The 72,089-nt window shown below is 35.5% G+C and overlaps 1 protein-coding gene and 1 pseudogene across 3 annotated transcripts; one reads left to right on the forward strand and one right to left on the reverse strand.

Annotated features, from left to right (window-relative positions):
- The first annotated feature begins 3,330 nt into the window (after positions 1-3,330).
- Positions 3,331-36,645, forward strand: LOC149792497 (prestin-like). Of its 3 annotated transcripts, XM_089971085.1 has the most exons (3): positions 24,387-24,546; positions 26,525-26,725; positions 29,616-36,645. In XM_089971085.1, the coding sequence occupies exon 3, from the start codon at positions 29,634-29,636 to the stop codon at positions 32,202-32,204; it is 2,571 nt and encodes an 856-aa protein (XP_089827211.1). In that variant the 5' UTR covers positions 24,387-24,546; positions 26,525-26,725; positions 29,616-29,633; the 3' UTR covers positions 32,205-36,645. The 3 variants fall into 3 exon arrangements, with proteins under 3 accessions (XP_089827209.1, XP_089827211.1, XP_089827210.1); XM_089971083.1 differs by lacking the exons at positions 24,387-24,546; positions 26,525-26,725 and adding an exon at positions 3,331-3,424; XM_089971084.1 differs by lacking the exon at positions 26,525-26,725.
- A 27,930-nt stretch (positions 36,646-64,575) lies between these two features.
- LOC149792498 (uncharacterized) lies at positions 64,576-66,180 on the reverse strand (annotated as a pseudogene).
- Between the last annotated feature and the right edge of the window lie 5,909 nt (positions 66,181-72,089).

The following is a 72,089-nucleotide window of genomic DNA, read 5'->3' on the forward strand; positions in this document are numbered from 1 at the left end:
ATTTCTTTAAATTCAAACACCGAAATATTATTGTTTGTGAATCAACATAGAACTGTATAAACAGCAGCACAATACTGACTACAGTATAAGTCATCGCCTTCCATTCTGGATTTTTCGTCTGGAGTCGAACTCAAATTTTATTAGAACATTTATTACTAGGACTTCTAAAATTTAATTTGTTGATTATTCTTGGATTAATTTTGGATTTGGTTCTTAAAACCGTAAGTTCTTATTTTATTTGTTTACAGTGTTTTTCCAGGGAAATAAATTATTTGTTAATTTTTCAAGGTTTGTTATTTTCACTCTTTCTTTTGTTCCTGTTTATTAGAGCCTAAACACGTAACATCAGAATTGGGGCATCGGCCTTGGAAATTTTAATTTCGGCTAAAATATTTAAATTTGAATTCCCCTAGTTTTTGAAATCTTTCAAGTCCTACCCAGGAACAATTAAATCTTTTCAAAAAAGATGAATTAATTAAACTTGCCGGAAAATATGATCTTTCTGAGGTAAAGGCTTCTTTATCGAAGCAAGATTTAAAAAATATTGTGGTCCAGTACTTGGTAGAAAAGAATGTCTTGGATAAAAGTGCATTGGTTTCGATCAGTATTTATGTATCAGACTCTGACACAAAAGTAAAGGAATTCGAATTAAATACAAAATGGAGTTGGAGTTAAGGAAGCTGGAACTTCAGAAAGAAGAAAAAGAGAAAGAAAGACAAATGCAGTTATAAGAAAAACAAATGCAATTACAATTTGAGAAAGAGGAGAGAGAGAGAGAGAGAGACAGGACAGAGAAAAAGAAAACCAAATGCATTTACAAGCGGAAGAAAGAGAGAAAGAAAGACAAATGCAGTTACAGAAAGTAAAACTACAGTTACAGAAAGAACAGATGCATTTACAACCGGAGAAGGAGAAAGAACAAATGCAAACAAGGACACAAGAGAGAAAGAGAAGGAATATCAGTTTAGAATAAAAGAAATGGAGCAGGAATGTGAAAAGCACATTCCCACTTCAAATACAAATTTAAGTTTTGACGTTGCAAAGAATATTAGGCTGGTGCCTCCTTACAGAGAAAGAAAAGTAGACAAATATTTTACTAGTTTTGAAAAAGTTGCTCAAAATTTGAAATGGTCAAGGTAGCATTGGACTTAATTATTACAATGTGTAATCACTGGTAAGGCTAGTGATAATTACAATTCACTGTCAGTTCACCAAATTGGTGACTATGATACGGGTAAAGAATGCATCTTAAACGGTTATGAGTTAGTCCCTGATGCTTATCGGCAAAAATTCAGAAACTATAGAAAAGAAGCTGGACAAACTCATGTCGAATTTGCTAGAGAAAAAGAGCAGTTATTTAATAGATGGTGCTTAGCCAAGAAAGTTGAACATGATTATGAAAGTATTACTTGAAGAGTTCAAGTACTGTATCCATAGTGACCTTAAGACTTATCTTGACGATCGAAACCTTGGAAAATGTTGCTCGTGCTGCTGATGAGTATTCTTTTAACTCATAACGTTCTTTTTGTAAATAAGACTTTCACTCAACAATCTTTTGGCAGAAAAGTATTTCAACCTAGTACAAAATCTTCTAAACATGAAACTGGCAAAACTTTTAAAAATCAAGCCTCAGATAAGTTTGATCAAAGATCCTTGTCTCTTTTTACGCATATCTATTGTACACTGAACCTGAACTGTCAGGCATTCACGTACTGTAGTATGGAAATTAGCGTGGAATAGAAACTAAGCGAAATGACGAAGCAACAAGAGGTAATTAAAATATTTTAATATATTGACAGTTCATCTAAGTCATTATTCTGCTTTTAATTAATATTTTAAAGACTATAAAGTTCTCTCTCTCTCTCTCTCTCTCTCTCTCTCTCCTTTGAAAGATTTAACTAAAATTTACCATCATTCATAGGTCCAAAGACTTCGTCATATTGCACAAGCGAAAATCCTCAACTATCATATTTTCATGGATTTTTGCCCGTATCGAGCTACGATAGACCAGAGAGAGAGAGAGAGAGAGAGAGAGAAAGAGAGAGAGGCGACCATTTGGACATTTTTATCTTAAATAGTTAATAATCGATTTCTAGAACATTATAATATATTTAAGAAACAACAACGACAAAACATTAAATACGCTACAGTATATGTGCCTCGTTACCGACAAATTTAACATATAGGCCTAGAGTCGACTGGCTATTGCGTCTATGTATCATTGATATTATGAATACTGCATATAGATCCCAAGGAAAGCGTAAACGCACCATCACAACGAACCAGCTTAATATGGGTTACTTGGTACAAGTTCAGTTTTTATGTTTTCGTCTAGAGCAATATGCTTTCCTCTCTCACTCCAGATTTTTGCTTATTTTGTCCCTTACGCACGAGAGTGGAGAGGGAATAGAAACAAGAAAGGATTCCGAGGAAATTGTGTACCATTTTAATTTCGTTTAGAAAACAGGGACTATTGATACTTTTTATCGTTATTTTCATATGTCATTTATGATTAATGAATGAGTAGAAATTCGTCATTGATCTACTGTACTGCAGTTGAAAGAATGTTTATATAATCTTATTATTGCATCATGGGCGGATCACAATTTGATATACCGATAGTATTCGTATATCAATTTGCTTTATACCAACACTTTATATACCATATTTTTATTTTTAATGTATGTCATATATATATATATATATATATATATATATATATATATATATATATATATATATATATATATATATGAGCTGACTCTGTAAGCGTTAGATTGCTGTCCGAATGTTTTACAGTAATGAATTATTAAAGCAATCAATTAAATAATTAATTACTTGAAATATAAAACTGCAATTGTAATCAATTCATGCAAGAAAGAGTAATTAATTATTGTAATTAATTACAAATTCTCGAAAAGTAATGCAAAGTTATAACTACTTTTAAATTACAATTACACACACACACACACACACACACGCACGCACAATATATAGCAATAATTTAAAGCACTCTTTCAACTATACGCATTATGGTGTCCTTTTTGTTGACTGCGTCCGGGAAAACAACTTGTGACTACTGGAACACATTTGTTTTGTTGACATCTCCGAGTTACCTTGTATAGACTAACATAAAAATACAATAATACACCACATTCTGTGTGAACATCGCGTCAGTGTGATTGATAATGCTTGCCAGGCCGTTTTACAATGATCGTACGAATGTGTTACCGGACAAATTAACGTCTATCTTTCGGAGTCAACAATACGTCAGTCGCAAGGGCCAATGCAAAGATTACTTATAAACATTAACTATCATCGTCCTCTTCAGTATCATCATCGTCATCGTCATAGTAGCAACGACACCCACGACACCGACAACCAGAACAACAACAGCAGAATCAGCAAAAGCAACCACAAACTAGTATGTATATATGTATGTATGTATGTATGTATGTATGTATGTATGTATGTATGTATGTATGTATTTGATTTAACAACACCTAAGCTCGTTGTTGGATTTATTGTAATGAGCGAGTTTGAGGAAGTAAAAATGGCTCAGTACAAAAACTATTTAAAACGTTTACGATGATAAACTTGTAAAAAGATAAGCATATATTAATATAAGGTAAAATATAAAAGCTAAAGATATGAAAATGATTTAGAAAATGTTTAAAATAACGATAAAGGTATATATCAACATTCTGTTAGACAGTCCAAGATCTTCTGGTGGAATATCAAAAAGCTACCTCATTGAACTAACATATCTTTCGCAGGATGGAAGCCGATACACTTGAAAATAATGAATTCTACTGTCAGTGGGCACGGACAGGGAACTCGCTCTAGTTTCTTATTAGCTACTTCAAAATTAGCTGAAAATTTTAATCCCCTCTGTCCGTCTATGGCTGTGATTTGCCGTCTAAACGTCTTTAGGGCAGCCGTAGTTGTTTGGGCGCTTTTCAATAGGCATTTAGCTTAATACCGGACTTTTGGGCAGAAATTTCTTCGCATGCCATATGCAGGAAACGAATCAAGAAATATCTCATCAGTGACGGAGAGACAAGACATGCTTTATACGTACATATTTCACAGATTAATAAATTGATATACGGATGTTCTCACACAAACAAAACTGACCACAAGCATAAAAGAAATGTTGCACCACAGCACAAATGACAATAATTGGCTTCTCGCTAGAGATGCCCAAGAATGATAAAATATGACTCAATGTAGGGACTGCACCAGAAATCCTCCAGTTCTTTTCCACTCTATAGTACCTCAAGTATGCCTCACATGTGTTACCTTTATCTTAATTTATATAAATTTTACGGATTGTTAATATCTATATTGTTATTTTTTATCCTTTTGCATTTCGTGTTAATATATTTTGGGGAGAGTTTATCTTCCTAAGGTTTTGAGCAGTTTCTTTTACATTGTGGAATTTTACGTTTAGCTGGTACATACATACATACATACATACATACATACATACATACATACATACATGCATACATACTTACATGCATGTATGCATGCATACATACATACATATCTAACGTGATGATTACCTCTTAAAATGTTGACCGTGCTAAAGTTATATGATGTACAATAAAGCAAATAAAAATACACCAGATGAACAAAAAATAACAACGTAAGGAACAATTTATCAGGAAATAGGAATCGACTCACAATTATTTTCCATATATAGTACATAAATTTGAACTTTCCAGTGTGTCCAAATATTAATAAATTCTATGATAATCTAAACGATCTTCAATGATGAACTCACATTGAAGTTCTTGTCATAGATTATCTGGCAGTTTTGAGAGACTAAATTGTAAACAACAAAACAACATGCCCTGGGTCACAGGTTTAAAGGCTATAAATGGAAAATATGTGGACTGAATTTGGTAAGACCAGATATCTCCACATCCTGCCATCAGAAGTATCTTTTTCACACTAGAAAACCAGTTTTATCATTTTTACTTCTACAATCATTAAGCATGAATTGATATATTTTTCGAAGAATACAATTTTTGTTTTCGCTTAGCAACTTCAACCAGTATTTAATGGTAGATATCGGCACGGTTCTCCATATACCAACATATAGTTGGTAGAAAGTTTAACATATCGTAAGCACTTGAAATATTGTCTGTGTATCCATGTTTTATTGTCTATGGACCCTTGCTATATGCTCTGCTTTCAAAATTCCCCAACGTTCGGAGCAATACAACAAAACTGGAGATACAAAAATAATCAAATAAATCACAGGTCATATTAACTGGACTTTATACGTATTATTCAAAAGTACATTCATTGCTTTGAAATATTTGCCAGCAGTAGTATATGTAGCACAGGGAAAAAAAATGTTATATGGTAAAACATTAAGTCCCAAATAATTTACGTTGTCCACAATGTCCAGAAAGGCTTCTTTGTACCTAAATATAACATCTAGTCCTCGAACTCTTTTGTTAAAATCATAACCATTTGTATAAATATTTGCAAACTGTATTTCTATCTTATACAGAGTGCATTCAAAGTATCTCATGGTGTTTGTAGACTATCTGCTGTCTCTGAAAATATCTCATGGTGTTTGTAGACTATCTGCTGTCTCTGAAAATATCTCATGATGTTTGTATACCATCTGATGTCGTTACAAATATCTCCACGTTGTCAACAATCAATACTTCTTCTAAAAGGATACATGTCTTTTGGTTGCAATGATCATTTCTTGATCTTAAGCAAACAATGCAATCAAAATGACTTTATGCAACTTGTATACTTACACCAGCTTTTCCTTTGCAAATAATAAATCCCCAAACTTTACAATGTAAATTTGTGTGATTGAAAACTAGTAACTGTAAATCGATTGAAATGTGTTGGTAGTTGACTCTTCTATGGAAAATATGCATGTATCTTTATGCATTTGCAAGGATGTGTTTATAGCTTTAAAACAATCGCCTAATTTCGAAATAATGCATAGGCATTTAAATTCTTCACAAAGGGAAAAGGTATTACATCTCCTTCCCCACTTCGTACAAATTTAAAATGAATGCAATTACACAATCCAAACATTAAAACTGTTTTGGTTAAATAGATATTAAGTTAATGCACCAAAGAAAACATTAAAGTTTTATCGGAAAGAGATTGCATCATTTCCTAACATTTAAGTCTCATTTGCATATAGTAAAATCATCCGTAAGAGGGAACAAAAATTGTGCCGTCAAACTTCACGCATGCGTAACATTAAGCTCAAGAACAAAATAAGTTTCAAAAATCTCTAGGAGATGAATTATTTTAATTACAACATTCGGAACGAAACTGAAGTGCTAGTAGATTTCATCAAACAATTATCTAAATTAATTATGTAGCATCTCTGAAGATTAATTTGGATAGGATTGTTATGTTTGGTATCATGTTAACAACACGGACTATAAAAAATGTAAAGGACGTTAAGGTGGACATCAACAGAATATAGCCTGGGAAACAAAAATTTAGACATTTTGCTAAACATAAAATGTTGCAATTATTGTAGAAAATAATGCAGGACCAATACGACACAGTGGAATACATGACGGTAGATCCACTGTTATGCAATGAAAAATAATCAGTTATTCGGTAACTGTTGATAGGTTGCCTTTGTTGTTGTAGATTATAAAGCATGTTTCATACACAAACACGTTTCTTTCGACGATCTGGCCATTGCTATAGCTTGTAATCCATACTATTGACGTTCTGGCCATTGCTATAGCTTGTAACGAACACCATCGACGTTCTGGCCATTGCTATAGCTTGTAACCAATACCATCGACGTTCTGGCCATTGTTATAGTTTGTAATCAATACTATTGACGTTCTGGCCATTGCTATAGCTTGCAACCGATACCATCGACGTTCTGGCCATTGTTATAGCTTGTAACCAATACCATCGACGTTCTGGCCATTGCTATAGCTTGTAATCAATACCATCGACGTTCTGTCCATTGCTATAGCTTGTAATCAATACTATTGACGTTCTGTCCATTGCTATAGCTTGTAACCAATACCATCGACGTTCTGCCATTGCTATAGCTTGTAATCAATACCATTGACGTTCTGTCCATTGCTATAGCTTGTAATCAATACTACTGACGTTCTGGCTATTGTTATAGCTTGTAATCAATACCATCAACGTTCTGGCTATTGCTATAGTTTGTAATCAATACCATCGAACAGTAACAACTTAAGTATTTACAGTCGCCCTATGACAATGTTGAATTTTGCGCTTACTTATACTGTGTTTTATCACATCCTCTGAGAATTTTCTCTCTCTCATCTTCCTGCAGTTTCGTTCAGCACATTTAACCTATTGGCTTTGTTGTCTGTTATTTAGCTTTAAATGCATATATGTCTATTTTTTTCATTTAAGACCTTGAACTCGCTTGAAAGAAAATTGTATAGTCATTTAGTTCAAATTCTAATTAATGTTGATAAATATAAACGTAACAAATAGTCACTAATTGTGATCCGAGGTTTGACTTAAAATTGTGTGGTATCTCAAGGAAAATTTGAGAATGATTTTTCGAACATAGAATAATATCTGTCATGGTAAAAATGAATTTCCATGTGGTCTTTTCAAGCTTGCAGCGTCGTTCCATTATCAAACACCGTATCCAGTTTTGATTGTCACATAATTTCTGTTTACAACAGTAATCAAGACCCGATTTGTCCATCGTTTTCAAACACGATTGGAGTGCGAGTTACAATTGTTGCTTCTAAAAGTAGATTACCATACTTAAGCTAATTCTACGTAAACGTTTGTGCAAGTCGAAAAAGAAGCAGAAGTACGTCGTACACTATACGAATCTTGAATTATTAAATTTAACATGCTACATATACAAATCTAGTCGCCCAACTTAACTTGATCCTACTGATTGCCATCCAAGGCGTAGAAAGGTGCATGTCTGATGTGAAGTCACAAATGTCATGTAACATGTAACAAGCTGCAGATGAATGACGATAAAACCGTTAGTCACGCACACACGTTCTCATTCCTATTCTTTACCGTAAACAATAAGACTCAGCAACACCAACATTACACTCACACAATCAGTACGAAATCTTGGTGTGGCTGAAACGCACCATTTCCATTCGCAACCTTTCTTTCTGTTATTAATGTCACTAAAAGGAATGTGTGTTATTTAGTACTTCCGAGACTTGACTATTATAATTCACTTCTGTATGATTCTTCTCAATACTTACTATATACGCTTTAAAAGATCACACAATATATACAATCAAACAAGTCACTGCCAAATTCATAAACAACTGACACTTAACTATTATCTTGTATTTTGCAAGGCAAATCAATAAAAAAAAAGGGCTGAACAACTTTGCGGTTGCATCTCTGTACCGCCGGTGCAAGCATTTTTGTAGACAAACTACATCAACTTAGACAAATTTTAACCGATTTATCTTTCATGCTACATCTTGTTCCTCGTTTTCCCTTCGAAGGGCCTACATGAGATGAGATACACTTATCGTCCAGCATGGCAATAAGGAAGAAATAACAGCTTGTCAAAACAGGGAAAACCATGCATTCTTCTGAAGATAAAATCAGTGGATTATCCAGGGTCTTTTTCAAAACTGCATTGCTCTTCTATTGCTCTTGTGTATAATTTATTTTTACATTGCACAACTGTTGTGAAATCAATACAATCATATTCATTTAATTATTTTTCTTTACAAATCTTGCAATCTATCTGAGATGCAGTTTACTCTGTTACTATTGAACCTGATTATATATATATATATATATATATATATATATATATATATATATATATATATATATATATATATATATATATATATATATATATATGTGTGTGTGTGTGTGTGTGTGTGTGTGTGTGTGTGTACATACATATTAATACAATCATCCTATCATACAGGTTAGAGAACCTCTAATCTGTATGATAGTATTATTTGTATTATATTAATTCTGCCTACCATTATCAAGCATTCTTCTAAATAACTGAGGATCGCACTTTCTGTTCTGTCTGGTCTATCTTTGTAATTATGCTCTTACAGTATGCTCTTGTATAACAGTTTAGGAGTTAAGACAGGTCCGCACTACAATTTATGATTTGATGAGTTATTGAGATGAATTTTTCTTGTTGAATTGTTTGAAGATACTGATGGATATCTAACTAGTTCACGATCTTTGCAGGATAAAATTGTTCCTTAAGTTGTTTGTGCAACCTACCATCAAATTACTGTATCTGTATTTCTTGATCTGGACACTCCACAATAGACTTTGTAGCACAGTCTGAGCTTTAAGCGATAATCATTGCTGAAGACGAGGCACGCTTTAGGTATATAAGATTAATAGATAACTTGCTCGTTTCTAGCAAACTCCCTATTTGGAGTCCCGTTTTTATTTGAGTATTAGAACACAATGACCATTTGGTGTGGGCCGTGTTGCTGCTGAACATTTATAAAGCTGTGTGTGTGTGTGTGTGTGTGTGTGTGTGTGTGTGTGTGTTGGAGTTCTAACGTATCTTTAATCAATTTCACTCATATCGCCACAACGTCTGCAGTACGGCAGTTTACACTGATGTTTATAGCATTGGGCCATGATGCCGCCATGTGGCATCATGTCACACCCAGTCACATTGTCCTGACACAAATCCATCTAGTCCTAACACTAACCTCGTAATGGTGAGCGCCAAGCGTGGCAGGTTGCAAGTTACATTGTTTAAATCTTTGGTATGACTCGGCCGGGGTTCAACCTCCCGCTTCCGATGCTCTATTCACCAGGCCACCGGAAGGAACGTAAAGCTATATTTAATATTTCAAAACACGTAATTAGCTTACTAAAATGCATTTTCTTGTATAAAATGTTAATTTTTAAACTGGTAAATGACGAGTAGCCATCTATTCTGATTTGTGTGGCAGCTGGACAAATTTAAACATTAGTATATGTCGTTTTGTGTAAAAAGAAAAGTGAACAATCGTTAAATTAAAGAGGATAGCGGCTGACCCAGAACTGTATAATTCTTTACTGCTCTTGGTATTACCTATTTCAAACGCCCCGCTTTACTCACTGTTCTAGGAGTTGTGTGCTATAGCTCCAGGCAAATTCTTAGAGTAGTAAGCCAAGTTTGCATGCGCCTATAAACAATTCCTTCACTTTGATTGGTGCAAAAGCTTCCAAGTACATTTTCTTATGTATATATTGTCCAACATGTGCATAGACCCCACTGAATCAGTTTGCATTCATGTAGAAGATCACCTTTTACACATAGTTCAAGATTCGGGTTGATGTGTAATATACAAAGTAACTTGATTTATATAAATGTTTCTAAGTGAAGATTTATTATTAATTTAGTAAACGACAGTTGCATTGCTAACGTTTACAGTCTTACCGAGTGGGTACTTTATGTCAACTTGCTGCCTAGTGTCTCTTGTTGTAATTTAACTGCCTAGTGTCTTTTGTTGTAATTTAACTGCCTAGTGTCTTTTGTTGTAATTTAACTGCCTAGTGTCTCTTGTTGTAATTTAACTGCCTAGTGTCTCTTGTTGTAATTTAACTGCCTAGTGTCTTTTGTTGTAATTTAACTGCCTAGTGTCTCTTGTTGTAATTTAACTGCCTAGTGTCTCTTGTAGTTGTAATATAACAATGTGAAAGAGCTTTAGCGAATGCATCTGCGGTATACATATCTTCAGCACATGATGAATTTTTTTATCGCATATTATACCTTGTTCTTGCACTCATGGTAAAAGTGCATCAAAGGTCTAGATTTCAAGGTCATATAACAGTAACAAATGGTAAGTAATGTTTCCTTGACACCCTTTTATTGCCAATGAACGATTAGATTTACGAAATGTGTACCTTTTTTTACTTCGAATACTAGGGATAAAACTGATAAAACAGGTTATACGAATGATGGAAAATGTATTAACCTCCACGCATTTTCCAATGACAAAAATCAAACGATTCAGTTTAACACGCCTTTTCAGAATTAACGGCAACATGTTGTATGCTTAAGAGTGTGTGTCGTCTGCTATTTGACTTAAATTTATCGTCTGCCTTGTGACTTAAATTAAGCCTTGCATGGCGAGTCATGTACAAGACTCGTCCAATTTAAATTTAAGCAGTAATTACACATGACACTTTGTCAAATAAGATAAACACTGCAATATATGCAACTTTTTATTAACTGAATTAGTGTCATGGAGTCAGTTTGTTTTATGTTTTATTATATATTGCAATTAGTAATGTCTGCCCTTCTGTGTCAGTGCATTAGTTTGTGGATTCTACTTGTAAACAGTCCGCATACGCCGATTTAGAAATGGGGGATTGTATTCAATACTTTTATTTACGAGGATTGGTGGCTGATGACTAAAGTTTCAAATCCAATATGCAGCACCATTGATGGGCCTTGAGTATCTAATGTCACTTTTTAATAGACAATACAGATTCTTGTTCGAAACCTAAACTGAGTCTTCACCTATCGAGGGAGGCTGATTATAGCTGCCATGAAGCTTAATAAAGAAAACAGGAGGTAGTGACAGAACGTATCACAAGTCACAGTGTCACGTATACAAACGGATAGATGTATGCGACGACTTCCATTCAAGTTATTCAGACGCTTTCCGAAAAAGTTCTAAATGGTGTGTGATCTAGTCCGTCCGAGCATGTGTGCGTGCGCGGCTGAGAATGCACAATACCCCTGCATCATTTTGGGGGTACGGTTGGTGGTCGCCTGCGGAAGGAGACAACAGTTTCGTAATTTGTATTCACCACCTGATGAGTGAAATCTGGAAAGAACACGTTCACTTCTGAAACCGTCTTTTGTCTACGGGTTACGGGCTAGTGATTCGTTGCAGTCACTGTCTTACACTGACAGGAGCTCACGCGTGAACAACACCAAAAAAGCTGGTATCTGGATTCAAAAGCTTAGTTGATAAATATAGATTTAAGACCACACATGCCATTTATTCTCAAATGATCGGCTTACATAATTGATCCTGTAGATTTTGCCAATCATTTGAAATATACATGGAAAGCATAATACTTGATAATGGCGCCACTCAAAGCTTTCTCCCACCCATTCCCGACACTCGTGACTCGTGTTTGCTGTTGCGATTGCTTGCTTGTTTGTTTTTTGTTGTTGTTGTTGTACTCTTAATTATCGTCTTCGTCGTCATTGATGTTGTCAGTGTCAAGATATCTAGAAATAGATTTCTTCTCATAATACATGGCATTACTTATTTACCTCAGTTTTTCTGCAATCTTATCTGTCATGAAAAACTAAAAAAATGGTGCCCTCATAATTTAACTCACAGGAAGTAACTCATTTGGAAGTCTACAACAATAACCGCTATAAAGTCTGAGAATATGATAAAGACCTGATAGTAGATGATAAGAAAATTCGCAAGCTTACAACATGTACTGTATAGCTAGACCAAATGCATTTTTTCTTAAATCTGCACTATATTGTAAAACTTTCTACTATATAATATAATCATCTGCCAATAGAAAATTAGCGGAAGACGACATTATTGATGTTGTGTCATATGCGCGACTTCGAACCGGTAAGTTAAATCAATAAAAGTTACTGACCGTCATGGTAAAGTTATACATACCACCTGCAAGATAACACATGACACAGTGTCTGCCGAATTTCACAGCATACAATTTTAAACAAACATTTGTAACTAGATGTTTGAAGATTTTCCCTGCATGTTTTCGCGTCCTCCAAGGATCTAATAGTCGGATAAAGGCATTAGTAATATTTACGTTTTCCACCTTCCATAAGATTTGATGCGAATAAATGAACATAAAAGTTAGAAGTGAACATTTCTACGCGCACCTCCCCTTGGATAAATATAGACTTGTCATTGGTGCATACTATGAACTATGAAATTTTGGTCCGCATGAATAATTCTCGCTCCGTGGTGTTAAGATATTTAGCACACTGGGGGGTCACAATTAATACGGGCAAATAGGTATCACGGCATAATCAATAGTTCATTTGAGTGGAGCATATATGGCTTAGGTTACTTGTAGGCCATTGTATTCCTCATCAATGACACCACTAACTCAATTCCAACATGACGTACATGTGTTGACAAAGTGTTTATACAGCGATATGCTATAAATATCATGATAAAATTTCACAATTTACGTCATAGGTACGTACATATTTCACTAAATGCTGAAAATATTCTTTAAATTTGCAGTTTAAATTTTCTGGAAATCTTCTGCTAAATATTATGATTTTTTTTCTCTGATTAGGATATAGTATAAAGAGAGATGTACAACACATTGTTATAAATATTTAATTTTCTTTATTTGTCAGGTTCTTTTACTCTTTGTTATAGTATATGCTGTGGGTTATGTAAACTTGTAATTTTGTAGCTGACCTTGTCCAAAGTCAAGTTCATTATGTACTGACTAAAATCTTTGTTTTAATTCTGTAAACAACTAATACATGGTTAATAGTTTATCACCGAGTATATGTTTAATATTAGGATTATTATTAATAGAAGCAAACATATTTATCTTGGTCTGAGTCAAGAATATTGTGTTTACTATGTTCTTTATTACAAGTTTAATAACAGACCGCTAATTATAACTAACAGTCTATCTTGTAAACATATGGAAACTTCTAGAATGATAGTTTCCATTAGTTAATAGTCTTTTATATAAAATGATAGTTGTGACCTAGGTCAGGTAGAGAAGTATAACATCTTTTTTACGGGGAAAAAAATATTTATTCGTACTGTAAGATCTGAGCAGAATTGGTAGTATTCTTGTTGTGTCCAGTATTTCATTTGGGCTGGAATTTATTTATTCAATTTTTTTTAACTTAAAGTTATTCTTCTATGGAAATACAAAAAGCTCAAAAATAGATTTCTTGGAAATAGAGATTTGAATTTATATTGAACATTCAAATAATGATATATTCTTGGATTATATTATTGTGATGCAACACAAGATCTTCGACACATCACCATGAAAGCGGGCCACCACAGGCACATCAACAATCCAGTGTTGGATTTATTCTGGAATTCCACCAAAGTTTATGCAGAAATTTAGCCATTAGCTCTTGTGTTAGAAATTCTAGAATTATTTGTGATTTAATTCGCAATACCTTAATTTCTTTTTACATCTTTTGCTTTGTATTCTAGAGAAATAGATTATTTTGTTTAATTTTACAAAACGTGTTGGTTTTGATATTTTCTATGACTTAGTTTGAGACTGTAAAGTCATGATACAAAGGTGATTTTAAACCGCACACCTGGGAATAGTTTTAATTGAAACGAAAACTAATAAACCCAAAGCAACGCAATGTGGCGATGAATAAGTAAAATTTTAGGAAATTCAAAGCTTTTCACCAAGGATGAAATAACGCTCTTTTCATGTTCATTTTCAAGACAAAATGATTGCATTTTACTCCTTTACAACTGGTGACTATTTAACTGGCGCAAATAAAGCTACATTCTAAAATATCCCATGCAAAGTTAGTGTGTTACACTATTGATATTCATCATGGCAAGTCCTATGCAAAGTTAGTGTGTTACACTATTGACAGTCATCATGACAAGTCCCATGCAAAGTTAGTGTGTTACACTATTGAAATTCATCTTGAACTTCATCATGGCACGTCCCAAGCAAAGTTAGTGTGTTACACTATTGAGATTCATCATGGCAAGTCCCATGCAAAGTTAGTGTGTTACACTACTGAGATTCATCATGGCAAGTCCCATGCAAAGTTAGTGTGTTACACTATTGAAATTCATCATGAACTTCATCATGGCACGTCCCATGCAAAGTTAGTGTATTACACTATTGAGATTCATCATGGCAAGTCCCATGCAAAGTTAGTGTGTTACACTATTGAGATTCATCATGGCAAGTCCCATGCAAAGTTAGTGTGTTACACTATTGAAATTCATCATGAATTTCATCATGACAAGTCCCATGCAAAGTTAGTGTGTTACACTATTGGCATTCATCATGACAAGTCCCATGCAAAGTTAGTGTGTTACACTATTGGCATTCATCATGACAAGTCCCATGCAAAGTTAGTGTGTTACACTATTGGCATTCATCATGACAAGTCCCATGCAAAGTTAGTGTGTTACACTTTTGGCAGCCATCACATATTATCCCCATCCATATATCTACTAATCAGTCAATCTATTCATTTATCTATTTAGCTACTAATCAATATATTCATCTATTTAGCTACTAACCAATCTATTCACCTATTTATATATCTACTAATCAGTTCATCTATTTATCTATTTATATTTCTACTAATCAGTCAGTCTATTCATCTATCTATTTAGCTACAAATCAATCTATTCATCTGTCTATGTATATGCTAATCAGTCAGTCTATTCAACATTCTATGTATAAACTAACCTGTCAGTCTTGTCATCTATCTATATATCTACTATTCAGACACTCTATTCATCTATCTATGTATTTACTAATCAGCCAATCTTTTCATCTGTCTATTTAGCTACTAATCAGTCAGTCTATATATCTATCTATATACATGTACTAATCAGTCAGGCTATTCATCTATCTATTTAGCTGCTAGTCAGTTAATCTATTCATCTATCTATATACACTAATTAGTCAATCTGTTCATATACACACACACACACACACATACATACATATATATATATATATATATATATATATATATATATATATATATATATATATATATATATATACTAATCAGTCAATCTATTCATCTATCCATATATCTACTAAGCAGTCAATCTATGCATTAATTGATATATCTACTAATCAGTCAATATATTCATCTATATATATTACTACTAATCAGTTTGTCTATATGTCTACTAATCAGTCAATCTATTCATCCATCTATATATCTACTAACCTGTCAATCTTTCCATCCATATATATATCTACTAACCAGTCAATCTATTCCTCTATCTATATTACTACTAAGCAGTCAATCTATTCATCTATATGTATTACTACTAATCAGTCAGTCTATATATATATATATATATATATATATATATATATATATATATATATATATGCTAATCAGTCAATCTTTTCATCCATCTATATATATCTACTAATCAGTCAGTCTATTCATTTATCATTATATCTAGCCAGCAATATACCTGGCTAGCTAGCAGAAGTCATAGACAGAAATTTGGCGAATCGTTTTAGTACCAAACTGTGTGTTGAAAATAAGGTGCCATAACCTTTGACCTATTTCAATTATTGTGTATATCTTTTGGTGTTTTACTCTGTGGTAAAATGCAAGCATTTTAGTTTAGCTCATTCTTACATATTTGTTCATATAGCACTCACATCGATGTTCATATATATTGATAAAGCACTCACATCGAGGTTCCAGTTCTCTCCATTTAAATGCCTTCAATATTGCTACAACACAAATGTCCAACGTAGATAACAAAATAACGTTAATTCAATAGGTTTTGTAGTCTGCAAGATACGTGTCATCTACGTTGCACTGTTATTCAATGTTATTGTTGGGCTGTTGCATCACTGATATATTGATAACTGTCTATATATGACTGCTTGTCAGAGATTATTGAACCGCTAACCAATTAGATTGCATAATCAATGTCATTCGTTAGAATTCATTGCTCCTTCTAACAGAGTACTCTTTGCTTTACAAACAAAGTCAAATCAAAGTCAAAAAGCTTTATTTGAAGTTGGCAGTTGTTTGAAGTAAAAATAAGCATTTATCTCTGAGATCTATTTACCAACCATAAAACAGTAAGACTTCATTACATAAGACACTTATAAATGGTTTTAGGAAGCTACGATATAATGAGAAGACACACACACACACACACATACCACTCACATACACAGATTACGATACATATATATCAAATTTTGCAGACACAATTTAAGCTAGTTTACCAAGAGGCTTAGTAAAACTAATTCATATAAAATGTAAGATCATGGGATATAAAACACATAGTCTATAACATACCAGTTAGAAATATAACTGGTATGCAACGCACATACGACCAACCCACTACAACACATATTTTATACAGTAATACATATATAAACAACACACAACGCACATACGACCAACCCACTACAACACATATTTTGTACAGTAATACATATATAAACAACACCATACTAAATATTGCATACACGTCATACAATGAAAAGCATACACAGTATTAGGAAGCAACGAAAACCACGCATGATAGATAAAATGGATGCCATACAAATCTAAAGGTACTAGGCTTGACCAGCAGATTGAATCAAAGGGGGTGGGGTAATCCTAATACAAACATAAAAGCTTTGGCGAAACAAAAGGATGATTTTCCACGCTTATTTTAGTGACCCTTGGAATATCAGGAATATAAAAGAATAAGGAGGTTACTTTTCCGACATTCTGTCATGAAGATACAATGGTTTGTTTAGATTTCTAAAATGTCAAGAGCTATAGTGGTTATTTACAGATGTCGACTGGAAGGCAGTCAGGGGAAGGATTCATCAAAACTGCAGCACATCATTTGTTTCCACCCAAGGCCATCTTCCATTCTTCAGTAAATTTAAGAAGGACAGTTTGGCAATTATTACCGTTGCGGAAGGTTACAAGGCAGTAATATGTCTTTGAAGTAATCGGTTAGTCGGTTCGTCATTGCCGTTTAAAAAAAGTTGATTGATCTACAAAAATGTTTTGTAGATTTTAAACTTCAAAAGTTATCTGAATTAATAATTCTCTATTTTATTTGGGTATTTGGATTTTAAACTTGAGTGTGCTGTTATTCACATTTTGCTCAAAATCCTAAGTTCCTTTTTTAAAAAAGTAATAATACAGTTCGCTAACGTTTCGTTCGTCAGTGATGCGACTATTTTTATAAGCTAATTTGAAAGAGGATCAATCGAATTAGTATCTCTGTTGCTTAGAATGTTTTTATGATGGTCAAAATTTGTTTGATTTCGAGCCATCAACACATATTTTAAAAAAATATGACGAAATTGGTTGCTTCTAGCATTAATAGCTGAGTCACAGAGTCTTCCAAAGTGTTCATAATTGCTCTTGGATCTGGGTGATTTAAATCTGTTAAAAGACAGCTTCATGTATTTCCCTTACATCAAAGACCTTCAATAGTATTGGAATGTATTCCCTCGGAGAGTAATTATTTATGTCACATATCATCTAAAATGCGGAGAATGTGAAAGGACACACGCTGAAGCCATCAATGAAAGCACAAAAGTAAAACGTTTAATGGACCGGCAAGGTTTCTTTGTTGTTAGTTGGTCTTTGGTGATAGCATGAATGTCCCTGAAATAACAGTAAAAATAAACATTCAGTTCAATACGTTTTCTGGGATTGTTTGTAAGGATTATCAACAGAGGTTGGCAGAGACATTTCGTAAAACATATGCCGACCTGAACAACGTTGGTCAAGTCAGAGATAGTAGTTTTCCGTATGATGAGGAACCATATTTTGTACATACGCAATCTTAATCAGCAAGTAAAAGAAGCGTGTCATAGCTTGCAGTGATTTTGTCTACAAATAGTGCTAAGTCATCAATACAACCTGAATCTAAATGTTATTGGAGGTCAATACTATACTAGAAACGAATCTTAAGGTTACTGGAGGTCAGTGATATACAAGAAGTGAATCTGAAGGTTATTGGAGGTCAATAAAATACTAGAGGTGAATCTGAAGGTTATTGGAGGTCAATAAAATACTAGAGGTGAATCTGAAGGTTATTGGAGGTCAGTAAAATACTAGAGGTGAATCTGAAGGTTATTGGGGGTAATTAGTATACTAGAAGTGAATCTGGAAGTGCTAGAGGTCAGTAATAAGTTAAAAGTGAATCTGGAAGTTGTGGAGGTCAGTAATGTATTAGAAGTGAACCCTAGAAGTGTTGGAGGTCAATAATATACTAGAAGTGAACCTAGAAGTGCTAGAGGTCAAAAATTTGCTAAAAGTGAATCTAGAAGTTGTTGAGGTCAGTAATTTATTAGAAATGAATGCAGAAGTGTTTTATGTCAGTAATATGCTAGACGTGAAGCTAGAGTTGATGGATGTTAGCAATATACTTGAAGTGACTCTAGAAATGTTGGATGTTAGCAATATACTTGAAGTGACTCTAGAAATGTTGGAGGTTAGCAATATACTTGAAGTGACTCTAGAAATGTTGGAGGTTAGCAATATACTTGAAGTGACTCTAGAAATGTTGGAGGTTGGAAATACATTAAAAGCTCCTCTAGAAGTGATTAGAATTGCTGGAGGTCAGCAGTATGCCAGACATGACTCTAGAAGGGCTGGAGGTCAGCAATATGCCAGACATGACTCTAGAATTGCTGGAGGTCAGCAATATGCCAGACATGACTCTAGAATTGCTGGAGGTCAGCAATATGCCAGACATGACTCTAGAATTGCTGGAGGTCAGCAATATGCCAGACATGACTCTAGAATTGCTGGAGGTCAGAAATATGCCAGACATGACTCTAGAATTGCTGGAGGTCAGCAATATACCAGACATGACTCTAGAATTGCTGGAGGTCAGCAATATGCCAGACATGACTCTAGAATTGCTGGAGGTCAGCAATAAGCCAGACATGACTCTAGAAGGGCTGGAGGTCAGAAATATAATAACTATATACAAGAAGTAATATAGAAGTACCGAAGGGTATGATATACATCGTGTAAATATTTCGAGGCAATTCTACATTTTTAATCTGAAGCTATTTTATTTAACATCATTTGCAAGACCAAGTCAAGTTATAAATTTTCCTGTGTCATTATCCGTTCTTACAGATTCATGGCGTCTACATAACTGTTCACAAAAACAAACCCTGCTTAAACATCGTCCCTACATCATTGTTACATTTACATCTAGCCAACTAGACGACCATCCATTATCCAGTCGGAAAGATGGCATCAATGGATATGCTCATAAAAGAGTAACGTACCTTTTGTCGAGACCAACTTAAATGTCTGGTTACAGTTTTCACTTCAATGCCACAACTGTAGTTATTTCCCATAAGGTCCGATTTATTTTATTTTATGTTCCCCTCATGGTTTATGTTCGTTCTTTAATATTACATTACTGACGCAAGTGAATCTAGCTAGCATTACATTTAGACTCCACTTTGACCTCCAGTGAAGGTCACATCTTATATTTTCATTATTCTTTTAAAAGCTAAAGATTGTTTTCTCTCCTCGTCCCCCATTTTTTCTTATTGGAATATTATATGCTTGTGGTTCGTCTTATTAGAATAGTTCATGCTTGTCATTGGTCTTATTGGAGTATAATATACTTGCAATTGGTCTTGTTGGAGTGTAATACACTTGTCATTGGTCTTATTGCAGTATAATATACTTGTCACTGGTCTTCTTGGAGTATAATATACTTGTCATTGATCTTATAGGAGTGTAATATACTTGTCATTGGTCTTATTGGAATATAACATACTTGTGATTGGTCTTATAGGAATATAATATACTTGTCATTGGTCTTATTGGAGTATAATATACTTGTCATTGGTCTTATTGGAATATAATATACTTGTGATTGGTCTTATAGGAATATAATATACTTGTCACTGGTCTTCTTGGAGTATAATATACTTGTCATTGGTCTTATTGGAGTATAATATACTTGTGACTGGTCTTATAGGAATATAATATACTTGTCATTGGTCTTATAGGAGTATAATATACTTGTGATTGGTCTTATAGGAATATAATATACTTGTCATTGGTCTTCTTGGAGTATAATATATTTGTCATTGGTCTTATTGGAGTGCAATATACTTGTGATTGGTCTTATAGGAATATAATATACTTGTCATTGGTCTTCTTGGAGTATAATATACTTGTCATTGATCTTATTGGAGTATAATATACTTGTCATTGGTCTTCTTGGAGTATAATATACTTGTCATTGATCTTATCGGAGTATAGTATACTTGTCATTGGTCTTATTGCAGTATAATATATTTGTCATTGATCTTATTGGAGTATAATATACTTGTCATTGGTCTTATAGGAGTATAATATACTTGTGATTGGTCTTACAGGAATATAATATACTTGTCATTGGTCTTCTTGGAGTATAATATATTTGTCATTGGTCTTATTGGAGTGCAATATACTTGTGATTGGTCTTATAGGAATATAATATACTTGTCATTGGTCTTCTTGGAGTATAATATACTTGTCATTGATCTTATCGGAGTATAGTATACTTGTCATTGGTCTTATTTCAGTATAATATATTTGTCATTGATCTTATTGGAGTATACTATACTTGTCATTGGTCTTATTGGAGTATAATATACTTGTCATTGGTCTTATAGGAGTATAATATACTTGTGATTGGTCTTACAGGAAAATAATATACTTGTCATTGGTCTTCTTGGAGTATAATATATTTGTCATTGGTCTTATTGGAGTGCAATATACTTGTGATTGGTCTTATAGGAATATAATATACTTGTCATTGGTCTTCTTGGAGTATAATATACTTGTCATTGGTCTTATAGAAGTATAATATACTTGCCATTGGTCTTCTTGGAGTATAATATACTTGTCATTGGTCTTATTGGAGTATAATGTACTTGTCATTGGTCTTATAGGAATATAATATACTTGTCATTGGTCTTCTTGGAGTATAATATACTTGTCATTGGTCTTATTGCAGTATAATATATTTGTCATTGATCTTATCGGAGTATAATATACTTGTCATTGGTCTTATAGGAATATAATATACTTGTCATTGGTCTTCTTGGAGTATAATATACTTGTCATTGGTCTTATTGGAGTATAATATACTTGTCATTGGTCTTATAGGAATATAATATACTTGTCATTGGTCTTATAGGAGTATAATATACTTGTGATTGGTCTTATTGGAGTATAATATACTCGTCATTGGTCTTCTTGGAGTATAACATACTTGTCATTGGTCTTCTTGGAATATAATATACTTGTGATTAGTCTTACTGGATGCTTGTCATTAGTCAATTTGGAATAAGAGATGAATGTCATTGGTCTTATTGGAATATTAGATGCTTGTGATTGGTCTTGTTTGATTGAGAGATGATTGTCATTGGTCTTATTGGAATATTAGATGCTTGTGATTGGTCTTGTTTGATTGAGAGATGATTGTCATTGGTCTTATTGGAATATTAGATGCTTGTGATTGGTCTTGTTTGATTGAGAGATGATTGTGATTTGTCTTATTGGAATATTAGATGCTTGTGATTGGTCTTGTTTGATTGAGAGATGATTGTGATTGGTTCGATTTGGGGATATTTAGGGCATATACTCACATGAAGGTTTTATCAAGCTGAAGCAAATCGAGTATAGGGCCATGTACAAGGACACATAAGGGCATCTGGTATTGTTGCAGGGTTCTAACCTGCACCCTTCTTTTCTCTAGGTCTACACTCTAATCGTTAAACCACAGACAAAATATTATATTTGTTCAAGTAAGATATCCGTTCTGGCACTGGCATATGAGGTTGTCGGGAAGTGTAAGTGAAAATGTTCAGGAGTGTTAAGGGTGCAGTCTCTCCGTCTCCTTCCGCGTTTAAGCTGGATCCTTGCAACACCGTACAACTAGCTGTTCCTTATAGTTAAGGTATATTTTGATCATATTTCTACCACTTGATCGTCACAACCATGGCTGTCACAACCAACTGAAAAAGCTTAATTCGAAAACTATATACTATTTTATTGATCGCTGACTCCGCTAAAATCTCAGTCAAACTTATACACATCGCAAGTCATGTCTGCTGTCCAGTATAAGTGCTGATAATATGTGAGATATTACGTGAGTGAGGCTACACGTCGAGCTTGTAGGCACTTTCGGGCCTGATAATCAATTTATAACTTATAATATTCTAAAACTCATAACTTAAATATCCTTTTCAATTTTCACGAAATTTATGGATTTTAGAATGAGTCGATTTCTTTAGACATGCTATAGAAATTAGTGGGTGGACCATTCATCTTCATTCATTGGTCAATTACCGCCTCTCCACACCTCCACCAGTCAGACTCATATACAGTATCCAAGAAAACAAACGAGGGCTATGGGTGACAAACAGATGAGCCTTGATTCGTTTGACACACACACGTGCCAAGTCCACTTAAGTCTAAACGGAACAGGAGCCTAGACGGATAACTGAAATATATTACCTCCTTGACAGATATAGCCTTCTCGTCAGTTTAAATTAATTGGACTGACCACAGACATCCGGGTACTATCATGTCCAATTGAAATACCATCCACACAACAACACAAAAATATAGCCTAACCAATACTAGCCCCAAGAGACTGGTCATGAGAAGCTATCGAGCTGATCATACCCAGCGAACTAAACCACTAAAATGTATATTTTTAAAAACTATGGCATGCAGCATTTAAGGTATAAATTATAACTAACTTGCGTCCTGTATTCGTGATTTTTAAAATGAAATGGCAATTCCAGAGGCTAAAATTAAATCACGCAACAATAGAAATAGTTTATTAGTTTCAACATAATCTTTAATATTTTCATACGTTTGTAATTATACATTATAAGAGGCAGAATATAGAAATAGTTTATTCACGGTGTCCGAAAGAAAGCAAAAGATAGAAAAATAGTTTTAAACAGTAAGTAGGCGGCGCCCTTCATAGAAGCAGTTTTTGTGGTCAGATACACAGATAAATTGTCTAAGTAAAGTCTTTTAAAAGAGAATATTTACAGATGATTTTGAAAGCAACCGTCTTTCTCGTGATTAATAATATATTCCCTTTTTATTCATAAAGCATCTTATAACTTATTAAGTATAGCTTATTTAAAAGCTATTTACATGAATGTTTGATTTCACATGTTGCCATGAACGCCGTACAGAAGTACATATTAGCGTCTTGACACGGAGTTTGAAGTGGTGTTGTAATCCGCCCTGCCTTAACATGTCAATCCTCTGCCCCGCATCGAGCTTCAAGCGCTTTCTTATTCTTAACAGCTTTCACCAAGAGTTCTAAATATATTCCCATGAAAACGCCTATCCGCACTGCAAGAAAGGCCTTTGAAATAACGAAAACATGGTCACGCCTTGCAAATGTACCGTGTTCAACATAAGCATTTCATGTAAAACATCACTTTCCGGAACCATGTCTCTTGTAGACTGTTTGAAAGTATTTTGTCAGCTCCGACGACATGTCTGACAGGTATGTGATTGGTTTATGTCAGCCAGAGGGCGGGACTACGTCAAAACTTTCGTATGGTGGTGGAAAAATATGCATCATATAATAAATTTACTGACGAGGTAAGGAAAAGTACAGGTATGAGGTAATTAATGAAGACACTTTGATATGCATCACTTGTCATATATAAAAGGCAAGGGCAATGTCGTACAGGTCAGTACTTGACGTTCTTGCTTGTTCGCCGTGGATGTTATATGATGGTCCGAACTGAATGTTGAACTTATTATAGGTTAACTTTTAGACTTGCCAAGGCTCTTGTTTTGCTCATAGACAGGTATGTATACATTTAAGTATAACTTTACAGATCATTTAAATGTTGAAATGTACAAAACAATGTTAATGATCGTAGCTAAAAATGAGTGACTGTAATTTTTTCTAGTCATCGTGAGATATGTAGTAGTGATGCATCCATTAGTATTTTTAAACGTTTGTTTTTACTTTGCTTCATTTTTATTAGTGCATCAACAGTTTTCTTTAAAGGAAATAATGAAAACCAAATTTTGTTTGGACTTTATACAATATCTAACTTCAGCTTTATGTCGCTACAAACTCCGTCCTAAAATTTTCAGAAAAGTACACGATTACACTTCAGTGCCACTTTTGAAATGTTTTGTACATATGTGGATTTTTATATTCTTTATACATGCTCAAGACTTACGTAAAACAATGAGTGCTAAATGAAACGAATTGATACCGAATCTGACACATATGCTCGACGGTTAACTGATTACAATAGCAGTAGAATAGATGTATATTCTACTCTTGGTCGAGGAATGTCACTAAAAGACGAAACGGCATAGGCAATCAGGCTTGCAGAATTATTGGACATTTGGCACATAAGGCCACATTCATGAGAAAAGTTATTGCAGACTTTGTTAGCGTCGCAAAATAGATCATCTGTGATTGATCTAATCGTTTCTTGTTTGATCGATCGATTGATTAATTTATGTTTATTTTAATGACGTGCACCATAATACATGAAATGTTTCGACTCTCTTCGTGCTAAGATTGTTCGAATTTCTTCGTTCTAAGATTTTCCGACAATCTTCGTACTCAGTTTTTCCGAGTTTCTTCGTGCTAAGATTTTCCTTTAGAAAGCAAAAGCACCGCTGTAAATTCATTCTCTACTGGCAGGGGGCTGTGTACTTTGTAAGACTTAAAAAGTCCTGACAAGAATAATAGATATATTGCTCTGTTACGTATATATGTTTAGAAGGAGTGTGATACTTTTATGTATTTGTGGACATCTAACGTAAACGTTTAGTATACACATTTTATTACTTGCATTTTTATTTAACTTTATCAACTTCATCATCAAAGTTGTATAAACTTTAGAAACGTTATTTATGAAGTTCTCTCTCTCTCTCTCTCTTAAAACGTGTCTTCTTTCCCTGGGACGTTGCACTGTTTTAAGTGACATTCCGTCCAATTATATTCATTCGCCTCGCCAAGATTTAGTAAGGAATGCGAGAGGTCCTGGGTTCGATCCCCCGTGGAGTCATACCAAAGACTTACAAAAATGGTACTAACAGCTGCCTCGCTTGGCGCTCAGCATTAAAAGGTTAGTGTTAGGATTGGTCGGCCTGGTGTCAGGATAATGTGACTGGGTGGGACATCATGCTACATGTCGGCGGCATGATGCCCCAGTGCTAGACATCACTTTAATCTGCCACATGCAGACATCGTAGCGATATGACTGAAAAATCCAAATCACACACACACACACACACACACACACGATTTAGTAAGTGCAATATTATTCAGCTTGTCTATATAAAGTCTCACTGGACAGTTTGTGATGAATTTTCATCTGACTAGGACAGATGGCAGAAAAATGATAATATTTTTTACATTAATGATACAAATAACCAACCAATGATTTTTCGTGGAAATCATGCGTATTATATTTTAATTCAAAGTATTCGTGTTTTGCCGTTGTACAATTGATAGCTTTTACACTGAACCAACACTTCCCCATACCTTTTCTCAGTTCATGTTTGACAGTACAGAGCTATTTTGAATATTTTCCTGTGGAAACGTGGACCAAACATCAGCATGGGCCTTATGCATGTTTAATGTTCACCTGTATTATGACAAAATGGAATGCTTCTAACGTCCTAAGTTACACATTTGATCTCCAATGCTATTCTGTGACAGGCGATCGCCTAGCAAGTCATTCCATTTTCAAGCCAAACTCAAACTAATTGTAAACCAAATTGTAAATTTAATTATGTGTGTATTTTTCTAATCAGTTGCCTCGTGCTTCATTATTTCTACCTTAAAAAATGGAGGACGGGGTCAAAATATGAAACTATCAGGAGGACCGAAGTTAGAAATATATAGATACCTCAGATTGGATGCCAGAGGTCGCGGGTTCAAACCCAAGCCAAGTCGAACAAAGACTTACAAAAATGATACTAACAGCTGCCTCGCTAGACGCTCAGCATTAAGAGGTAAGTGTTATGACTGGTCAGTCTTGTGTCAGGATAATGTGACTGGGTGTTACATCATGCTACATGTGTGCGGCATGGTGCCCCAGTGCTAGACATTACTACAAACTGCTACACTGCGGACATTGAAGCGATGTGACTGAAAAATTGTTAAAGCTACGTTAAAAAACCAAATCACACAAACGCACTCCGCCATGTCATATTACGTCCAGTCGTTCATGTAGTTCATAGGGCTACGACAACATCTAGGTAAAACATGGGATGTTATATCGATAATGTCATAATATGATCATCACTTTATCTTGATCTGTGCTATAAACATTGCCGATAAAAAGGCATACATCTTTAATGAGAAGTTACGGTGAGACAAATGCAGGGAACGTGTGTAATTTTTAAATGATACAAGAAATAATCTTCTTGATACACGCATTATACTGAATGGATTTTGTTCTACGTGAACAATTAAAACGACACGTTGTGGTATGATGATGTATTGGCATTTGTTGAATGACTCAGAATAATGTGGGAAACAATGCGGATTTAAATTAAAATATCAAACTATTCTGATTTCATGTGATTTATCGCGGGCGCAGCTCCACTGCTAATTTCGGTTGTTGTTTTTTTATCACCAATGATATACCGAGAGAATATTGTTGACAAAGTTACAGTGGATCAGTCTGAAATATCCAAATATCGTTATTTACAAAATATGAGGTCTTTTGCATGTAGGTCTTTCGCTTTGTAACGTGATTTCGATTTTCTTGCCAAGATCATTAGGTCGTGGATGGGGTTAGGTGTGGCATCATGCCTACATGGCAGTCGGAACATCCTTGTCTCTGAGGTTTCCAAAATCAATTGCCTTTCAGATGCCTTTAGTGAATCACGATTGTATGGTATCATGAGTTGAATGCGGTTTAAAGTCAAAGACAGAAAGAAACAGGAAATTATGAGATAATGTATGGTAATTTCCGATTATATTATTTAATATTATTGTCACTTGCCTCTTAGTGATTTTTAAGTATTCAAAGTAGAATTTGATGATCAATACGAAATACTATTTTCCTTTTTCTTTTTAGTTGATGTTCATTCCTTTTATTTCTTTGTATTACAATCCCTTCATTTTTGTTTAGTCCGTTAATTCTCATTAATGCATGCTCAGTTTGGTTCATTTTGGAATTTTGACACCGCGTCAAAGTATTGTAACTATGGTTACAAGATAGTAATTATATGATTGATAATTATACTAAATGCAAAGAATGCAATCTATGTGTTTTACTTGCAAGAAGATAGATGTAAATTGTATTGAGAAACTAACTACAAAAACGAGAATGAATATAATTTTAGTGTTGACAAGATTATGAATGAAAAGCTACCTTAATGTTAACAGACTATGACTCAAAAGCTACCTTAATGTTAAAAGATTATGATTCAAAAGCTACCTTAATGTTAAAAGCTTATAACTCAAAAGCTACCTTAACGTTAAAACTTATGACTCAAAAGCTACCTTAATGTTAAAAGCTTATGACTCAAAAGCTACCTTAATGTTAAAAGCTTATGACTCAAAAGCTACCTTAATGTTAAAAGATTATGAATGAAAAGCTAGTTAAAAGATTATGACTCAAAAGCTACTTTAATGTTAAAACTTGTGACTCAAAAGCTACCTTAATGTTAAAAGATTATGACTCAAAAGCTACCTTAATGTTAAAAGCTTATGACTCAAAAGCTACCTTAATGTTAAAACGTATGACTCAAAAGCTACCTTAATGTTAAAACTTATGACTCAAAAGCTACCTTAATGTTAAAAGATTATGACTCAAACGCTACCTTAATATTAAAAGCTTATGACTCAAAAGCTACCTTAATGTTAAAACTTATGACTCAAAAGCTACCTTAATGTTAAAAGCTTATGACTCAAAAGCTACCTTAATGTTAAAAGCTTATGACTCAAAAGATACCTTAATGTTAAAACTTATGACTCAGAAGCTACCTTAATGTTAAAAGCTTATGATCAAAAGCTACCTTAATGTTAAAAGATTATCAATCAAAGCCCTTGTTAAAGATTCACACTCTATCGTAATGTTAAAAGCTTATGATTCAAAAGCTACCTTAATGTTAAAAGATTATAAATCAAATCCTATCGTAATGTTAATAAGATAATAAATCAAACCGTATTTGAATGTTAAAATATTTTGAATCAAACGCTACCTTAATGTTAAAAGATTAAAAATCAAAAGATATCTTAATGTAAAGCGATTATGAGCCAAAACCCTACCATAATGTTAAAAGATTATGAGCCAAAACCCTACCGTAATGTTAAAAGATTATGAGCCAAAACCCTACCGTAATGTTAAAAGATTATGAGCCAAAACCCTACCTTTTTCTCTCTTTCAACAAATCCGCACATATTTTAATACCAGTAACAAAATAAATATAGAGGTAATAAGTTCACACCTTAGTTAAGAAAGTGGAAGAGGCACATGTATTATTACTGTCCATCCGAGAGTCCTTCCTATCGCTATACTGTGAGTACGTTTTGCGTTTATGCCAGTTTCTTGGGTTCTTTTGGCTCCAGTGCCATATGTTTTTGTGTATGTATGCCTGCTGCTATGTGCAAGACTTCCCAACCAAACGTAGAGCAGTGCGATCTTTATTCCAAGCTTGCTCGACTCTGCTTGAGATTTGCGCTTGGTCCAGTAGCTCAGGCATTCAATTTTGAGTGTGGATGTCTCTTGGTAAAGGCAACGCCGTTTGGCCCACAGAGGTCAACGTGGTCTATAATTATTTCGTTTGTGCATTTAGGTAAGTTACATACACGAATAAGTGGAGAGGCGTTCGTGTTCTCTTAACGATTTACAGCTCATTCATTTATCAAATCATTCTAATCATCTTTCAGGGAAACGTCGAACAAGAGATGTCTCAGCAGAGGTCCTTCTCCGTTGTGGATGGGATGCCAATGGCGCCTACCAACATTGTGACCAAGAATAAAACGAGACGGTTCTCCTGTCCTCCAGTAAATGCAGTGGAGATGTCGGTGAACATCAAGCGAGCGCCGCTGACCCAGGTCGCCTTTGATGAGCTCCATCTGAAGTCTGATCAGGAATCGACATCATGGAGAGAGAAACTGAAAATGCAATGCTACTGCTCAAAGCATCGATTGTGGAAAATTATCTCTTCTTACCTCCCTGTTATTAAGGTCATTCGATACTACAAAATCAGAGATAACCTATTGAATGACTTCCTGTCTGGAGTTACCATTGGCATTCTCCATATTCCACAGGCACTTGCTTTTGGTCAGCTAACATCGGTCAAGGTTGAAGGTGGCTTGTACACCTCGGTATGGCCTGTTCTGTTGTACGTAATTTTCGGAACTTCAGCACACGTTTCCATGGGGACAAGTGCCGTTATTAGCATAGTAACAGCTGCTGTTGTGGATAGAGAGGCAGACTCTTTCAAGTTAACGAACCAGCACATGTTAAACTCAACTGTCAACGGGACTGACCCAGTCGTGTGGGAGAGTATTCCGCAATTCATGGATTTCAAAGAAGGGGTATCTATGAGTATTTCTTTCTTCACCGGAATAATATTACTTGCAATGGGATTATCGCGCCTTGGCTTTATCACGGCATATCTATCCGATTCATTTTTCAGCGCATTCACTTCCGGTGCCGGAGTACACATCGCTATCAGTCAACTCCCCGCCATGTTGGGCCTCAAAATACCTAGATTTGGAGGAAACTATAAAATTTTCAAGACCTGCGCCGCAATATTCGGATCCATTACTGAAGTAAATGTGGCAACCCTGTTAATTGGCGTAATTTCTGGAATTATCATTCTGATTGTGAAAGATTGCATCAACGAGCGCTTCAAGCATAAACTTATCATACCAATCCCCATCGAACTGTTCATCGTCGTAGGAACAACTTTAATTTCTTATTTAGCGGGTTTGAAGGAAAGGTTTAATGTTGACATCGTTGAGTATATTCCACAAACCATTCCCCCACCACAGATGCCGAACATGACTGGTGTAGAAAACTATATTGTTGACTGTTTCGTAATGGCTATTCTTGTTTTCGCTAATACTATTGCCATGGCAAAGATTTGTGCAAAACGCCACAACTACGAGCTTGATGACAGCCAAGAGTTGATTGCCTACGGAATGTGCAACTTCGGTAGTTCATTCTTCAAGTGCTTCCCGTCTGCAGTTGCTCCGCCAAGATCGATGGTGGCAAGCTCAATGAACACAAAATCCACAATTTCAGGCATATTTTCAATGGCCTTGATGCTCTTATTGATCCTTGTCATGAGTCCCCTTTTCGAGCCCTTGCCAAAGTCTGCCTTGGCCGCCATAATCGTAGTGGCTCTTAAAGGCTTGTTCATTCAGCTGAATATCTCTGTGAAATACTGGAAAGTCAACAAAATCGATTTTGTTATTTGGTTCTTTACTTTCTTTAGCGTTGTCTTTTTAGATATTGACTATGGTCTCGGCATCGGCGTTGGGGTCGCACTGATCACGGTCGTCTTCCAAACGCAGTTTGCGAAAGGATACAGAGTTGGCAGGACCATTAAAGACACTGCCCTGGTTGAGCACAAAAGATACACAGATGCCGTGGAAATCCCTGGCATAAAAATCTTTAGATTTCATTCCAACCTGTACTTTGCAAATGCTGAAATTTTCAGAACAGCTTTGTATAGATCGACTGTCAATCCTCGCAAGATACTCAAATATCTAAAGAAAATGGAGAAGAAAAGGGCCAAGGAAGAAAAGGAAAGAAAAGTTTCAAGAGATTCGTCTGTGCAATATGATAACAAAAATGGAAGCGGCATTTCAATTATCGAAAACTCTGTTAAAATAGATCTCAATGATCAGGATGGTAAGATGAACGGAACAAATGACAATGGAAGTACGAAGATAAAATTTCAGCGCCTGGATAGTGTATCATCTGTCAATTCAAGGAAAAGCTCCCTAACGGGTGTGGACAACCCTATCTACAAAGACGACGTTCAGTTAACTGGATCAAATGGACAATCGAGTATACTCACGGCAAGGGAGGTAACTCTGTTGAAACGGAACATGAGTATATCATCCTTGACCACGCTAGGGTCGGAGGCGGAGGATCCAGAAGATGGATCTGCATTGATGACAAATGAAAACTTCCAAAGACTTAGGCGAATTCACCACGTGATTATTGACTGCGCCCCAATTAACTATTTAGATACATCTGGCGCTAATGTATTGACACACATTTTTACAGAATACGGCCATGTAAATATCAAACTACTTTTAGCCCGAGTTTCTCTTGATGTTCGACAAACAATGGAGCATGCTGGCGTTTTCGATAAGATTCCTCGCGAAAATATTTTCCTTGACGTTCCAGACGCTGTTGCAGTGGCAAGAATGTCCGTTGCTTTACCATTCGCAGAAGAGCTTGAGGACTTCTCATACGAGGAAGCAACAGAGGATTCATACGTTGCAAAGATGTAGAGTTGTTTTATGGCATATCAGTATATCTTTTCTATAATGACCTAGTTGACAATTATCGGGACAAGACTTCAATAAGACACCTAGGAAAATATTTTCATTTTAAAAGATATGTGAACATATGCGACACCCTTCACATCAAAAAACAAAACATTGATGAACTGTAGTAGATGTCTTGCTAGTGGAACCCTTTAAAGAGATTTCCTGCACCGACCTTCTACAGATTGGTGATGAGCATTGAGCATGCTCTTATATGTGTACCTGTTTCTCTACACTATATATATATATATATATATATATATATATATATATATATATATATATATATATATATATATATATATAGAGTTGTCTATAGTTAGAGACGGGTTTTTCAAGTCTTGACGATCCCAGTTCCCATCTGTTGAAACTATGTTCTTGGGACCGTTTCAGCCAGGAAATGTGTTCTGCTTATCTGCTATTAAATGGATAAATGGATGACATTCGTCTCTTTGATTAGCTTTTCTGCGTTGAAATAAAGGAAAAATAAAGAACAATGAAAACACTGAAGAAGATATATAGATACTACTAATCGGAAGAAGAAAATGAAGATCGATGAAATAGTTATATTACGTTTTATGTCTCTTCAAATAGAAATAGATTTGATATGTGCAAATTTCACCTAATTGAGTTATGCATTGAATTAGTATTGTTAGTGATTCTATGAACGCTAACCAACTTGTCAACCAATCTGCGACTTTGAAAATCTCAGTGAGTTCCCCTGATGATGCATAAATTTTATGCATTTCTGTCCAGTGTTTATTGTCTAACTAATATACTAACATGGGCGGAGGAACAGTGAAAATCAAGCTGTTTCTACCTGCAAGCATTAGGAGCATACTGAGGAGTAGCGCCCAATTTACCCCTGCTTCTTTTTTACCAGTCAGTATCGTGTAGAGCATTCAGTTTACCGCAGTAAAGTAGGTTAAAGCAATGCACGATTCGTGGCAATAAGTTGAACGATATTTCAATTAAAGCACATGTGCAATCTATAAGTAATTGTTAAAATCTGAAGTAAAATTGTACACTATGTGTAAATTTGGTATCAACAGGTCCAAAAGTATTGGTTTTGGAGTTTGAATCCATATACTCTTTCAATCCGAAAAAATAGGTCACAATGACTCGGCTTCTAATATTCGAGACATGCTTATCCCTGGCAGAACACAGTGTATGAGTTTAACGTCACTGTGTGAAAGGTTTTGGCATTATGGCATGGACCTGATATTTAAACATTAGCTCAAAACACTAAGTTCATTTTCCCTAGACATCGAAGTTTATGTTTTACAAAATAGAACTATTTGGAGCACAAGACCACCCAGTGTAAACCGCATGTACTTCTTGACTGAAGTTAAGGAAACTATAAGAACAATGAAAATCGGAAGCTTTTTGGCATTTTTGTTTAGATGAATATACTTAACGCGAGTAACGAGTAAAAGCTACCATAGTGAACAGTCTCAATCGGGTAGTCATGTTAATGTCCTGATTATGTTACAGCCAGCAACCCGACGATGTTTTAAATACGATATCAAATCACCCTTAAACCAAACCACCAAAACAATAACTGTCGACTGGTACCAAGCCCATTTCATAATTAGTCGTCTGTGTCTTTAATCTTGAAATGTCGGTAATAAAGATGATATTTTGGTGATGAACAAATTTTCATCCGAATATGTAAACAGAACGTAATTTTTTTGTCCGAAAGTTTAACAGTGTATGACTTAAGGCCAGAACAGGAAGAATGGACACCATTTTTAAAAGGGCATTTGAATAAATTGTAAAAAGATAAACATCTGTGTATGTAGTACAGAACAATCCAAATGGTTTTCGAATAAAAAAGAGTACATGATAAATATTCACATCAAAAGGAATTTACCAAATTATTCTGCATATACAACCAAGCTGACAAACTCTCTCTCAAACTCTCTCTCTCTCTCTCTCAAAACGTTTCTCTTTTTCATATCGTCATGCATTATGTTCTCAACAACACAATACACTGACACTGATGTCTTGCCTAACAATAAGCTTCCTATGGGGGGAGGGGGTTGCTCTTGCTTACACAATACGCCTTGTTGCAGTATTGTATTTGTAATGACTTTACTTGGGCTGAAGATGAAAGTTTTTAAACACGTAACTAACATCAACAAATGTGTAAGTAATTCAATTATATCAAGAATATTTACTTTAATCCATTTGTAATAACATCGGGGACAACATGGTGACAAATCAGATTCGCGTGCTCCCTTAAGCAATTTACTTTTTGAAATTTTGACCTCTGTGAACCGTATCTCTTAACTCCCTATTCAAACTTGAAAATTTATCAGTGACACCCTAGTATTAATTGTGGTAAGTTTCATATTGCTGTCATTTATCACAACTGTGTAGAGAAAATGCAATGTGCATTGGGGAAAATAGCCACTGCAAGGCACTCGAGTGATGGGTGTTTGCGTGCGACATTGGTAATCATGAATAATGGTCTGTGGAAGACATGCATGATAATGATTCCTCCGGGCTGTTTAGATGCGTGCGCCTTAAATATTTGACCTATACAAGCACGCTTAAATCATACAATAACACCGCCTGTTTGGTGTTTTATGGCTCCGCTCAGCCGGTATAATGACGAAGTTGTGTGTCATTGCAACAAACCCAGTGAATGAGAATGTTGGCATAACTCCATGCTATTTTTTGTATTGTGATTGAAATTTCTCTATATGTGGCATTAGGGAAACAATTAGTTGCCAAAAGCAAGCAGTTGACAAAATCTTTCTGTAGTGACAGGAGACCAGGAGTTCCATACATGCTTCCAGCTTCAAGCTTCAAGCTTCTAAAAATAAGACTGTTCGGAATAAAATTATTAAATGAACAGTTTTGTACACGCTAAAAACGATTACCTGCTGAGGTGTTCGCTCGAATAGGAGTGTAGAATCAAAAGGTCACATCTGATTAAGAAAAAATGGATAATACTTCTCCTGCTCATTTCCTTTTGAGAAAATCAATCTGAATGATTAAAACAATCTGAATGATTAAATCAATCTGAATGATTAAAACAATCTGAATGATTAAAACAATCTGAATGATTTAAACAATCTGAATGATTAAATCAATCTGAATGATTAAATCAATCTGAATGATTTAAACAATCTGAATGATTAAAACAATCTGAATGATTAAAACAATCTGAATGATTAAATCAATCTGAATGATTAAAACAATCTGAATGATTAAAACAATCTGAATGATTAAAACAATCTGAATGATTAAAACAATCTGAATGATTAAATCAATCTGAATGATTAAAACAATCTGAATGATTAAAACAATCTGAATGATTAAAACAATCTGAATGATTAAATCAATCTGAATGATTAAAACAATCTGAATGATTAAAACAATCTGAATGATTAAAACAAGAGGTATATATGTACATAATCTGAGTGATTGAATACACGACCTACATGTACATAGTAGTGAAAATGTCAGTTCATTTTGAATACCTAGTTATACTTATGAATTATGTCATGTTTTATGAACACTGTCATTTCTGCATTTATATTCATAATGTATATAATGTTAGTGCTTTTCTATGTATATTCCAGATAGTGCATGTGGATACTTTATCAGTTATTTTTTATATTTTTCCAGAGTTTTTGTATCTCATATATTCATTAGTCATGACAATGACCGAGAGAATACTTTAAATGTAAAAAGTATAATTATTACGGATTTTCTTTTGCTTTTGAATGAAAGCTGACCAATCAGAACGTTGTCTGTTCTTCAGAGTTATTGACTAAATGTGTGTGTCGGTCTGTTCGGACTATTGGACAGAACGCATGGAGTTACTGTAAGTAAACATTATATGTTTCATTGTTATCAAGCATAACATTCTTTATTGAGTATATTTTCATTATGATGTATCAATATGAACATATTTCATATAAAATCATACATCCTGTTATGTTTCTACTAAATTTGGCTTTCTAATTGTGAGGTAAATAGGTCGGTGAATGTTCCTTATTATGAGGTGTGTGTCTTGTAATTTATGCAAAAGATTTAGTATGTATTTTGTTAAAGCTACTGTCAGTTGCTTAAACAGCATTTATAATGCTTCTCCTTCACGCACATTTTACCATACCATTATCATGTACATTTGATTGGTTTTGATAATCAAATACCATTCTATGTCATTCTACTAAAATATTGTACATTTGAACCTGGAAAGGATAATGCTGAAGTTTTGGTTCATTTTATTTAGATATTTTACCTGTAGTTGGATAATGATATAAAGTATTATTGGTTTCTTTTATTGTTTGTTTTATAATAATTATTTTTTGAACCACATTTTGTCAATTAAATTATGTGATATAGATACGTGTATAACCTAACAGAATAAAAGTGAAATTTAAGATGAGACATGTGTTGGCTTTTCATTTCGTTTTTCATTGTAATTACTATTAGTTAAAATATGTCGAAAATATACATATTCGTTTACTTAGATTTGATTTTCTACAGCACAACAAAAAAAGTAGAGTATTTAGGGCGGAGGCAACTGGAGTGATGTCCCTTGCCCCAGAGTAGAAATTTTGCATATTGAAGAGTAACTTCATCCCAGTATACTTCTCAGTTAGGCAAGCATTTCCACGGACACCCGATTATGTCACGATTCACATCCAGCTGGCAATCAGATTTCTCAGTAGTCTATTGTATTTTATGTTATGGGACAGCTGAATGATTGATATCGCCAACGGCCAACGTCATCTGAATCTCTTTTGGGGACGTTTTGAGCTAAAGTTGTTTTTTTTTAATTAAAATCTCATTTCTGTTCATTTCGGTACAATGTTGTTCCCGTATCAGTGCTCGATCGTCAATTAATCCGGACAAAAATACACTGAATGAACCAAACTGTTTCCATGTCTGAGGACTAATAACAATTATGTACTGCACGTGCGATATTTGCAAATTTGCAAATATACTTGCGTGTAACCAAAATCAAAAGAGTGCTTGGATTTCATCTGCAGTCTTTGATGGTGTGATGTGATGTGATTTGGACTTTTAACGTAGTTTTAACAATTTTTCAGTCATATCGCTACGATGTCTGCATGTGGCAGTTTACAATGATGTCTAGCACCGGGGCATAATGCCGCAGACATGTAGCATGATGTCCCACCCAGTCACATTATTCTGATACCAGGCCGACCAGTCCTAACACTAATCTCTTAATGCTGAGCGCCAAGCAAGGCAGCTGTAAGTACCATTTTTGTAAGTCTTTGGTTTGACTAGGTCGATTCCCTTTTGGACAACATCGATGTTGCCACAACAACTATTGGACTCGCCAGAAAATATCGATAATTATACGAGAACAGCTGGACCAACAATGATATTTGGGAAATATGTAACTGATAATGCAGATCATAGACAATACGGAACCTTTGTGGTTCATCATGATTCTTGTCAGCCGCAGTCTGCTGATAACCCTGCTGTGTTAACAGTCCCCAACCTGACTTTTAACTTTGGATCTGCACAGAATCGATCACAACTCACTAGTGATTCACTAAGGTTTTCCTGCGCAATTCCCTTCAGCCACGTCATCGGGTTTTGTATAGATGTTCGCAAGGTTATGTTTGGAGCCAAATGCACGGTAATTTTGTGGTGAAAGAACAACTCCAACGATGTTGTCAGAGGTGCTGCTGGTGAAGTCGTAATAGAAAGGTAAACATTGTGGATGACTGTATTATCCCCTTCACTTTATACAGAATCAAGTTTATCATTTTTGCAGTCGGGAACCACTTCAACTTTGTCATTTCTGGCACATACCGCAGATGCACACCCAAACTTGTATTGCTTAGCAAATAAGTATCCCTCATGGTTTTCCAGAATCAAGACGTGTGTGCGTGGTGTTTCAAAATTTAAATCGAGATAATAGTCAGGAGCACAGTAAGATGATGTTTGACACCGTAGGAGTGGATGATATTTGACACCGTAGGAGTGGATGATGTTTGACACCGTAGGAGTGGATGATATTTGACACCGTAGGAGTGGATGATATTTGACACCGTAGGAATGGATGATATTTCCTTGCGTTTAAATAGTCATCACTAACCATCGGAAGGAATTCGGCTTGGCTAAGCTGCAGCCACTTCTCAAATTGTACGTGTGTATCATAATCTGTTGTCATGCCTGACCAACATCAAAACATCGATACTGGTCTGCAAATTTGCCAACAAGGCTTTGGTACGTTGTACACGATTTATTTATCAAAGTTTGTCATAACCTTTTTTAATCTAACTAGAAGCACACCATGTTTTTCCCCTAAAAATAACTGACGTGAGTTTAGCTATTTTCTATTTTACGATTGCTGTCGATATGCCTTCGGTACAAACTCATAACTCTTCAAGATACATTCCTTGACCAAACCATAATCAGCACTTGCTTCTACTGACAGAGAAGTGAATACTTCACAAGCTTTGTCAATATGTACATTCTGCAATAACAAAGTCCAGTGCAATATTGGTATTCAAAATGATCTATATCATTTATTGTAAAGGTGGTACTAATATAATATTTGTGTAGTATCGAAGGTTGAACGTTCAAGAGTGGAGTACTTTCTGCTTGCCCGTTCTCTTTTTTGGTATTTGCAATTTCATTTGCATTTTTCTTTATTCTTTCTTAACTTGTAATTACAGCTGCAGTTCTCTCTCTTCTTTTTGAATTGGTCTCTTTCCCTCTTTACTTTTCCTGCATTTTCATCTGTAATTCATCTCCATCTGTTTCTTCTTTTTGAATCTGTCTCACTTTTCTGTTTCAAGCTCGAATTTCTTAACTTCATTTCATTCTTGTATTAAATATCAATTCCATAACTTTCAAGTTAGACTCGGATGAAGACTTATTAATCAAACGCAAAGTATTTTTATCCAAGCTGTTCTTTTCTACCAAATATTGAACCAAAATATTCTTTATTTCTTGTTGTAAGAAAGACAGCTTTGTCTCGTAAAGATAATATTGAGTGGCACGCTGGTGCAATTATCATTTGTCTTTGACCCTAATCGTTCCTGGATAGGATTTAAAATGAAGTTCTATAATATAGATGATGTTGTCAAAGCATGTTGGCTTCACTATGTAAAATTAAAAGAGCAGGGATAGAAAAAGGTTCGAAATAAAATAAATTTTATTTTAAAAACATTTTTTTTCAATTTCTCTGCTATATTGCTAAAATGTATGACTGCGGCATTATTCTCCCAAAAGGCGGTGATCCACATTAGCGGATACATTGATCATATACCTATAGTAGTGCCATCATTGTGGACAATATGAAGTCATGATGTGCATACACAGAGGATCTCAAATGTGTAATGATTTAATATTGACTTTATTAAACGAGTTGTCTTGGCTCAGAAAAGGTTAACATTATTCAAGGAATTTCATAAATTTAATATTAAATCATTACGCATTTGAGATTCTCTTTATCACATAATTTTTATTTGATTGGAAGTTATTTAGATGGAAAGAAAAACTAATAATTTCGTTCATTCTGACAGATGTTGCACCGTTCATTTGTTGTGCGTAAGAAAATAGTCCCAAATTAGTTGAACTAGAATTAAGATTAAAAGTAGATTATACTTTTTTTTACAAACTATAAATCAAAGAACAAGCATCTTCCGAATAAACAGCACATTTTACAAAGACAGACTCATTTTTCAACACAGAATGTCCATTGTGTGTGATATCGCATTTTATTATATGCTCATTTTTTCCCCCGCTAACTTTACATTGTCAGAATCGTTTAATATTACCCGATACTGAACTCGCACGACAATACAAATATAGCATTCACGTGCATAAGGAACTACTTTCTATTGTAAACAAACAATGGACGCAAACGCCGGCACTTTTGATTTTGTACACAAATCATGTACACTAGCGTAAGAGGCTCTTTACGTTGTGGTTGTTTAAATGTGTTTTTGAATGAACTAAAACAGATGTTTCGTGGACTGCCACATACCAGCTGCTTTGGCACATACAATGTTACGGATTTAGGCTAGCTACATTATATAACAGACGCAAGATAATGTCCTTACAAATAACATACAAGTGACAAGTCATACACTCTCTTCTTTAGCTGGCGATAAGAATGACAAAATAAAATATACTTACAGTTTTGAATTTCCTAAAAATGTATTTTCTTAATTCTACAAATCCGAATTACACGAGCCATGTCACTGGTTTTCAATCTGGATTACACATTTCGAAACTGTGCTGTGATTTCGATGATAAGTGCAACTGCATCCTCCTTACTGCACCCAAAATGAAATAAGCATTAAATTCCATAGCGTCTTTTTGATAATTGCAATTAAAAAACTTCATATTTTTCCCACATTATGATTTCAAACATTCAATGACAGAAACAGAAACACATTTGCAGATGTCAACACGCTTCCCCATAGCTTATTAAATCTCATGTATTTCATGTGGAATCTTCACATATAAATCCAGTCAATAATCAATATATTTCCTATAATCGAGAAAAATACCAAAATCTATTCATTCCAGATCAAATGGAAAAGTTGTTGCAATGCACATTCATTCACAATATGACTCTAAATTTCAAGTTTAACTAGACACGCCATTTTCTTTCAAAAGTTATGTCGAACGCGCGACTAAGTTCAAATTTATCTGGACGGAGTTATGTGCGCAGTAATAATGTTGATTTGTGTAATGATGAATATGCGCTTGTGTATTTAGTTTGGAATGCGGCATACATTCATTTACGTTGTTTCTTGTAGTGTATTGTGTTTATATAATTAAAAAAAATAGCATATAATAAAAAGGTTACTTCCTTTGTATGGGAAAATATGAACTCGTTTTGTCGGAAGGATATACTGCACTCCCAAGGTCGTGCAGTCTTCCATCCCAAAACTCGTTCATATTTTCCCATACAAATGCAGTAACCTATAAGTCTGATACAGTACCAGTTAGAATACAGTCGACATCCATGTTAAGCCTAGTGTCATTTTCACAAATAAACATTACATTAATCCGATACTCCTGTGAAAGAAGGTTACTGGATGCATCAATTCCCATGTTTACTCTAATGTACCTTTGACCGGATATTTGCAGTATTTGATTTGAAACAGTAGACGTCAGAAAACGTAAATATATGTAAATTCGATTTTAGTCGGAATTGCAGAACATTTTTATCGCGTAAATATGCAGCGAATGGATAAAGTTCTGTAAGTTGGGAAACGAGCTTATGTAAACATTTTTTGGTGAACAGAGGTGAGTTTATTTACTTCTGTAAGTTAATATTTGTGGGGGTTAAATTGGACATATTCAGACAACCATTTATTCTCAATTCCCTTTCTTCACTTGAAAATGGCCACCAAACTGTTAATTGAAAACAAAACATTCCAGAAGCAAGGGTCAGAAACGTTTTCTCAAGATCACAATCAATCAGTAAAGAGAATACTGCACAATAATTTCATGGGCTTATTTGGACCAGTCAGAATGATATAAAGTGATATGGAACACGTTGTGATATCAAAACTATGAAACTGCACATATTAAAGGAAAACTGTACCGACTATGTGAGAATGTAAAATATGACGTTAGGACAATACACAACTAAAGTTGTCATACAACATCTTTATGGCTAAGGGGGCCATCCATTTAGTCCGTACGCAAAAATCTGGCAAAGCTTGACCCCTAAACCCTCCCTGTACACATGCATACATTTTTACAACCCCCACCTGCGTACTTTAGCTTGACTCACCCCCACCCCACCCCACTCCCGAATTATATGGAACGGCCTATATTTATTCCACGCAGAAACGATCAAGGATTAATAATATTAACGTGTTTAATAAAGCAGATAGTCCACCGACGTTGACTGTCTGACTGCATCAAAGAAATAAGCTGCGTAAATTTAAAAAGTTTGTTTAGTGTCCGATAAAATTCAAAATCCGACTGAACCCAGTCGAACAGATTACGTATTAGGCAAATTATTATCACACACACACACACACACACACACACACACACCGTTTCCTATACGAACGTACATTATCAATAGACCACCCACCCACCTCCATGCGCAAACGTATGCATTTGGGTTAACCCTCCTCCCTGCTACATGCGTACATACTAAATGGACGACCCCTAATATCCATTTGTTGTTTGTTAACCTTGAATATACGATTTGGCATGCTTTATTTTAATAAATTTATTATAGTCAACACACTCAGCTCCGTCTAATGCCTAACTTTTAGATGAGCCTCGTGTTTGTTTAATTTTGTTTCTTCACATACTGGAACATAATTTTCTCTTTCCTAGGTGAATCCAAGTTAAATTCTCTGAAAAAGTTCAAAATGCTCCCCAGCCGCAGCTCCTACTTCCATTGAAAAGACACTGCCACCACAAGTTGTAATTTGCCACTTTCTTACAGAAACGCTCGACCTCATTTTACAAGGAATTGACGAAAACAAATATAAATGGTAAGCCTGGTGGTAGTATGTCTAGCTCTGTTCTTGTCAACTTGTCTGTTGTTGCCAAATTTCAACTCAAGAAAAGGCGGAAATAGCAACTCAAAACGAGGCTGACCCTGGGTTACATGCAGGCTCTGGAGTTCTATAATTTCGTCTGTGGAGCAGTTTGGAAAGATGTCTTTTTGTGGCATGCGTTGCACGGGCTGAGGGTATTCCTACTTTTGTCCTCGTTTTTTTTTTTTTTGTGTCGTCGGGGTTGGGATCCCCGTGGACTTGATTTGGCTTTCCAAAGCATACTAATGAAGTTAAAAGAGGGCATACTGAAACAGGCTAGAATGTTGTACTCTCTTAATGAATTCATCTAAGGCCTCCGTATAACATACAGCAGTCGATCAAAGTGACACCCTCAAATAGACAAGTTACAAATCACGGTGAAGCTCAGACGAGCTCTAGTGCGACAAAAATAGCTTAATTAACATTGACAGAAACAAATGCAGGTCATGTGATCTAAGCACAACTAGCAGTAAAACATATTGTCAGAAAGCTTTCTTCCGTCAACCTTAACGAATAGATGTGTTCAATTAATTCAAAATATAAACTGATTATCGGTGGTAGAATAAATAGAATGCATTTTCAATGAACTCTCGACGAGTTAATATATTTTTCAATGTGGAATTATTGACATTTACTTAATTTCAGCTCTGTTATAAAATTTATTGACGATAAAAAGTAAAACTTTGCAATTTAGCATACCTCAATATAAATATTAATCAAATTGTTTTTAAACGGTTGACCTTATTTTTTATTTTCCATAGTTTGACCAAATACCTGTCTTGTTTCCTTTGTGGCATTGTCACATTCGCTTAAATATTTTAATGTTAATGAAAGAATACATCGTGATTGTAATTTGTCACGTCTCAATTATATTTCTTATATTTCGAACATGGAGTATTTCTCTTAAGGGGGTAACAATGGTCGGAACTACAATATTATTCCATAGATCACAAGATAGTTATTTATGTATCCTGTGGCACTGTTAGAGTGCAACATTGCTTATTTTATGTTATCTGCAAACACACACAAGCAGCTATGAAAAGAATATTGTGTACATATCTCTCTCTCTCTCTCTCTCTCTCTCAAAACTCATTTGCACATCCATCCAAGCGTGAAAGATAGCTCTTGCGAGGTTGTTTTAATTTGGATTAATTTAATGAACGAATTTGGGCACCTTTTCCCCTTCACCTTGAGGGGGTTGGTAGATAAAACTTTAAATTCTCACCCACTCATATAATCAGTGAGAGAGAGAGAGAGAGAGAGAGAGAGAGAGGGAGGGGGAGGGAGGGAAGAAGGGAGGGAGAGAGAGAGAGAATATATATCGAACTCGTTTACATTACCAACATGAATTGATTAAGGGCGTGTAATGTCGGTTTTACATTTCCTTGTATACGTAAATGATTTATCGAATGAAATAAGGATGACTAATTGTTGTTTAGCAATAGGCCAAATGTTCACACCTGGCATGTTTTACCGGGCGATAATACGCCTCCGAGTCTAACGTAGAGCGGAACACATCTACTGTGGATGCATCTTATCAGGATGGTGGAAATCGAAATATAATCCTCGCAAAGTTAATTGGATGATACTGAGCTGAAACAATTAAATATATTCATCAGTTGTAATAACTTGTTAGAATTACAGAACATTTTAAGCACAAAATAGGTGAAATATGCTAATATAACTTTTCTAGTTCAATCAAAATTAATAATTGTCTAGAATACTAAACGCTAAATAAATTAATTATATTCAATTGGATTAGATGCAAATGGAAGGAACCATAACTCTGTGCATGGGAAAGGATTATATTGCCCTCTGTTTCTGTATAGCTTTGAACTCTATTTCAATATGAAGTAACAGGGAACGGAAACGTTGGAGAATGTACATAGATATTTTGCGCGGAGAGTACCAGGTTTTCCTCAAAGATGGCCGATAGGATAAACTACAGCACGCTTCGGAATGATTTCCAGGGAAGCTCGCATTAAAAAGCAAAAGCATTGTTCTATTTTAATATTTGGATATATGTGTAAAAATTCGGTATAATGAACTGCTAAACAAACTTTCCTCTGGATTGTTAGTAATTTGATTTTTGACTAAAGACATACTTATAATTATTTTATATGTGCTAGCCATGCTGCACTCAGAAAATATGATTTAGAAGATTTTCTCAGCGGCATTATTTTCTCTGGAAGGCTTCTAGACAAATTAATACAGAAACCCTTAAAGAAAACATTTCAGAGAATAAAACGAGGAGAAATCCACCTGAGGACTTAGGTAGGTTGTTATAATTAATCTAGAATAGAAAACGTACCGTTTATGGAAAATTGCTTACATCGACTGAAGAAGAAAAGCGGAATATGCGGCATTATTTCGTATTGGAGGAATGAAAGCAAGACCGTGACTGTGTCTCCTATGTGGACAAATAAGTGATGATCATATTTTACACATTTCTGTAAATTAATATTCAACCCAGGACGACAGAAACTAGATGATGAAGAAAATATTTCTATATGCTGCCAGAAATCCACCATAATTTCTGTGGTGAGTTAGATCATAATATAAGGATGATGCTTTTTGGTGGATTAAAATATTTTTGAAAATTTGAACTTTGTGTCCTGTATACCAGTGATAAGACTGCCAAGTATATTATCAAGATAAAGACTACTATTGATTGAATTTCTTAAACTTTCTCACTTTAACGTTGTGTTTAACTGCCAAGCGTGTAATATGGTCATTTTTGTTGTATTGGTAATTTTAAAAGTTGTTGTGTCACAATATTTGTAATTTAGATATAAATACCTTGGATGAATATTTCAGAATTCCAAAATCAAAAAGTCAACTGACTGAAAGTCAAAGCAAGTAACTAATAAATGGTTGCAAATTACATGTGCTTTAAATATATTATCTAGAAGTATTTGCAATTGATAATGTTTGATGCATGTAGGTATACTATGCTAATTGAGCAAGTTAAGTATTATATGCTGAGACAATAGGTTTTAGAAGTTTTAGAAACCCTGTTACCTCGCTTTAATGTATTATATTGGGTTCCAAGGGTTGTCATCGCCGGGGTCGGATGTAGGAGATAAGTACCCACTTCCCTTGGAAATCTCCCAATGGCTTGCGTCTGATAGAGCCTCTGACCACCAAATCCAGCTCCAGGCCTTCAAGAGTGGCGGAACCTGTTTAAACTGACTGGAGAAGGGATGACAGGCTAGTTTCTGGCGTCTCAAAACCAGACGCTTCGGGCAGATGGTGCTGGTTAACCTTGGGTGGTCGCCCATCTAGGAGAAGGTAAACTCCGATTTCAAACCTTCGCTGCCTTGCGACTATACCCTCTCATGGGAAAGGCTAAGGGAGTAAACCCCAACAGAAATTCCGGAGACGGAGTCCCTAAGGCGACTTGGCATTGATTTCAGTGTCATCTCGGCAACTCTTGCGACGCAGCTGGTGCCATGACGTATCGGCTTGTCCTTTCCCTTGGATCCATCAGCTGCATGGAGGGGGGGGTCAGCTGCATGGGCAACAGTTGATTCTCCATATCACCCTGCCCAGGCTTGCGCCCTGGACAGGACAGTCCATCTTCGCTCCACAGCGTCGACACAACACGGGAAGCAGCAGTTTACCGGTTATAAGTCACCGCTTGACTGGCGTAGAGCCAGACCCAGGGGCTGCTTCTGACGGTGGGAGAGACCAACATGTTTCATTGGACAGCTACCGCCCGCTTCAAACTGGGCAGCCCCCAGCCAATAAGGTACCGTCCCGCCACAGTTCGCCTGCCTTGCTGGGTGCGTAATTCTTAAGGTACGCGAGTACCTGACAAGCGGACTGCAACTACTGCACCAAGAAATAACAAAATGAAAATAAAAAAGAAGACTTCAATCCTCAAGCTAGGTACCTGGAATGTCCGGACCATGCTGACTGGGCTTTCAGATGATCTCCAGACAATCAATGATGTTCGAAAGACCTCATTCATCAACGACGAACTTGCAAGGCTCCAGGTCGACATTGCCTCACTACAGGAGACACGACTACCAGATTCCGGGTCCCTCAGAGAAAAGAACTACACATTCTTCTGGCAAGGAAAGAGCGCCGACGAAGCCAGAGAGTTTGGTGTTGGATTCGCTGTCAGGAACACTCTGCTGGGGATGATAGAACCCTGCCAACAAGGAAATGGAAGACTGCTATCCCTCCGCCTCCACACCACATACGGGCCTGTCAACCTGATCAGCGTTTACGCTCCCACACTAAGATCCTCCACAGATACCAAGGATGAATTTTACGATGAGTTAAACTCACTCATCGACAAAATTCCCAAGGAAGAGAACTTGATTTTGCTGGGCGACTTCAATGCTAGGGTGGGTGCCGACCATGACTTTTGGCCCTCCTGTCTTGGCAAGTTTGGCGTTGGGAAGATGAATGAGAATGGGTAGCGCCTTCTAGAGATGTGCTCGTACCACGACCTCAGCATCACCAATTCATTCATTCTTTCAGACAAAGCCACAGCACAAAGTGTCTTGGAGGCATCCCCGGTCTAAACACTGGCACCAGCTGGACTTGAGCATTACAAGACGATCAACCATGAAGGGTGTGCTTCTTATCCGTACCTTCCACAGTGCTGACTGCGATACCGACCACTCGCTTGTGTGCTGCAAAATGAAACTTCATCCGAAGAAGATCCAACGCTCTAGGCAAGAGGGTCAACCACGCATTGATGTGAGCAAAACATCGTATCCAGACAAGACTGAGGAATTCACCTATGCTCTTTCCAAGACGTTTGATTCAGAACCCACCAACGGCAGTGCCAAAGAAAGATGGGTTCACATCAGAGAGACTGTATACAGCACAGCCAAACTGATCTTTGGTAAGAAGCAATCAAAGAACAATGACTGGTTTGAGGCTAACTCTGTCACACTCATGCCAGCCATATTACAGCGTCGCAGTGCTCACCTGCAATACAAGCGACCCCCCTGCCAGAAGACAATACAGGCATACAGGTCTACCAGAAGCAAAGTGCAGAGACTAGCACGGCAGTGTGCCAATGAATACTGGCTTCAGCTCTGTCAGAGCATCCAGTCAGCAGCAGATATTGGAAACATCAGAGGCATGTACGATGGCATAAAGAAAGCAATGGATCCCACGAAGAAACTGACAGCACCACTGAAGTCTGCCACAGGCGATATCATCCACAACAAGGGCAATCATATGGAGCGTTGGGTGGAATACTACTCCGAACTGTACTCCAAACAGAACCACGTGACCAATGATGCCCTCAACGCCATTGAAAACCTTCCTCTCATGGCCGAACTGGACGAGAAACCTAATGTAGACGAACTAAACAAGGCCTTAGAGAAACTGTCCCCTAGGTAAAGCCCCAGGGAAGGATGGCATCACAGCAGAACTCAACAAGTGCGGATGTAGCGTGCTGCTCACACACCTGCACGACCGCCTCTGCCAGTGCTGGGACGAGGGTGCCGTGCCGCAGGACATGAGAGACGCTAACATTATAACCCTGTACAAGAACAAGGGCAACAGAAGCGACTGCAACAACGACAGGGGCATATCACTTCTCAGCATCGTGGGTAACGTTTTCGCACGCGTCATCCTGAACAGACTGCAGACGCTTGCTGACAGAGTTTACCCAGAGACGCAGTGCGGATTCCGCGCAGAGAGGTCCACAATCGATATGATCTTCTCCGTCAGGCAACTGCTGGAAAAATGCAGAGAACAACACAGACCCCTCTTCCTGGCCTTTATAGACCTCACCAAGGCTTTCGATCTGGTCAGCAGAGACGGACTCTTCACAATCCTGGCGAAAAATTGGTTGCCCTCCAAAGCTGCTAAGCATGATCCAGTCCTTCCACGATGACATGAAAGGCACAGTGCAGTACGATGGCTCAACATCCGACCCCTTTGACATCCACAGTGGAGTTAAACAGGGCTGTGTCCTTGCCTCCACGCTCTTCGGCATCTTCTTCGCAGTCCTGCTCAAGCACGCCTTTGGGACGTCTACAGAAGGGATTTACCTGCACACGCGATCAGACGGCAGACTGTTCAACCTGGCACGACTAAAGGCAAAGAGCAAAGTGCGTGAAGTAACCATCAGGGACATGCTTTTAGCAGACGATGCTGCTCTAGCCACCCACACAGAAGCTGAGCTTCAGTGCCTGATGGCCCGCTTTGCTAAAGCATGCGATGAGTTTGGGTTAACCATAAGCCTAAAGAAAACAAACGTGATGGTTCAGGACGCGGACCCCCCCCCCCCAAGCATCATCATCAACAACTACGAACTTGAGGTGGTGAGTCAGTTCACGTACCTCGGCTCTACCATCACCAACAACCTCTCGCTCGATGCTGAACTCAACAAGCAGATCGGAAAGGCATCAACAAATCTCTCCAGGTTGTCGCAGAGAGTGTGGAAGAACATCATGCTGATCCTGAACATTAACATCACCGTGTACCGTGCCTGCGTGCTAAGCACTCTCGTGTACGCCAGTGAAACCTGGACTCAGTACGCCTCACAAAAGAAAAGACTGAGCGCCTTTCACATGCGATGCCTCCGACGCATACTCGGGATCACCTGAAGCGATCGAATAACAAACAACGAGGTGCTCGACCGTGCCAAGATTCCCACCATGGTCACACTCCTCCGCCAACGTCGCATCAGATGGCTGGGCCATGTACGTCAGTTGGATGACAGACTGATCCCCAAAGACATTCTTTATTCGAAACTCGCCTCTGGCAAAAGGTCGATCGGACGGCCACATCTCCGCTTCAAGGATGTCTGCAAGCGCGACATGAAAGCCCTTGACATCGATGTCAACACGTGGGAAGAGCTCGCTCTAGACAGATCAAGCTGGCGACATGCTCTGATCACTGGTCTGAAAGCTGACGAGGACAAGCTATGCTTGCTAGCTGATGAAAAACGATCGCAGAGGAAGAAGAAGCAGCTTCAACCATCACCAGACGCAACCTTCAAGTGCAGCAAGGACTGCCACTCCGGTGTTGGACTACATAGCCACAGCAGACACTGCAGAACCACCAACCAGGACATCTCTCATGGACGCAGTTCCATCGCCTCACGAGACTAATGGATGCCAACCAATGGCTAAAACATCCTTACAACTGATCACATGCAACAAATGATTTGGAGAAGAATTTAAACTTATTAATAAATCGATAAAATAATAGGAATTTGATGAAAAGAACAATTAAAATATATACAGAGTTTACTGTGTTTTAGTGATCCAGTAGTTCGGTTTATGGATCTGTTACAAGTTAAGATAACAAATACGGTGACTGAAGGAGACTATGTCTGACTCATTGAGATTCATTGGGTATCTAGACCGGAAACCTGTAGTCACATAAATGGCAATATAAAGCTATATTACACTAGTGATCATCCAAATGACACAATAATAGGTACAAATTTACAACAAAGTTTCCTCACTTTTCAAATGTGTTAAATGGTGTTCCAATAAGAGCGTTTGTGGGTTAAAGCCAAAACTTGATGGACACAAAAGTCAAAGACAAGATTTAGTCCATAAAGGAATTTTGACAATATCGATTGCATATTGAATCACACGGAATATTGTTTTCAGATGAGTTTGCTCACGAAATACGATCACTGTGTATCATCGAAATGAGTACAGTAGCATTGTATATGGCAAGATTCTTTGGTTCCTTATGGAAACTAGAAAAACAAGAAAATAAAGTTCATTTCCATTTGTTTCAAATTATCTACTGTCCCCTTTGTATGTCGAATAACATGGTTTTCTTAAAACATTACTCTATTTCACTCACAGTCAAACAGAATGTGCAGAATTTCTAATCGTTCTTTGCACGATCATCCATGTCTTCCCCAATAAAATCTACCTTTCTTAAGTAGTTGCTTTATTTTCCAGGATGAATGTTGCCACAATCATCAGTCATAAGCAATGTGTTTCTTATACACTTGATCCAATAATTGTAACGCTTTATCAAACGCGTGAATGTGTTATTACGGTCACCTTCTTATTTTTTAATCAACAAGATCAGATATATGTGATAAAGTTATCGAGATGGTCTCTGTATTCAGGTAATATTAGATATAGAGTATTTCCACAATTAGTCTGTCCACAAATCGGCATATTACGATGCAGGTATAAAGGCTTTGGCCTTCCATTAGTTACATTTATTGCGAGCTATGCTTTATATGAAATGATTGTTCTGAATTCTTCGCAGAACATTGTAAACGAAATAAATATACCGTTTGGGAATATCTGCATTTCATGTTCTGTTTATTTGTAAATGATACCTTCTTGGACATTAGTTAATTTATGACCACTCCCATAAAAGCTGTTATCATGGGTACCTCTCAAAGCAAAATAGATGCAGTAACTATCAGTGTGCAAATATGTAACACTTGTGCTACCGAAGTTAGCTTTTGTTCCTCACCAAATAAATGTGATCTTCTGTCAGGTGATGCATGACGAGGAATTCCAGGGAATAAACAATATTTGGCAAACCTCCTGTAGTAAGTAAGATTGCGCCGATTGATGAGTTGTGAAACGTTTTTGGAACACTTCCCGCTTTATGATAAAAGTTTTTACAAACATCTTTAATCAAGTATGAGATTGCTTGGAGTTTTATTAACTAATGTGTTGATTAGATTATTTTCCGTACTCTAGATGTACAAGAAAGCAATTCTGTTTTTACATTTGTTATTAGCTGAAAATGCAGCAGATTCCGAAGCAATCATACCGTACTGCAAAACATGTTTTTTCTGTCAGTAGTTACCACATTAGAGGCTGTTGTAAGTATTATGATAAGTCTAAATCCTGGTGGAAGAGCGCAAGAATATAGTGGATAATAACGTTAAATTTTAAACCCTGAGGATGAGTGCAATTATACAATAGATCATAGTGTTAAATTTGGAATCCTATTGCTTTAAACGAAAAACAATAACAACAACAACAATTTGATCTAGAAAACCCACGAACTGTAAATAATTGTGTAGATGCCCGTATCGAAGTGTGGCCATTGCATCATAAGATTTTACCATTGTGCTTCTTGATTCAGTTCGTATGATTGTTATTCAAAGTTATTTTAACTTCTGCTTTGTGTTTCAACATTGATACGTTCTTTGTTGTCGTCATCTACAATCACTCTCTACTTCACATTACTCATATGCATGTCAAAGTTGTAAAAACCAAACAAAGATGAAGACTATGGTGGGATTCCTTTTGGCCTATACCTAACAGTTGGACTGGCAATAGCCTTCTTTGACTGTGCTACCCTGCCAATTATAATATAGTTCTTCAGTTATGTATTGTTATCCCAGATAACATTCACGCGTTATCAAGTATTGTTATTAGGCTGCTGTTAAACAAGGACACTTGATGTACGTTCGCTTATGTGGCCCTTTTTGTATATAAGAAATTATTTGACCCAAGACTGAAATAGTTAATAGCTGAAGTGTTGTGTTGAATTTGTGTCACTTGATCTTTTTCCAGTATTTTTTAACTTCTTTATTTCCTATAATGATTATCAAATCTGCTTTGAGTTGTTTTGGTCGAGGCATGTTCTTGACATTACGAAAGCTCTGCGATTAACTTTTAAAAATTAATATATTTTGTTTTCACACTAGCACTTAATGCAGATAGAGGTGATCCGATTTTCAATCACAATTGTTACTAAAAATCATTAATCATTATGTAGTTATTTATTTTTTCGATCTTTATCGAAATTGTCTAACCTTTCAATCGGTGCAATTCCTCTGATTAGTGGTATCAATGTATAAATTACTACATCTTAATTGCCAGCTCTAGAATTAAAGATTTCATGTTATCATTGTTTCTTTCATTCCGCTTTTCCAACTCTTTTGTGACCTAGTTTTAATGTTCCATTAAAATAACTAAATTCAGTTTTTCTAGAAATGAAACTTATGCTAATTTTGTCTTAGATAAATCTTAATTTTGTTTCCAGTTAAACTTTGTCTTCACGGACGATCAGAGTACATTGTCCATTTACCAATGACAAACTCATGCCTAAGATAATGTGTGCCGAATGCACAATCTTCACTACTCGAACAAAAGAATATGAAACATGCCAAAGCATAACTGATACTGTGATGTTAGGCCTTTGAAGAGTGTATGAGTCATTAAACTTAAATTGGTGATGATTATTAATACCTCCCATTGTACATAATCGTCAATCAAAATTATCAGTAAAAGACGAAATTATTGTAGGTTTAATAAAAGACGCACAAGAATATCATTGATGTCATTTTATACTTGAAGACACTACATTATTACAATACTGTGCAATATTAAATAATCACAGAGAAATAACCAGAGAGTATTTAGGAATTCATTAAAGAATGATATGTAGACCAACCAACAAAATGCAAGAATTTGGGAACAGTCACGTCTTTCTTTGAAATTATTTAAACGCATCCAACTGCATATTAAGGTGGTTATTTCCTACCCTACAAGAAAATAACAAAATCATTCATTAGAACCAATAGTTAACACCAGACAATCAATTTAAGTCCCTTTTGATACTGAGATGCATAGAATATGCACAACTGAAACGTTTGATGAACATGCAAGATAAGCAGAAAATACAATACGGCGTTGACGACTTGATAGCATGGTAACTTGGGTCATTTCCCAACCGTTAACTGATTTATCACACGCCTTACATGTCACTATAAAAATCACATTAGTACTCATTTTTGGGGTCTTTGAAGTCTTTTCAACTTTCATATATCATCTGCATAATGTATTCATAGCTCTTGTTAGTAAACACAACCTCATATCCTCTCCTACAAAATCTTCCAATCTGTAACGACTATATCATTTAAAATAATCTTCACTTTCCTGATTTTAAATATATTTTCGGTTGTCACGGAATTTTATAAATCCCTTTATTTATTGAATGCATGTACTCGTGTTTCGTTTTTTGTGTAGAACAATATCAAAGGGTAATTTATGTATATTGTACAATATTTCGCAACAGTGAGTTCGGTTAATCCTATGCCACACCTGTGAAGTGCTTTCGATGGGAAAAACCGAATACTTCCAGCGCACAGATGATGTATGACTGCATCATCTGTGTACAAGTGCCTCACGTAAGACTAAATCTTCACATTACGGAACGTCTTGTCAGTGAGCGGTCTACTTTAAGGACTTGCACTTATTTAGCTGTAGAGGTATGTGAGTTATTTATTAATTTCTGGTGTATAAGTTATAACAACTTTACTACCACGGTTATTTTTGTATATTTTCTATGTAGCTTCTGCGTACATAGTATAATGCAAATATTTTCTATTCTTGCTTGTGACTTAGCAAGACATTTATATTAGCAATAAATCTGCATTTTAAGAAACGTTTTTTACAGTTGGAGTCTTATCGGGCACGGGTAGGTTCACTTCTGAACCTGTGTATTGTTTTGCAATTATTGTGACGACAGTGTAATCTCTATAGCTTACCGTATATAACATCATTACGTTTTATCGTATATGCCCAAGTCATGCATAGCATACGGTGTTATATGAATGTTAAGCTAGCCGTAGAGCTAACCATAGAAGTTGACCAAAGCAGCTGTAAAGCTGAACCAAAGCAGCCGTAGAGCTGAGTTAACAGTGTTGCTGGTCGAGTAGCAGGGGATAGGATGTTGCTGACCGACTGGTGGGCGCTGACTGCTTGATTTACCAAGGAATTGAATGGTGGTCGGTGACTACCTGGAATACAGACTACTTGATTGACCCGTTTGACTGGTAGCCAAGTATGCTGATGACAGAGTGTGCAACTCCATACATGTAATCTTTTAGCCGTGGGCTAATTTTAGGGTTTGTAATACCCAATGCTTTGGGATTGTAAAGATATTTTGTAAATCTGTCCTTTTGTTTTGGTAATTTTACTATTTGAGTAAAATACCTCATTTTTCACTGTTTGAGTGAATGCATTTTACTATGAGTAAAGTACCACATTTGTTACTGTTTGAGTTAAACACACCATTCTTTTCGTCGTGTGAAATTACTGTGAATCATTCACCCTTGTCCTTGTACCGTGTAAGGTCATTTATTTATATTTTGATTTGTTGCATTATTAGGTTCGTGTGGATTATATTCACTTGTCCAATATTTGGATCATATACACGCACGTATTAATCGTAATTCTTTTCTTATTCAAGTAAATCATCATTAAACATTGTATTTGTATCACCATCAAAAGTGTTCTCTTGTAAATTCGGAATCCAGCCCGGTTATCTTGTTACATCGGTAACGTTGGGAATGTAACCATTTTCAAATATCGTTTTGAAATTGACATTCTGACTGCTTCACCGATTTTAAATTTAATGTTCTTATGCATCCGAATAGGTTGAACCAAATCTTTAATCTATTTTCTTTCGCATTTGCATCAAAGGTAGTAGTGTATAATGATGTCTGATGGGTGTTTTAATTTCCATCAGTTAGCTTTGATGATCCGTTTTCACATTTCATTTTGAGTGAAATATTTCCACAATATTTAAAGTCTTTAGTGTTGGTCCAATTAATTGTATAATTGTTCAGTGTTTTCCTTTGCGCTCTAACTTATAATTTTCCTTATGTAAAACTATTTCATCAATTTGTCTTTCATAATTTTGCTCTTTGAAGGTTTTTCTAATTCCCGATACGCTTTCACGTTTTCGGTCTAGAGCATTCTGAACATTGACTAGTATATGTCGCTGTCAAAATCTAATTATATCTCTTGTCGTCTTTATTATGTGCTGAGAGATAGATTCTTGTATTATATATGATTTTAACTGAGAGATAAATTCTTGTATTATATATGATTTTAACTGAGAGATAGATTCTTGTATTATATATGATTTTAACTGAGAGATAGATTCTTGTATTATATATGATTTTAACTGAGAGATAGATTCTTGTATTATATATGATTTTAACTGAGAGATAGATTCTTGTATTATATGTGATTTTAACTGAGAGATAGATTCTTGTATTATATGTGATTTTAACTGAGAGATAGATTCTTGTATTATATGTGATTTTAACTGAGAGATAGATTCTTCTATTATATATGATTTTAACTGAGAGATAGATTCTTGTATTATATATGATTTTAACTGAGAGATAGATTCTTGTATTGTATATGATTTTAACTGAGAGATAGATTCTTGTATTATATATGATTTTAACTGAGAGCATTTTTTATTTGTGTTCTTGTGATTATGTTCAGACAATTAGATGATATTTTATTTATGCAAAAAACAGTTACTTTTCATTTCAGATTGTGTTGAATTTTGCTATTCATATAGTTTATTAAAAACGGCTTCTCTCTCTCTCTCTCTCTCTCTCTCTCTCTCTCTCTCTCTATATATATATATATATATATATATATATATATATATATATATATATATATATATATATATATATATATATGTGTGTGTGTGTGTGTGTGTGTGTGTGTGTGTGTGTGTGTATGTATATCTCCGACTCTGTGATCGTAAGCAAAGTAACAGAAAAGAGCGAAAAGCAACAAGTTTTGTATAATTCAACAAAAAAATTATCTGTGTAAAATACAAAGTGATAACGTAACAAATAACTTATGGTATTGCCAAATCCCAATCACTCCTAAAATTTCTAAGACAAATTTTATTGATTAAAGTTTCGAGTTAACTTTAGTGGTAATCCAACATATATCCAACGCTTTCCAGAACAACTTTGAATAATTTAAAACATTTGCAGAATAATATTTCACTCCAAATTTTGAGCGGTTTCTTTTTTCGCAGAAAGTGCAGAGAAATGACTTTTTTCTCTCGCATAATATCTAAGTACAAAATAAACACGTATGCAGATTTACAACAAGAACACAAGAAATGAGAATGACTCCAAATTGTAAATGAATATGATTGCTCAGTTCTCTTCTTATATACACCTTCTATTACGAATTCATTTCACAGTATACCTCACGTGACGGATCTTATTGCTCAATTTATTTCGAACTTGCCTGTTCATAAGACTTAGCCCAGCCAACGGGAGATTACTAAATTCTTCTAGAATCGTTCAAACCCCATCAGCCAATGAGAAATTTAGTTAACTTCGTCTTTAAGTCTATTTTTAAGATTATATATATATATATATATATATATATATATATATATATATATATATATATACACACACACACATATATACATATATATACATATACACATACATATATATATATATATATATATATATATATATATATATATATATATATATATATATATATATATATATATATATATATATATATATTCACTACGTGTTTTCTAAAATCTGTTTACCACAGAAGTTCCGTCTGCTTTTGCTGAATCGTTGTCGATTAACTTTACAAAGTTTACGAACTGATTGCTAAACTGTAAATCTTGTTTCTCACCCACACCCACCACTAAAAACTAATGCATTTACTACACCAAATATATACATTGTTTTGTTTGTGGTTGGGAGTTTTGAAGTACTTAATTGTCATAACTTTAACTTATCATCAGCTCAGTTTGGCTGTGGTACTTCTCCCTTTTAAAATTGATTTTTAACAGAACAACAAAATACCAATGCGCCAGAATCTCCAAATGTTCAATTATCTAAATGATTTAATGAAATGATCAATGATCTAGCTTCCGAAAAAAAGTTTCGTCTATTTAATAGCTATATGTTGCCATCTATAGATTGTTTTGCGTATCCAAATCGATGTTTATGTCGTTTCTTGCCTTTTCAATCATGTTGTGGCTGAACGACGTAATACGTTCGTATTCTATATTTGTCTAAAGTGGAAATGTAATGAAAAAAAACGCCTACGATGGTTTATTAAAATAGTTATCATTGACAATAATACATATTCGTGGTAATGTCATGTAGATTGTTTGCACTACTGTTGCCGAAACATGCAATCGTTTCAGACAGGATCATAGCAATATCGTATACGATAGAATCAGCTAGAGAATGAGATTCATTTATATGCAGACTGAAAACAAAAATCAACACATTTTAGACTATTCCATGGTATCGAATATTGTTGATCTTGCGACAAATCCCAAAGAATTATAAAATATTGTTATAAAAACACAAGCATATCTAAGTAACTAATTCAGAATTTATTAAACTATGTACGGCAAATAGTTAATAATTATATCTGACAAAACTACTGGTAGAAGCAATTTCAGGATCTCCTTAATATATCTTTTGGATAACAGTCTTTTCTTTTAATTAAATAGGTTTTCAAACACCATGTTATAGCTAACAATTAAAACTTTTTTAATGTTTCCCTGTACATCATCATCATGATAGTGTCTCTGTCTGGCATAATGCTACCGGTTGATATTGAGCGAAGTGTTAACAGGGATATAATGCTAGTATGCTGTTGACTTCAACTGTAATTAGTATAATATACACGTACAAAATTGATGGGATATAAATCCACAGCAGGTAGGCTCTAATATCATGCTATACACGTTACGTTGTTGTTCGCCTTTGTCTCATACACAGCCGTTCATTGTTGTATAGTGAATTACATATATAATGCCAGTGGCTTAGCCGCCCGTTTTTGCTTATTCTGTTATACACAGTTTGATTTTGTACAGTCTCAGGTCGTGTATCTTGTACAGTTTTAGGTCGTGTGTCTTGTACAGTTTTAGGTCGTGTATCTTGTACAGTCTTAGGTCATGTATCTTGTACAGTCTTAGGTCGTGTATCTTGTACATTCTTAGGTCGTGTATCTTGTACAGTCTTAGGTCGTGTATCTTGCACAGTCTTAGGTCGTGTATCTTGTACATTCTTAGGTCGTGTATCATGTACAGGCTTAGGTCGTGTATTTGGTACAGTCTTAGGTTGAGTATCTTGTACCGTCTTAGGTCGTGTATCTTGTACAGTCTTAGGTCGTGTACCTTGTTTGTAAATGACGTAATATATGCTAGTAAACGAGATAAAATATTTGATATGTGAAATAATCCAAACAAATCTTGCTTCTTATTGTATTAGTTGTCCTTCTGTTCAGAGAAGATAAACGTTAATTCTTTGTAAGCCCTCCTCCTGATGTCCTTTCCTGCACCCCTTCAAAGATATTAATTAGTTAAACTTTTTCTTTATCTTCTCTAGCGTTTTGGACTTCTAATTACTTCTAATTACTTCTGATTATAATGTCTTTTCAGTAGTAATTTTCTTATCAGCTTTGACAAGGCTTTTCTCTACAATATTTTGTTGAATATTCTATTTTTTGTATAATCCTGTTGCAATCATAGATTTGCTGCATTAGGAGAATTTGATACATTTATCTAATTGGGATATTTGATTTTATAAACATTCCTCATATCTTTTGACTAGTCACATAATCGAACGTTTTTTAATGGAGAAATGTAAGTCGCTATATATGGAATAGAAGCTACTTGGGTATGCACTAGGTATCATTATTAGGTTCTGTTAATTACTAATAGGTACTGAAATATCACTAATTGGTACTAAAAATCAGTGATAGGTATTTTTTTAAAGGCCACTTTAATAACTTTAGGTAGTCACTTTAAAGTAATTTTTGATAAAATAAATTAATCAAATTTGTTGTTAATACACGTGAAGTTATTGCTGATAACGAACACGTGAAGTTGTTGCTGATAACGAACACGCGAAGTTGTTGCGGATAACGAACACGTGAACTTGTTGCTGATAACGAACACGTGAACTTGTTGCTGATAACGAACACGTGAAGTTGTTGTGGATAACGATTATGAACCTTTGTGTAGAAGGATAAAACTAGTTTTCTAGAAAACAGATTTAAGGAAAGGAAACATGGATCCATAGAAATATACAAATATGTGCAAATAAACAAAAGGGGAAAGAAGGGTAATACAATAAGAGAAACAGTAATATTCGTTTCGTTATAACTAAAGTTTTGAATATAAGCGTCCTTTGTAGCGCCATCTGGTATCTTAGTCTTAAAACTGTACCATTTGTCCATGAGCGTAATAAGTATTATACTGTATGAGTGTAATAAGTATTATACTGTATGAGTGTAATAAATATTATAATGTCTGTAAGTGTAATAAATAATGTCCATGAGTGTAATAAGTATTATACTGTATGAGTGTAATAAGTATTATACTGTATGAGTGTAATAAATATTATAATGTCGTTGAGTGTAATAAGTATTATACTGTACGAGTGTAATAAGTATTATACTGTATGAGTGTAATAAATATTATAATGTCGTTGAGTGTAATAAATATTATGCTGTACGAGTGACACGGGATATCTAATACAAACAGGTCATGTAAGTTCAGTCACTGACAATTTGCATGATTCATATGTTTAATTAATTATGAAAAAGTTAATTAATAATTAAAGTCTGTTTTTTGTTGCTTCAGGCACATTTTAGGCATTCTCGATATCGACTCTTCCACTGATTGCATAATTGTATTCTAGAGGGTCAACATTGGTGACACATTTTAAGACACATTCATTCTGATGTGGAGAGAGAGAGAGAGAGAGAGAGAGAGAGAGATGGGGGAGGGGGATAAAGGAGCAAATAAGGAAAAGAGAAAGAAAAAAATAATATACGCCTAAACATGGAATATTGTCTGAAAAATACGCGTAAAGGGAGACTGATACTTCCTACACGGAAAAAGAATGTATCCAGACTGTCATTTTTCTCACAGAGATATGTTTCAATATCTCGTTTTAAAATACACAATAAAAACCAGTTCTGGTTGAGATGACTTGTTTTGAAATGGAAAGAAAATGAAAACATCAAAAGACGTTACTACAAATCACAAATTTTGGAACTATTTTTCAGAGCTCGAGAAAAGAGGAATATAGTACTTTTGCAATGATCATGCAAAGTTTTGCTACACGATCCTGCTAAAAGCAATTATCTTTACTATTTCAAATATAAGAAATGGTTTTGCTAGAGGTAAGCGCCATTACTATACTATTTCAAGCATAGAAAATGTCTTTATTATTTCAAGAATTGGAAATTGTTATGCAAAGGCAATTGCCCTTACTATTTCAAGCGTATGAAATGGTTATGCTAAAGGGAATTGCCTTTACTAATTACGAATCAGTTATGTTAAAGGCATTTGCCTTTGCTATGGTCTTATATTCATTGCTGAGTATCGATTGCCAATTAAAGATTCTTTTGAAGTTTAGTGTTCTTGTATCTCGCCTACATGAGCTGTACAAAACGTAAAATTATGATCGGCCAGCTTTCCCGATATGTTTTACAGTTACAGTGGGGCAGAACACTTCGAATTAATGTACAAAATGAAATACACTCTATCAAGTCAACTCCCCAAGGCCTGTGGCATAATACATGTTACGTCCTTAATGGATGTGCACTAGAATTTAACACAAGTTTTGCGAGATTTTAATTTGCATGCAAGTAAGACATTTAAATCAAGTGACAACGTTTCTTTTCTTATCCCTTGACGTTCCAAAGTGCCAGTTTGTACAGGCCGTCAATATTAAATACCAATATAATAGTATATTGTCATATTGTTGCAGGTGCAGTTCTGCCACGGCATTACTCGTAACTTCTTTCAATCGTACTCAACTTCTTTGCCGAAATCAAATTCATTCTACATTTCAATTGCTCCCAATTTCTTCAGTATTTATAACGTACGCAATATGCTTCACAAACATGTTGATGTGTTTTGTCCTATGGAAAAAGGATGCAAAATGTCCACTCATTCATGATAGTGCATGTTTAGCTATGTGTGATAGAGTATACTGTTTAAACAGTTAGGTCGGCGACACGGAAGCCTGCCAGCACGTGAATTTTAAGTAGCTTCTGGACATACTGTCACATACAGCTTAAAAATAAGACACCTCTTAATTTTTATATACGAATGTTGTTTTAAAGGTTTGTGAAGCTTTTCTCAGGACACTTTTTAGGGAGGTATAAATTCTAAACAGACCGACGAATATCTAATCATTTATCACACTGCTGAATAGAAACGGACACCTCAGATTAGATTTGTTTTTATTTAAAACAATGAAAGTCTAACTGTTTCAGAATTTGAAGGGAAAATTGTAACAACTCTTAATTAATTGTGCCTTAAAAATGTATGCAACCAAAGATATTTTGTCGTGTTTATGTTTTCTACAGTTTAACTCATCTTTATCTGAATGCCAAATGTAAGAAAATATGTAATACATGAAACGGTAATCTATAATAGTTTCACGCAAGTGTAAAGAAATATATAATACATAAGACAGTAATCTATAATGGTTCCACACAAATGTAAGGAAATATGTAATACACGAGACTGTAATCTATAATGGCTTCACACAAATGTAAGAAAATATGTAATACATGAAACAGTAATCTATAATAGTTCCACAGGAATGTAAGAAAATATGTAATACATGAGACAGTAATCTATAATAGTTCCACAGGAATGTAAGAAAATATGTAATACATGAAACAGTAATGTATAATAGTTCCACAGGAATGTAAGAAAATATGTAATACATGAGACAGTAATCTATAATGGTTTCACACAAATGTAAGAAAATATGTAATACATGAAACAGTAATGTATAATAGTTCCACAGGAATGTAAGAAAATATGTAATACACGAGACAGTAATCTATAATTGGTTCTACATGAGTGTAAGAAAATATGTAATACATGAGACAGTAATGTATAATTGGTTCTACAGGAATGTAAGAAAATATGTAATACATGAGACAGTAATCTATAATTGGTTCTACAGGAATGTAAGAAAATATGTAATACATGAGACAGTAATCTATTATTGGTTTTTCAGAGAATGTGAAGCAGATGTCTATATTTTGATGACTTAAAAGTTCAAATACTTAAGAGTTTAACGTTGTTTTTTTTAGTTTATCGTGGTATAAACTGTCAGTTGCCCACTCACACAGCAAATAACGCCCGATAAACTCAGAAAAAACAACGTTAAACTCATATAATTTACATTTATATTATTCGTTATGTTGTTTTGTTTGCATCATTTAAAAACAGGAATCTTAATTGAGCGTAGTTTGGGGTTTTCTGTTACGTAGCTATTTATAGCACTTGGGATTGTCCTGCTTGATCGTAATAAGGTCACCATTGTACCAGTCCTTCAATCAGTAAAAGCCAAATTTATTCAACTTTTTTTTAATTGTTAGAATGTTCTTATCCTTTAACGCTTAATTCGTGTCTGTCTTCACTTACAGTGTTTATCGTATGCTGTACACATGACTCTATTTATAGAAGTGGGTATTCTTAGAAACATAGCTGTCCTTACAGTTCATACATACATAAACTCAATTCATTTTGATCACGTGATGACATTCTGACCAATGGAAATGATACTTTCCTTTATCAGCTACTGGCATTGCAATTATCTCACCGTAAATACTTACTACCATAAAATGCAATCTTATTTCACAAACTTGTTTACGTTTATAGGACGCAAACTGTATGTGTCAATGGTTTTTGTTTATATCCGTAATGTCTTCATTACATGTAGGAACCAGGTGCCAAGGATTGCGGGTTCAGTGATCTCACAGGCCAGACAAGAATAGATGCTTTATTCTGTCATTGGGAAAGGCACTTAGCTCCCTCTCACTTTTCTCAGCATGATATAGCATATAATAAGCGAATAAAGCCGTTACACCCAAGAATCCAAACCTAACATGCTGCAACCGTTGTCTAATCATCTTCGCTAGCTGGGTTTCCAATGTGTTAATCCTATCTACACCTTGGTGGGTCGTTCATATATTTCAGACACTAGCGACATCTATTAGGTTTCGTGAATTGTCTCCCTTAGCATGTAATGCCGGCTGGTACCTGGTTGTTCCGTACCCAAGTCGTTTCGTACCCAGTGGAAATTGGTCGTTTCGTACCCAAGGTGCTGGTCGTTTCGTACCCAAGGTGCTTGTCGTTTCGTACCAATTAATTTACAAGTGTACAAGTATTTTCATATTTACAGCTCCCTTTTCCTGACTTAAACAAAGCATATCCGGGCAAAAAATTTACCAAACACAGATAATTACAGTAATTGTATTGTTTTCACTGTATAATAGCATCTATGCACAAAACGGAATTTAAAAAAAATATTCACATTGCCAGTAAGAAGAAAGAAAACAAAACGTTGGCCAGGTTTAAATAACTGAATAAGTCCATTATTTTTGTATAGTTCCAATTAACAATTACTTGTCATATTTCTTGGTATTATTTAGTAATGACTAACGCGTCCGATAAATTACAAATGGTCATCCCCTCAAAACAACTATGCATTTTGCGATCTTTTGATAATGGGGCTGAATGCAGATACAATAGTGTTGTTTGTGTAAGTTTCTCTTCTCCAAGACCCAATACTGGTGTTAATTTCAATTTTTGTCGCCTGCTTTTAAAGGTGTTGAACGTGGTATATTATACCGGCAACCAAGCCATTTTTTTTTGGGGGGGGGGAGGGGAGACAGCCGATCGCATTGGCATACTTGTGCACATTTTTGCTCACTTTGTTATCCTCCACATAAATAAATAAGAGAGAGATTTAATTTGGCACTGCATTTTACATATATTTACTTTGTTGTTTTAAAACATTTAATTATTTAAATAATCGAAGATATGCATGCATGCTTTGATTGAGCAAGTATTGAAACGTATTCAATACAGCACCCGATGTAATACGGCATATATTTTTCCCAGATTAGAACAGTAAAAATTACCATCCAAAGAATGACTGAAGGAGATGTCTCAGTAAGACGAAATAATAGCTCGAAAGGGTTTCTTAAATAACAAAAGACTAACAGCATTATTCCGAAATGTACATTCTAGAGTTTTATTACATGCATACATTCAGTTGTCGGGCCGTATATACTGCTGCAACGTTTCAGTAATTTTGAGGAGGAGATGACGCCGTTCTGATACTCTTCCCACACCGAGAATATTCTCGCCTGCATTTGTTGATATTTTTTTCTGGTATCTTCTTAGCTTTCTTTCCGATACCAGTTGAATCTGTGTTACAACTGAAGTGGCTTCGTCATATAAAAGACTGACTAGCACATAGAATGGAAGATTGGCTTTGCCGGCTTTCGCATTGATCCTACGATGCCAACCCTCTACGTCGTTGTTGGTTCGTACAGATTTTCGGAACACAGACCATGAGTCGACCGGGAATGTGATGTTCGTAATCCAGGTTGACTCTACATAGTCAACCCAACTATATAACAAGGGAATCATCTTGGTCTGATCCTTAAGACGGGCAAAGGCAGGGGCTATATGTTCTGCAGGCAAAAATGGTAACGCCATCACCTGAAAAAGAGACACATAATGAAAGCAACAATCACCACGTTGTATTATGGTGGCTGGGCATCACACCTTTTTAGAGCGGACAGAGCACCACCAGTATGTTACGCCTGCCCTTTTACGCTAGAAGAAAGATTTTTAAACATTCAAATGTGCGAATATCAATGCTACCACCGCCAACACCTATACAAATATGACCAATAACGATGATGACATTATGGCAATTACCAATATTACTACTAACCTTGACAGAGTATGAATATCCATCAGCCTCCACAAGTTCTGGACGCGACATTTTGGAGCCAGTAAGAGCGATCTGAAAGTCTGGTTGACGTACATGGTTTAGTCTGAGCTGTAACGTCGGTTCCTGTATGGACCTGTATAAAAAGATTAAAATTCGATTTCGCGAATAAAGAATATTTCAATGGAGCATGTGGTACTTTTTGGATACTGTGCTATTCAGTGTCTTATATATTATGATTTTCTCCAGAACACTAGTTAGCTAATCATAATATGTAATCTTATTAATTTCTCAACTACATACCATTTTAATTGTATTGTATTGAACGGAAATTTACATTACAACATAATAAAATTCTCAAAGATTATAAAATAATAAACCCAATCTTCTTCTTGATTTTCCGTGACTTTGAAGGAGGCGTCTATGTTAAAGGTGCATGTCACTTCTGTATTTTGGGACGCTGTCCAGGTATGAGAACTAACATCTGGTGGCAATCTGGAAAAAAAGAACATTTCAGTGGTTACCTAATGTGAAAATGCTGCACATTTATTACGTATTTGTTTCTTACGTTTAGATCGATTAAATTAAGATGAAATAGAAGGATATATATCTTACTGGACTGAAGAGTTGTCGATCGGCATGTCAGAATCATTGACACTGTTAATGACGTCAGTATTCATTGCCTCGTCTATAAGATCACCATATGTAGGGTCGTGAACATCATGTCTTTCAGCAGCAGCCAGATGTGTACTCTCTTCTATTGGCAAAATGTTCGAAATATTGTTGAGACTGTCATCTGTCATGATTAGTGGTGGAGGAAGTCGGGAACAGTCCTTACAACGCCACCGACTCAGCGTCTCATCACCACGACATAACTGCCGATACAGTGTCTGTGATATTCCTTTGAAGAAAAGAAACAACATCAACATAATAGTAACTACAGCAATAAGATTAATATTATTTTAACAACCACCAGCAGTATTTTTACCACTGTTACTACTACTACTATTAACATTACCGCTCCGGTGTCCTAGTGGTTAGAGTGTTTGCCTCGGATACGGGAGTTCGTTGGTTTGAACTCCATCCGAGTCTTACCAAAGACTTATAAAAATGGTACTAAGAGATACCTCGCTAGGCGCTCAGCATTAACAGGTTAGTTATCAGGTTTGTGTTGCGACTGGTAGGCCTGGTGTCAGGATAATGTGACTGGGTGGGACATGATGCTACATATCTGCGGCATTATGCCCCAGTGCTCTACATCACTATAAACTGCCACACTGCAGACATCGTAGCGATAGGAATGCAAAATTGTGAAAGCTACGTTAAAGTGTCCAAATCACACACACACACACACACACACATACACACTATTAATAATAATAATATACATACCTGTCTCACATTTACGATGCTGCCACTTTTGGCAAGCGTTACATTGTAAAGCATGTTGTCGTGGTCGTACTCTTTGGAAACAAACTACACAGTTGTCCATTTCTTGCTTGTATTTGCCTGTGTGTGTTGATGTCTGACTATTTCTTATAATACTTTTTTGTAAACCATCTCAACTATTTATATCTGTATCGCATTATAAAAGTTGACTTCATTTACTTATATGAATAGATAGAAAAACATTAAAATATACTGAGATAGAAATCAAACGTACATTGTACAATACCTGACAACAAAACAATTAGGAGTGGAACATATGTCAATTGTAATGTAACCGACAAAGGAGAGTAAGAGCAGGGACAATTAGTAACAATGTATGCGTCCATGAGAACAAATGAATGAATTTGATAATTGATTCTTTTTGGCTTAATGATAAATTGAATTCATTGTATATAACTCCAAGTTTGTCATATGCTCTTTATACTAAAGCATAAGTGCCTGAGTAAACCAATTTTAAATTCCGAAGATAAAGTTAATCCCCAGTAAACAAGTGAGGTAAATATAGTATTATTGTTAAAGAATTATTGACAGGGAATTTAGTAAAAATTCTCTGAATCTAAATACTGCTGAAAATGATAGACCTATTAAAATTATTTCAAAATAAAACAAAAACAAAACAAATAATCAAACACGTGTGAAATTGAATTAAGCTTGAAAGCTTAAACTTACTAGATATCAGTGGATTTTAGCATTTGATAACATTTCAATTATGATTCCCGTTAAAGTATAAAAAGTCATATTATTATTATTATTACTATTATTATTTATATGTATATCTATCACAAAGGAAAAAAGCAACATAGAAAATACGTATGAAATATCTTTTTATGATATGTGTGGTTACATTTGAAACGACTATATCACTGGGTACGAAACGACCAGCACCTTGGGTACGAAACGACTCATTTGGGTACGAAACGACCAGCACCATTGTTTTGGGTACGAAACGACACATTTGGGTACGAATCGACTTGGGTACGAAACGACTTGGGTACGGAACGACCATGAGCCATGCCGGCTAACCAATAGCGTTTAACAGCGGTGCAGTGTACGAGGACCAAAAATGGTGGAGGCAATTGACTTCAAAAGGATACTTTGTAAGTTTAACATCGAAAGTGTGACTATATACCAGAGAGAAGCCATTACATGTGTATTTAAGGGAAATGATTATTTATTTATATATGATTGCATTCCAGCTGCGTGTTTTCCTTGACTCAAGCTTGTAGGAAAAGTGTTAAAATGTAAACAACTTGATTCTGATTGGAAAGCGGTGGCTTGCCGCCGCAGCGAATTAAATTCATTGACCCGAAGCACGAAACTATCTTATCATTCGTCAAGATGTAGCTGGAGTTATCACATTGGAACCTTGGCTAACGAAGATGTTATCTAATCCAAATAAGAAATATATATAATTTAGCTAAATAAATTCAAAAACTTCATTTTATTCACTGCACTGCAATATGGTCATAGGTTGTACACAATCCCTGCATCAATGATATTCGAGTTTCCATTTCGTTTATCAGATTTCCCATGTGACTTTGTAGTATTTAACAAATAATGGTAATATAATACCCACATTTCTTTGAAGAAACTCAGTTTCTATTATTTTCTATTTCTATTAAATAATTTATATTACTACTGGATATGTGCGAACTCTAGAGCTTCAAATCTGTATATCAACTATTTAAGATGCACTGGGGTTTTTTATTTTCATTTCATGGTGTAAAAACGTTTTTCTGATCAACATTGTTACTTTTGCTGTAATATTTGCTGATGGAAGGTTTAATCAATGTCTAGAAATTTTCCATTTCAACTCGTTTTTACCAGGAAAAATGCATATATTATATGGTACTGGTGGGGCTCACTGGTCTAACTTCTTTGGGTCAACTTTGAGTCAAGTTTAAATGCCATTTTGTTTGTATCAACATAAGCTTATACATTGCCTTTATTTTTATTTGATATCCCAAAGACCATCACGTAGATGTTACGTTGTAATTGATTTCAAATTTATCTGATTTGTTTCTTTTGTTTTTCGTTTTCTTTTGTTATGTTTCGTTTTTATTGTTGTGGGGTGTTGGTGTTTTTGGGGGAGAGGATTTTCAACTGCAATTTTTAGCACATATTTGGCTATATCATCCGAGGATATGGAATTTAAGTTGTAGTCTGACCTTTGGTGATCTGACTCTGGCAGACCTCGCTTCTGCTTGTGTACGATAATCTTTCAAAACGGTATGAAGTTATTTCAAGAGTACAGTAATAAATCTGGAGTATGCGCATTTGGTTATAGCGCCCTGTTTTAAGGAATTTTTAGATTTTGGTTATTACCGAATGAGTGTCCTGTCGTTTAATAGTCCCTATTAAAATCTAGTAGTGTATATTGGTTATGTGACTACAGTGTCAGTATTTCCTGTAGGAAAGCGGTAAATTACACGATGGAATCAATAAGAAGGGACTCGCAGATACCGTTTATATCGCCATAGTGACAAATATGATGCAGTTGTACTTGCAAACCATAGATTGACTGGCCTAAGGTGGCATAGTTAAAATAGTTCCCTGTGTTAGGAGACAGTTGTATAGCTTCTACGGCGTGAGCTGCTGACGGTACGGAAAGTTGATGAAGAGAAACCATGCAGATGTGCGGTTGATAAACAATGGGCAAGTTGTGAGATCTGTGGTCTTGCATTGACTAGAGTAAAATTTATGTATAGAATGGACACGTTGGGCTTTCTAATTTTCAACTGAAGTTGTATAGAAGTCTTTGGAAATTTAGGGTAAACTTATGACTTCAAGCGTGAATCGCATCAGTGTTTGACGCCACTCGGTCAAACAAATACCCCTGGCTTGCAACAGTACCCTATGCTTCATTAAATATCCATTTCGTGATCGACAAGCCAAAAGAACGTCCATCTACAGCTACCGCTTTCTTTAAAAAACTTTGCCATATTTGTTAATATATTGCAGACGTATGAATGATTTAAGATCGATGTCATGATTTGTCATTCCAGTGGTCGATTTCAGATCGATGTCAACATGTTTTATTTGTGTGGTCGATTTCAGATCGATGTCAACATGTCTTATTTCTGTGGTCGATTTCAGATCGATGTCAACATGTCTTATTTCTGTGGTCGATTTCAGATCGATGTCAACATGTCTTATTTCTGTGGTCGATTTCAGATCGATGTCAACATGTCTTATTTCTGTGGTCGATTTCAGATCGATGTCAACATGTCTTATTTCTGTGGTCGGTTTCAGATCGATGTCAACATGTCTTATTTCTGTGGTCGATTTCAGATCGATGTCAACATGTCTTATTTCTGTGGTCGATTTCAGATCGATGTCAACATGTCTTATTTCTGTGGTCGATTTCAGATTGATGTCAACATGTCTTATTTCTGTGGTCGATTTCAGATCGATGTCAACATGTCTTATTTCTGTGGTCGATTTCAGATCGATGTCAACATGTTTTATTTCTGTGGTCGATTTCAGATCGATGTCAACATGTCTTATTTCTGTGGTCGATTTCAGATCGATGTCAGAATGTTTCATTTCAATGGCTGATTCAAAAACATCTACTTCATATTCTGAGTCAAAATGCATTGAGCTGGTAACATTTACGAACTCTTCAAATTGTACCGATTTTTAATAAGTTGGCTTATGCAAATTTAAGTAGTTGCTTATCAAATACATAATGTTATCTCTCCTTGCACAGCACAGTGTTTGATCATCTTATTTTCAGGGTAGATGCTGATTATCGCGAAGCTTTTGTAATTGTCTGCAATCTGTGAATCAGCAACTTTCATGAAACATTGTACAATAAATACTGTTACTGCCGCGTTGATTACGAGATAGCCGTGAAATCAGAAATTATTGTTAGACGATTGCATGGTCAAGTGATAAAATGGCCGCCTTCCGTTAACGACGGCAAGTGTTCAAATCAAACAACGCCCGAATGGTTTTTTTTAATGTGCTATTGAATAGCAACTAAGAATTATGTAACTGTTTATATTTTCTCTGCGAATAATAACAAAACACAGCAGAATATAAACGGTTAGCGCGGACGTCGCACGAGATCAGTAAAACAAAATATCTGCTACTTCAATCTGGTATACAGTACATCTTGCTATCCGATAAGTTTGAGCACGAAATAAAAAAGAAAATGTGCCAGCAACAAACGAATAACAGATATGTTTCATCTCGTAGGCGAAACGACTCGACGAAATGTATCCACTGTTCACTCGTTATTAGTAGTCTCGCGTTGCCATTACGTATCTACTTGCGATTGTAAATGATATCCTATATTAGTCCGAATAGTCAATCCCCAAATCTGTGTTGATACTGATGGATCATATGTGGGTATGATGTCACCTGTTCATTAAAATGTTCAATTTTTGCTGTATGTAAATCTTTCTGGAACAAGCCTGCGTACACTTTAGATATATACCGGTAATTGTTAACAGCCATATCTAGCGCAAAATTAAAATTGCCACAGGACAGATGGTTGTGCTATTCCACGTGGAGTTACAAGCTACCAAACATAAGATATGCTCCAGAAATATAATGTACATGTCACCAAAACAACCTGTCAGCCGACGGTAACTCAACAGCCGAGAAAAATACCGTTAAGTGTATAAATGTACACAGATGCATGCAGCTAAATGTTGCTGCAGATTTTTGCAGCTTTTAATGAATAGGTGATATCATCCTCTAAACCGAATATTAATATCATCACGAGTGAGAGATTGATTTTTCGGAGTATCATATATATCTGCTATAATAAGTTCAAAAATTTGTGTAATAATTGTGACCGTACTTTATTATATAAATTACAATATATAATGAGTGATTTATATCAACCTTGTTCAATCGCAGGACAAGGCGAACTCGTACGTAGACTTGCAAAAGTGACCATGTATTTCGTCTATTTATAATGGGTGATTTATATCTACATTATTCAAGTACAAGTTAATGAGAACGAGTACCAAATCTCGCAAAAGAGACTATGTATTTCTTTTCCACATGGAAGAGAAGATAATGTTGAAATTTCAAGTCAGGTTTAAAGCTGAAGTATGTACAAACTTTACCTGGTAATTAGATACTGCCAAGCTGGAGTATTACATCCTATACCTGGTAATGTGACACTGCCAAGCTGGAGTATTACAACCTATACCTGGTAATGTAATACTGCCAAGCTGGAGTATCACAACCTATACCTGGTGATTTGAGACTGCCAAGCTGGAGTATCACAACCTATACCAGGTAATTTGATACTGCCAAGCTGGAATATTACAACCTATACCTGGTAATTAGATACTGCCAAGCTGGAGTATTACAACCTATACCCGGTAATGT

The sequence above is a fragment of the Sinohyriopsis cumingii genome, chromosome 9, assembly GCF_028554795.1.
Source record: "Sinohyriopsis cumingii isolate HCF-2022 chromosome 9, ASM2855479v2, whole genome shotgun sequence".
NCBI classification, from domain to species: domain Eukaryota; kingdom Metazoa; phylum Mollusca; class Bivalvia; order Unionida; family Unionidae; genus Sinohyriopsis; species Sinohyriopsis cumingii.

Coding starts and splice junctions, on each gene's coding strand:
- LOC149792497 (XM_089971083.1), top strand. CDS start 29,634: ATGTCTCAGCAGAGGTCCTTCTCCGTTGTGGATGGGATGCCAATGGCG.